The sequence below is a fragment of the Aedes aegypti genome, chromosome 3 (assembly GCF_002204515.2).
Source record: "Aedes aegypti strain LVP_AGWG chromosome 3, AaegL5.0 Primary Assembly, whole genome shotgun sequence".
NCBI classification, from domain to species: domain Eukaryota; kingdom Metazoa; phylum Arthropoda; class Insecta; order Diptera; family Culicidae; genus Aedes; species Aedes aegypti.
In genome coordinates this window covers 368,053,873-368,114,820 of record NC_035109.1, presented here as the reverse complement: position 1 = coordinate 368,114,820, position 60,948 = coordinate 368,053,873, and the positions used below count along the sequence as shown (strand labels likewise).

General features: G+C 38.5%; 2 protein-coding genes across 2 annotated transcripts; one reads left to right on the top strand and one right to left on the bottom strand.

Annotated features, from left to right (window-relative positions):
• Nucleotides 1-1,345: 1,345 nt before the first annotated feature.
• Nucleotides 1,346-17,041, bottom strand: LOC5564589 (cysteine--tRNA ligase, cytoplasmic). Its single transcript, XM_001648895.2, has 3 exons — nucleotides 16,067-17,041; nucleotides 2,340-3,275; nucleotides 1,346-1,928 (listed from the first exon to the last, which is right to left on the bottom strand). Exons 1-3 carry the CDS (start codon nucleotides 16,838-16,840, stop codon nucleotides 1,431-1,433), a joined length of 2,208 nt encoding a protein of 735 aa, XP_001648945.2. The 5' UTR covers nucleotides 16,841-17,041; the 3' UTR covers nucleotides 1,346-1,430.
• Nucleotides 17,042-28,657: 11,616 nt separating this feature from the next.
• LOC5564581 (eukaryotic translation initiation factor 3 subunit M) lies at nucleotides 28,658-46,220 on the top strand. Its single transcript, XM_001648894.2, has 4 exons — nucleotides 28,658-28,816; nucleotides 28,962-29,245; nucleotides 35,903-36,384; nucleotides 45,352-46,220. The coding sequence occupies exons 1-4, from the start codon at nucleotides 28,772-28,774 to the stop codon at nucleotides 45,699-45,701; spliced, it is 1,161 nt and encodes a 386-aa protein (XP_001648944.1). The 5' UTR covers nucleotides 28,658-28,771; the 3' UTR covers nucleotides 45,702-46,220.
• Nucleotides 46,221-60,948: the final 14,728 nt, after the last annotated feature.

The following is a 60,948-nucleotide window of genomic DNA, read 5'->3' as shown; positions in this document are numbered from 1 at the left end:
CCCGCTAATTTGAACGGTACCTCATGCAAACCATCGGGGTTCATTTTTAATTTGAACATCTAGTCACCCTAAAAACGTGTTTCTGGTAACCTCTTTCACTGTTTTGTTTTGATTCTGCGTTCCGTTCCATAGCGTTCCATCTCACTTCACTCCGTTCCATGAGCTGAATGACGTTTGAACCATTTTTAATTTGAACGATGTGCAAATTAGCGGGGTACAAATTAAAAAGTGTTCAGATTAAATGTGGTCAAACCAACGGGGGTACCTGGTATACGGTTCGAGTAGACTACAATTTGAAATCGATATATCTCAAAATCCAAATCAATTCGAAACACGGGATCTTCAGTAAAGTTGTTCGGGAGGTGCAACGCTATCTGATAGTACCTCATTTAAGTCGTTATTTGACCGCTAGGTTGCTCTAGTGTGTATGAAACTTTTACTTTTGTTTTGCAGGAGCCTATCCATCTGGAAAGATGACGTTTTTGACAAAGTTGTTCACTAACTCAAGGGCTATAAGCCATTTTACGAGACGTTCGAATGACGTTTTCTGGCGGGCCGCTCATTGTTGTTGTTCAAAAAACTAGCATGATATCTGAATAGCGCTGGTCACATTTTTGTTGGCGATGACGTCCCCGTCTCTTTCAGCGCATGTTTCTACCCGGTTTAAATGTATTATGTTCCTGTAGATGAAATATATCTTCCCTGCCTGCTGATTTCAATTTTACATGCGAAAATTAAAAACTTTGTTTACATTGCCAACAGCGCCATTGTTGAATAAGCCTCTTCCAAATGTAGCGCTAGAAGAAACGTAAATAAATCGGCCCGCCAGAAACTTTCAAAGCTGGTAAACAAACGGAAACCATATGATTCGAAACGTCTCATAAAATGGCTTATACTTGTTCGAGCAAATTGATTCAAAATGTTGCCACTAGGCGGCGCTAGTGGGCCTGAATCTTTTGTTTTGCGGACATTTTAGGATCCTGACCACTTAGAGAGATGGTGCCTTCGGCAAAGTTGTTCAGTAGCTCAAAGGCTATCTTTATTTAAGCCTTGAAACTGGAGATTGGCTCAAACAATGATAGTCTTATTTGAGCTACCGAACAACGCCATCTTTAATCTAGATCAAGAGGTATTTCTCGTTGAACATGTTAAACCAAGAGTGTTGTACAAAGTACAACGCGCGACCTCTCGCGTAACAAAAACTCACGCGACGACCTAAAGTTTATAACCAAATCACTATCAAAAGTTGGTTGGTCATTCAGAAAGCAAACCTTAGCCAAATACAAAATATTTGAATCAAATAAATATATGTCGTCTGGCTTTCTGTGCTTGTATCTACTCCAACTTACAAGATAATGAGAAAATGGCAAAGCCTTTTATTAATGCATTGTAGTACGATTTTATCTTATCACAAATTTAGAAAAACAAAATCAAGCTTTCACCGATTCCAAATATTCCTGATAGCGTTTCTCCTGTTGTTGCTGCAGTTTCTGTAGCTTCTTCTGTTGACCCTTGCTAATTTCCTTTCCCTCGGTGTCGTGCGTTGGCAATCCACGCTCATCGAATGCCGAGTACTTGTCCGTTTCGGAGCGGAACAAGTCGACCGGGTTGATTTTCCGTTGGGCATCTTTCGCTGCCTGGGCTGCCGCGGCTTCGGCCTTCTTACGTTCCTTCTCGGCCGCTTTCCGAGCTTCCTCAGCCCGTTTGGCTTCTCGCTCCTTGAGCAAAACGTCCCGATCAACCAGCTTCAGGGCGGACAGATTGCCCTCGCGATCTTCCAGCCGGACACCCAAATTGGGCAGGATGTCATCGCGAATTTGATCGCACAGCTGGAGAATGTCGGTGGCTTTCAGTGTGCGAGCCTGCTCCCTTACGGCCGTTCGGAAGTCGGACAGGGCAACCAAATAAGGCATGACCGTCTCTTCGAGCTGTTGAGAGTGAGACAGTTTAAAATAAATTTACAAAGTAATGTACCGTAATCCGAGTCCAAATTGATCACTGGGTCGAATTGCATTTTCCCCCCTGCTGAATATCCTGTTGGCATCATAAACATTCCATGTATTTTAGTTTATAGATGTCCAATAAATATTTGAAACTATTTTATTTTTCATAAACCGCATTTCATTCAGGTGAACGTTTGAATCGAAATATTCTCTGTTTTTGAAAGTTTTAGACACAATTGATCTTAATTCCGTCACTCACCCCACTGGAGCATACGAAGAAAACGAGAGAAAACGAGAAACTACTTAATATCTGAATTCCTGAGGACAATATAACAAACAGTTTAAAAAAAAATATCAATTTGCCCCCGGTTTACGGTACTTGCCAACATCACTTACATCCGCACTGCCGGCGCTTCCTCCCACCGGGAAGCCGATTCCTCCACGAGGTCCATTGATGGCGCCGAAAATGTGCAGCAAATCCGTAATGTAGCCGGCGATTCGTCTCAGCAGCAGCGCATTGAGCTCATTCTTGTGATCTCGAATGTAGACGTTGCTGTGCGAAACCAAATCCCGAACGGCATCCAGCGCCGAACGAGTATCGATGTTATCACAGAGAGCCACGTGGACCGCATCCTTTGTGGCGTTCAGTTTTTGCTGCAAATCCGCCTCTACCGGGGTCCACAGATTGAACTGGTCCCGAGGCTTACCACTGACAACGTGTCTGGTTAGATCCTTGACGTTGAGGAAAAATTCGTTTAGGAAGCGTTCGTATTGAACTGCCATTTCCATCGTGTTTTCGGAGTAATCCAGCGTATCCTTCCAGGAGTGCAACAGGAACGCCAATCTGAGTTGAGTGGCAGTGTGCTTTTGAAGAGCTTGTTGGATAGTGACAAAGTTTTTCAGCGATTTCGACATTTTGCATCCTGCAATGGTCAAATGTCCCGTATGGAGGAAATATTTAACCCATTCCGAGCTATTATCGTGGGCTTCGCTCTGGGCCAATTCGTTATCGTGATGAGGGAACTTCAGATCCACGCCACCCGTGTGAATGTCCAGGTAGTCTCCGCAGATATCGGAAGCCATGGCAGAGCATTCAATATGCCATCCGGGACGTCCCTTTCCCCATGGACTGTTCCACCACGGTTCCCCCGCTTTGCTGTTCTTCCACAAGGCAAAATCATTCGGTGATCGCTTCTCGGATAGGCGATCCTCCGTTGTGCTCAAATCTCCCTCACCTTCCTGCAAGGACTTGGCGTCTCCGTAGGCTTCCGGCACCAGCTTGGCGTAGTAGTGCTTCTCACGCTTATCGAATCCGGCCACGTCGAAATAGACCTACAAAAAAGACAATGATGCAATCAGTATGCGTTCCGAACCGCGTTGATGATTAACGGATACCAATGATTATTTGAATGATTAATGATTATATTAAATTTCACCATGATTGTAATTAATGATTAAGGTAAAGTATGACCAATGATAAAAACTTTATTTTTAAGTTTGATTAATAATTAAACTCAACATGATTTTTGATTATGATTTTGAAATATGATTTTGATTAATGATTATGATTACGATTATAATAAATGATTATGATTAACAAAATATTTAACTTTCTAAATTATGTTTCCCAGTCGTCATATTTCAAACTTTATGCATAGGGTGTCCTAGTAATAATGGGTACGTCTTTGATAAAGATAATCATAGTATATATATTTTTGAACTAATAAGAAGGGTGACTTGTATTTTTGGCTACTTTGTTTTCTTCGTCACAGGTTTTTTTTTTTGAAGCTGTTGTTGTAGCATCAATACTTTTAGTATTTTACTGCCGAATTTCAGAAGTTTTGGTCGACAAAAACCCTCCAAAACGGCTGAAAATGTGTAAGTTCCCCTACGTAGTTAAACATATGTGCGAATGTTGAGTTTCTATTCCAGCTGATAACATTTGAGAAGAATTTTGTACAAGATACGTACAAGAATTGCATCTGGATTGTTTTCTAAGGATCATCTCAGAATTTACTACAGAGATTGTATCAGAGATCAATAAATCTTCCAAAAATTCATTCAGATAACTCTCAATAAAGTCCAAAGACATCAAGGAACTCATCCATTGATTTTTCCATCGATGTTCCTTGGGTTTCCTTCAAAATTTCGCTTTGGAATTCTCACTTCAAGAATTCAAATAATTTTCGTCCCTAAATTACATACAAATCACAGATATGGCTTCACGAATTTCATAAAAATTCCTATACAATTTTCGCTCAAGATTACTTAAAGATTTCAGCCGGGAAATAATTAGCCGGGAATACCTTCAGGAATTTTTCCTTAGCGAATTGTCCAGGCAATATTTTTAAAGGAAATACTAATCTGTAGAAATTCCTGATGAGCTTCTGCAAGGAACTCCAAAACAAAAATTAAGATAAATTGCTAGATATTATTGGATAAAATGATTAATCAAATTCTAGGATAACATCCTGCACACTTTTCTGGTGCAATTTCATGGAAATTTGTGTTGAAATTTACTGTATTGATTGTTATACTATCTGCTGCTGTGAAACCATACACAACGCACTTAAATTCGTTTCTGGATTCCGGTAAAGTCTCAATAACTGAGCAGTTTAGTAATGTAAATTTACGACGTACGGTAATTTTGTATTGTCTTTGAATTAAAATCACCGGTATTCGTATATTTTACGAAATTATTGTATTTTAATTTATTTCACTTCTCAATTATACATATTTTTTTTCGAAAATTAGAATAAAACTTTGTGGACTAACTTTAAAGAACCCCTGCACAAACAGTAGCAATCGGCAGAACAAAATATGAAGGAAATCCCGTTGAACAAAATATGAAGAAATTCTGGTAGAACAAAAATGAATTTACTAAAGGTATAATAGCGTTGAACTACTTAAAAATTTATTACTGAAAATACTAGAGAAATTCCTCTAAGCATTCTTTGAGAAAATGCTGGGGCAATTTTTGGACGCATTCTTGAGAATTTGGTGGAGAAATTATTTTGATTTTGCACCACGGCTGGTTTCATTCACTTGAAAAGGGAAAAGGTGACTTTAAAGAGCATTTTTGTAAAAGAAAAAGACTTTATACGCATCACGACAAGTATTACTGCTTGTAGTACTGTATGTAGTTTTTCATTATTTCCTCCAGGAACTAATTCAGGTATTTGCTCAAGGTTTGTTTCAGGTACCTTATACAGGGCTGGTAGCAATCAGGCAGTAAAATAATAGTGACTTAAGTGACTGAAATTATCAAAAAAAAGTGACCATTAAATCTATATAAATAAAAATGGAGTGATGTTTGCCACGAAATGGTTGGGGAACTCCATACGTTTTTCACAGTTGTACTCGACAACGGATGCGACATGATAACGCGATGAAAATGTTTGGGAAAGTCTCCAGAACGATCTGGAAAACGGGTAAAGACTATTGTCATTTTGTATGGAGGATTACAGGACGTTACAACGACAGCTTACTTGAAGGCAAGACGAAGTTTGCCGGGACCACTAATGGTGACTAAAAAGTGACTCCACTACACTAAAAAGTGACTACAACTACAACACGGTCTCCCGTGTTACCTTAATAGCCAAAACCCATTAGAGCTTTTTTGTACGTCAGAGTTCCGAAACGAATTTCTGGAAAAATGCTTTACAATGAGAAAGGAAGATTGCTTAGCGAAATCCTTACAAAAAATGTAGATATATTCCTGGATGTTATCCATTACCACAGAAACGAGAATTGAAAAATAGAAGAGAAATTCATGTAAAATTTAACCCTCACTTTCCAAAGGTAGCCTCGAAGCTTAATCTATTTTAAATGAACTCGAGAAAAACTGAATCAGGTGATTATTGTGCCATGAAAAGTGAAAGATAAAGATTTTATACATACACATTTTACAATAGTCCTGATATTACTCAGTATTCGAAATTTCCAAAACAATCGTATCACTAAAGACTAAAAACAACCATTTATTTTGAACTGATTGCGAAACAATTAGCCCATTCGCCCATGTATCTTTAAGCAATGTTCATAGAAACGCGTATTTGGAATAGAAATAGTCGATTGATATCGTGAAGATAAAAGGGTTCAGCCTTAGTCCCCGAATGAATGTTTCACGCATTTGAAAAAAAATGTAGAAAAAATCTTGGCTCTATTTCCTAATTAATTTCTGAACTAGATTTGTTGGTTTCTGTAGGCATAATTCCTGAACAAGATTCTGGCAAATTTGACAAATACTTTTTGGGTGAAATTTCAAAGAAGTTTTTGTTGAGCCTCTTCCAAAAGGTAGATCAAAGATCCCTTCAGGTTATTCTCCGAATTTGGCACTGTACAATTTAATTCCACAAACTCTAAAGGAATTAAACGGTATAGTACTGAATTCGGTTTCATTTTCTTATAGGTATTCGAAGATACATTATTCATCGTTGATTTCTGTAGAAATTTCCTCAAAATAAACTCAGGAATTATGCCACTTTACCGTTTTGCCAGAACAGGGTGTCTACTCGTTTGCCGAAATTAAACTCCCTGATATTTTCAGGTTTTTCCAGGAATCAAAATATAATTCTAGGTTCAAGAAATACTCTAATTTTGAATGGCTACAACAAAATAACAACAAATTTTAAAATGCTTTCAATTTAACAACAATTTATACACTTCAAGACATTTTTGAACGCATGTTGAAACTATTCCAATATCCAATATTCCATTATGAAGGTGCTAACAATGCCAAAATTTAAGTTTAATTCAAAATAAATATATTTTCCAATGATGGAGTCTTTTATTTCGTTTGTAAGAGCTCTGTTCATGATCGTGAACTGCACGGAACTTTCAAGTGTATCAGTATGCTTCTTCTTGAACGTTTTTTTAACTACTACCTTCTCATGCAAAAAAAATACTATGCACCATTCATTTCCAAGGGTCTTTTGGATACCTAAGACAGCTTCATGGGCGTAAAAGTAAAATTTGATTAGGATTTGTGACAATATGTTAAAATAAAAACTAAGTTTACCGATGTTTTCGCAAGTAATCATAAAGTTCTTGCCTGCAAAAAAAAACAAATTCTTTAAAATATCTCAAATTGATTGAATCGTGTTATTACAAAAGTCATCATCTGCTATATATTTGATAAGGTATATTCTCTTCTAAATTAATACAAATAATCCGTTAAACTTTTGGATTTATTTTTTTGCGAATAAAAGAAACACGTATAATCTTGCCTGCGATTGTTCGCGCCCGATCTGTGTAACATTTAGATGTGGCAATTAAATTAAATTATGAATGGTTACCCAGATAGCCGTAGCGGTAAACGCGCAGCTATTCAGCAAGACCAAGCTGAGGGCACTGGTCGAGGATCTTTTCGGGTTGGAAATTTTCTCGAATTCCCTGGGCATAGAGTATCTTCGTACCTGCCACACGATATACACATGCAAAAATGGTCATTGGCATAGTAAGCTCTCAATTAATAACTGTGGAAGTGCTCATAAGATCACTAAGCTGAGAAGCAGGCTCTGTCCCAGTGGGGACGTAACGCCAGAAAGAAGAAGAATGAATTGTTACATTTCATTCGAAAATGTTCAAGAGTTCTAAATCAACCTTTATTATTGTCCATGAAACCTCTCCAAGAATTTTCCTAAGGAATATCTCAAAAAAATGTTTTGGATATCTCAATAAAAAACCTGGATTTTTCCAAAAATTACCTCAAACAATACCTCATGGATTCCAACAAGAATTCCTTCATATATTATGTGTGATGGTTTTTTTTTTGCAATAAAGCCTCTAGAATCAAATCCGGTGATTCTTCCATCGATTTTCCTTCAAGACTCCCGTTTAAAACATGTTCGAATATTCAACCAGAAATTACTCTTCCAATGATTTCTCAGCATTTTCTACAATTGTGATTCAGAAATTCTTTACAATTTTAAAGAATATCGTGATGTATTTCTGAAGTAAATCTTAGGGTCGCATCTACTAAAACTTGTGTAAGTTCTTAAGACACCCTTGATAAATAAGAATAGAAGAACTAGAAGAACTCAGACTTGAGGAAATTTTACAAGGTTTTTGTAGATTATTGCTAAGATAATTGAAAAAAAAAATCAGTTGAATCTCTGCATAATATCCTGCAGGATTTTGTGAAGGAACTCCTGGAAAAAACATAGAACTAAATTCCTAAAAAAATGTGTAGGAATGATCGGGAGATTTCTTGAAAAAAAAAAATACTGTATTGTTAACTGGTGTGGAACCTTGAATAAACTTTTGAATATTCCATGAGAAATTTTTGAGGAATTCATTGAAAAATGTTAGAAAGAGCTCCACTAATCCTTGGATAAAATGCTGGAGAAATACTTAGAAAACAGTCTAGTGAAACTCAATAATGAAACACAGGTCTAATTTAAGGAATTGTTTGAAATGTTCTTAATATATTCACTCGGATATCTCGTCGAGAAATTTTTTGGAGCAATTCTTTGGAATAACCGTAGATGAAATGGCGTAGAAATGCTTGTCGGGTTTCTTGAAAAAAAAATCCTCGAACGAATTTTACCAAAAACTCTAATCTAAAATTAACCTTTGTAGGTTTACTTGAAAAAAATTCTGCGGAAAAGTTTTGGAAGTTCTCTTTGAGTTGGGTAGATGTACCAATAGTGGAGGTACTAAGCACGATTGAACTTCATTTAACCGCTTAAATTCAAGAAGCGCAATTAATGTACATATGAATGTTGTAACGGGAAGTAACGACCATTCACTTTATGAGAAAAATGATTTCATCGCAGTAACCAATGGCATATCAGTGAAAAATGGACCTTTGCACGAGTTCACTAATTTGACGTTTGAGCGGTGCCATATTCACTAGTTACCATGGTCACGTAAATAACACGGCACCGCTCAAACGTCAAATAGTGAACTCGTGCATTGGTTCATAATACCTTCACTATGGGGCTTTGCACTGTTTTGATTTTGTGTAGGATTTTGACGTTTACTGGCCTTGCTGTTTACAAATTTAATGTAGGAGTAAAAGAGAGAGGAAGATTTTTGTGCAGTGACCCATTGGTACACTATTCCTTTAGTTGCGGTATATTTTTAATTTATGTTTCTATAGTTGCGGTATCCGTTGTTTTTATGGGATCCTCCACTATAGTAACACTTTACCGCAACTATTGGTTCAAGTAAGAAAAGTTTTAGCAATTTTAGTGATATTTCTCTAGTTTCATAGTAATTTGAATGCTGTTTTCAACTATTTCGAGTATCAACAAGCCAATACGTCGATTGGCAGTGTCGGTTCTGTGGCCAATGCATTGCAATGCAATAAAATCAGTGAAAATGGCACCATCGCAACTATTGGAACACTTACAACTAATGGTTCACTTACCCTAATGACTGCAGAATCTGAAAAAATAGTGGAGGAAGTCCTATATAGTCTTTAGAAAATTGTTCAAAATAATATCTGAGAAAATTACTGTAGGTAGTAACGTTGAAGTGCACAAGGATTTCCTAAAGCAAACTCTGGAGAAATACATTTAAGCATTCTTTGAAAAATTACTGAAATAATTGGTAGAGGAATTTCTGGAAGAATTTCCGGAGAGAACCCTGTTTTAGTTCGTGATAGTATTTTAGATGAAATCCCTGGAGAAACCTCTAGGCTAATTCCTGAAGCTGTTCCTGAGAAATATTGGAAGAATTTTTGCATTTTAATCATTTGCAAGCAAGATAAGGAAAGAAGAGACTATAGAGACCATTTTGGTTACAATAGAAACTTCAAAGACCATCCATGAAAAATAGAGACTTGATAACAATAAATACCAATTCTCTAATAAGCCACTTGCTACCGGCCCTATATAATCATTTACTGTTAATCTATGTTAATTCTTTACTGAGATATTCGAAACGTCAATCATGTTTTAAAAAGTCGATAAAACTTCATACTCAAAAGTATCCTTACTGAACAGCTCAAATAGCGTTTTGATAGCGGCGCAGCCGATTTTTTTTTCGATTGAAGAGAATTTTGTTGCAAATAATGGTTGCCCAAATTTACGCAAAAATCCTTTGTCGTGACCATATTCTACCATGAATTATAGCCTCACAACAATTTCCCTGATTGTGATCGAAATTCCCTGAGAATTCCAGGTTTTTTCCAGGTTGAATAAAATTCCCTGATAATTCCAGGTTTTCCAGGTTTTTCCAGGTAGTAGACACCCTGCAGAACTTCTCTCACAAAACCCAACAATAAACTTCAGATATTCGGTCAGAAATGTCTGCGCAATATTTACCTGATTTTTTCTAGAAAGTTCCTTCTACTTCAATATGCTGATCGGAGAAAAATGCATTAGAATAATAAAACCCAGTGAAACATTATTGTTCTGCAATTTAAGTTTAAAAATCTGATCCACATTAGTGTTGATTTCAGATCACGCAAATAGTGACTTAAGCGACCATTTTTACGAAAAAAAAAGTTGCAAATAATGACTAACAGGTTTTTAAGCCATGTTCCAATACATATGTTGAAATTTGACTATATTCTAAGCAATGTTTTTTTTAAATAACAAAAAGCTTCGAAATTAAAAAAAATATGTGTTCTTTATATCGATATCTCCCATACACAATGGTCAGTTTAAAATCGATTTAGGTAGAGTTGACTGTACTCAATTTTGAACCAGTAACAGATTTCAGCCACGTACACTCAAAATAATCCAAACATCAAGTCTACGTGAAAACATACGTAGTTTTTTTTTCCATCGCACTTTTCATGTAGCACTTACGTGAATCATAGGTGGCAGCGAATGAACACACGGACTGATAAACTTTTCTCGATCCACTGAAATTAATTAAATTAATTTTTAAGGGATCTACGTGATTTTTCCGTAGTGACGTTTGAATTATTTTGAGTGTATTTTTTAATTGAATTCACATTTCACTTGAACTAGTTCTGACTCGAACTAAAGTGAAATTTTTCACGCATTGAGTTTATTTTTTATGCTTGCGCTTATAGAAGAAGTACAATAAGCTTTGATACCAAACAAATCGGAGTTGTATTTTATAACTACCATAGCAGAAAACGATAAAATATACACACTTAGGGGAATACGGGGCAGTATGGACACCCCAAGGAATTTTCCTATTTTGACTGAAAAGACACGAATAGTATACAGTTTTCAATGTGCAGTATGCTTTTTAGAGTTCTCAAGCATTTGTTAACATTGTTGAACAATTTTGAAAAAAATATTTTGTTTGCAAAAATGGGTTTAAAAAAAATCTCATATTTGGTAGTCACCATCAAGCTAGCGGGGCAAAGTGGACACCCCCATGGGGCAGTATGGACACCTTAACGTTTATAGGAAAATTGTCCCACGATCATTCCCAAACCTCGAAAAATGAAGTACACATTCAGGAAACCATAGCGATAGATCACTGTGCCACTGAAAACATGATTAAAACCAATTTACGACATTTTTCGTAGTGATGCCTTAAATATTGCCTCCAGATTAGTTTTAATACAGAACTGACGATTTTCAACCGATTTGTGGTTCCGAATCATTATCATTGCATTGCATGCTTAATTGTTTTTGGATAGTTTTGTGTATGAAGTTACATTTCTTTTTCTTCAAAGTGTCAGCTCTACTTTGTCACTCGGTGTCCATATTGCCCCAACAGCACAGGAAATTTTCATATAAGTTTTTCAGTGTCTCAAAGTAGCAGAAAAAAATCTACTATATTTTTGAATTTAGCATAAATAATTGAAGATTCAGTCAAGAGCTACATTTTTGGTCAACTTGCAGTCATTTGCCTCTGAAACCTTATTTGGTAAGGTGTGAATGTTATAATTTTTAAACCCAATAAAATTATGCTCCATTTTTTGGTTTAAAATCAATGTATAAAACATTTTTTCTGGAATTTTAGTGGACAACTTACTCTTTCGACAGGCAATTGAAATATTGTTTGCATCTAAAGTGTAAAATTATTCGCATATGCGAAGATACAGGGGGTGTCCATACTGCCCCCGGTACCCCTATACAGACTCTCTGAGTTCGGTGAATTTTTTTACAGATTTGATTCGGTGATCTTGTAAAACACAGATGTTTCGGTAAACAACAGCCTGTTTACCGAAGGCTGTGAATAAAATTGCCGTCTGTCGGTGATTCTATTAAGATTTGACGAATACGGTAAAATTTTTCACAGACAAATCAGTAAATGAGTCAAAGAACGGAAGTCGGTGAAATATAAAGCTGACTTTTCGGTAAACAAAGCGCATTGACTACAACCGGAACGAAATTTGTGCATGCACGTTTCCAATAAGTGCGAAGTGAATTTATTGAACCGTATCTTTAAGTGAAAAATAAAAATTTGGCCGTCTCAACAACAATATCATGTCTTTTTTATATCGACTATATATTTAAAAATATCACAAAAAATTCTGTGGCTTGAAAAATTACAGTTTTTTGCTAATTCCAGGGATCAGTATTGATTTGAAAATTACTGATTTTCGGTAAACTGAATTACATTCCAAGCTCAATTGATTCGGTAAAATTTACCGATCAATCAGCAATTTTGACAGTTGGTCCTGCTGATTCAAATTACTGATCGATCGGTAATTTTGTTGATTACCGAACTCATTACCGACGGTTCAGCTGTTGAGATTTCCGTAAATGAATTACCGAAGTCGGTAGATTTTTCCAAGTGTGTAGGGTGCTCCGGATTATAACATCGGGGGGTTTGTCCAATTCGGACTTTCTGGAGAATTTTGTTTAAACATGTCTAGTCATGCCCTGGTAGGAGATATCACAAAACGATTGTATAACATTTTGCGGTAATCCGCTTCGCGGTGTACCATTTCGCGGTAGGTCATTTCGCGGTACGACATTTCGCGATTAGTACCATTTGGTGGCATGTCAATTCGCGGTCAGTACCATTTCGCGGTGTACCGTTTCGCGGTTTAGACCGAGATGTTTCATCTATCTTAACAGTACAATTTGAAGGTCTGCCTGTGTTTAAAAGAAGGGTAAATCACCGATGAAAATATTATTAGTGATAATGCCAAAAATTTTCAGTGCAACTCGTAGGAAAAACCACACTGCGAAATGGTGTAGACCGCGAAATAGCATACCGCGAAATGGTACTAACCGCAAAACGGTAAACCGCAAAACGGTAAACCGCAAAATGGTACAATCCGCGAAATGGTGCACCGCGAAATGGTTGACCGCGGAATGGTTTACCGCGGAATGTCGGACAACCTCACAAAACTCTCTGAGAGAAAAAGGGCGCGCTAAATGAGGCTTTCAAGAAAACATTAAGGTGATTATAAAACAAAGCCAAACTTGGAATTTTCAAGTGCACAAGACTAGAGAATCTGACAACAGTTCGTGAAAACCAATCAAATTGCTTACTTGCTGGTGGTGACCAATGGGATAGATTTTCAACGCGGAGCGCTGTTTGGTTCTCAAGTCATGTGCTCTTGAAAATTTGAGATGTGGCTTCGTTATATAATCACCAAACTTTTCATGCCGAGAAGATATGCATGGCCATGGCCAGAAAACTGTTACTATGTCCGAATTGGCCCATGTTCCCATATTAATGCTACTTTGCTCCTGCTGATCAACTAACAGAAGTTTTCTCGTTTCATGTTGTATGGGGAAAGGCATCTAACTTCAAATTTCTCGTAAATGAAAGCATTAATCGAAAAAATATTTGGTAGACGTGGTAGTCATTATCATCACGTACAACCAGTACCAAATATTTTTTCGAAAATAGTTCCCAGTTTTAAGAAATAATTCGTTAAATGCATTTCGCCATACAAATATTTTTGGCGTTACCTTTTAGCGATTTTTAGCGATTTAGCGACCTTTTAGCATAGACACTAGCACAAGTGCATTACTATATGGTGAGTAGCGAATCGGGCCCAGCATGTAACCCATTAGTAAGAGAACTACAGTGATCTTTTTTTTACAATTTCCTGTTACTGAAAGTTTAAATCATACTTGCATGCTTTATACTCTAACAACACTCTATTTCCGATTAGATAAATCCAATTAGTAATCATTGGGGATGATACACAAATTATGTCACGCTAAATTTCAACTTTTTTGACCCCCTCCCCCCCTTTGTCAAGTTTTTGTTATGAGTCCTCCGAAATTTTTGTAAGGCTTGTCACGCTTGGCTAGACCCCCTCCCCCCTCGGAGCGTGACGTAATTTGTGCATGACCCCTTGTAGTTAGCTCAGTGTTTATTGCAGCTTCCAATATGACATCGAAAGACACCTTATCAAAGGCCCAATATACAGGAAGGATTGCTTATGAGCGCTTTTTCGATATCGTATTCAACTTTGTGTAACTAGGGTCACAGCGGACTCCAGATTGGTAAGCATGTTGATTCACATGAAGAGGCATGTTTGCCAAATAAACATCACGGATGTGATGATCGATAATGCGTTCCAGGCATTTCAGAAGAAAAAAGGACTGATTGGTCTACAACTCTTCGCTTATTCATACGACGCACGTCCTCCTTTCGGGATTCCTTCACAGTAATATCACGCCAGGATCTGGGAATATACCGGGTAGCAAAACTGCTTACAGGTAACTTTTTCAAAACATAAATCCCATCCGCTCCTGGAGATTTGAAAGGAGCAAAATTATTAAGTGCCCATTGAATTGATGCAGTAGTTACGAGGCCAAAGACTCATAATTACATGAAATGACATTTGGTTCATCCGTAGATGCTATGTCCACACATCCGGGGAAGTGTGTATTGAATAAACATTCTAAAACTTCTTCATCAGAAGAAGTAAAGTTACTATTAGGAAAGCGAATTTCGTTCACTTTGAAATCTTTAGATTTTGCAAGGATGTTGTTCAGCCGACTAACTTCACTGAAACTTGACACATTTGTACAAAGGTTTTTCCAGCCGGATCGTTCAGCAGAACAAAGAGTCTTCTTGTAAGCCTTGCGAGCCGACTTCAACAACACTGATCCAGCTGAACGGCGTCTGTTGCAACTGCTTCTACATTATTTCCTGAGTCTAGCCAGATCGGAATTCCACCATACCTCTTGTAGTCTTCACATACCGCAGAGGACATGCTTCTTCAAAAGCTTCCAAAATGTAGGATGTTGTAGTATCAACGGCATCATCCAAATCACTTGAATTGTCAATGGACGAAGAGTATCCATGAAATTTAGTCGCAACCAATTCAATATAGAGTTCCCAATTTGTTGACCGGGGATTATTAAAACGCAAAGTCTACGAAGTTACATTCGAATGTCCAAAGAATATGTAGCGATGGTCAGATAATGATTCCTCATCTGATACATGCCAATTCGTCAGCTCGTGACTGATTCTATTCGAGCAGAGCGTTATTTCGACACTTATTTTCTACTAGATACCATGAAGGTTGGGTGATTTCCTATGTTAAGTAACCCAAGATCTGTACCTACTACTTAAGTATTCCATCAGACTGGAGCCTCTTAAATTAATATCTGAGCCCGACCAACCAGTCTTCATAATTCTTTCTAGATCTTTGACCAACGATGGCGATCGCTAACGGTTCAAAACGAATCTATATCGATCGCTATCGAAAATCACTAACTGGTTGACCGGGAGCTGCCCCAGTGATGAGCGTTCGCATCACTGCTCACTGCTGGAGATTAATAAATGATATTTGGGTGTGGTAGAACAGGTAGAACGCACAGTAGCGTTTTCCGACGGCATGTCTTTTCAACTTTTGCGCTGTACTGTAGTGAAGCACCACACTCGTGCTGTGGATATCAAGCGAGCTTTTAACATGGTGCGGTCATTATTCCAGGAATGTCTTCAGAAAATTGTCAAGGGTTTTCTCAGAAATTTCGGAAAATTTTCCAAACATCCGGGAGGTATTTCAGAAAAAAAACTTAAGGCAACATCTGATGAAACTTGATTAAGTTCTAATGTAACTCTTGATGAGCTCCCACATGGTTCACTAAAAGAACTCCAGTACTGTTGAGGTATTCTTAAAGGATTTCATAGATAAATTACTAAGGTTGCCCTTAGTAGACTTAATAAAGACCAAGTTTCTAGGAAGAGACCTGCTACCAGCCCTGATTTTATGATTAAGCATTAACACTCTGATTCTTAATCGCAAAAACCCCCTTTCTTACCGATCCATTTGCCTCATACGCCAGCCCGTTGTCGATAATCTTCTGGATGTACTCCACAATCTGCGGAACGTATTCGCTGACCCTGGTAAGCACATCCGGCGCAAGCACGTTCAAGGCATTCATATCCTTGTGGAATTCATCCTCCCAGTATCGTGGCAACGTTTCAAAGATCGAATTCTCATTCACAGAAGCGCCTTCCTTTTTGTCCAACAGATCCGATAGGGGATCCTTGGAGTCTTCCAGAAACCGGCTCTGTGCTTCCTTCACTTTACCCTCCTCGCCGGTTTTGACCGCTATCGTTAGGTTATCTACCGCTGCGGTCAATTTCTCCAGCATACGTTCCATCATCGCTTTCTTGTCGGGATCCGTCGTTTTACTCAAATTCCCTTGGAACGCTTCCATCACTTCCTTGTTGTCGTCCAGAAGCTTCTCCAAGGACGTGGTTCTTTCAACGTATCGCTCATACAGGAAGTTCTGCCGGGCCCGTTTAATTATCTTATCATCGATATCGGTGATGTTCATCACATACAACACATTGTACCCGAAGTAATCCGTCAGCACTCTTCTCAGAATGTCGAAGCTGATGTAAGACCGGGCGTGGCCCATATGGGACGCATCGTAAACCGTCGGTCCACAGCTGTACCATTTGACGTTCTTGCCATCCTTCGGGACGAACAGTTCCTTCTGCCGGGTCAAACTGTTGTAGAGCCGGAGTTTCGGTTCTTCGCTCGACTGGCCCGGAGTTTGCCACGTCGGTTGAACACGTTTCGCCATTTCGGTTTGATGGGCTTCACAAGAGGCACCTACTCACACAGAACTGCACAACAGTGGGATGTTTAACTATTTTGTTAAATAAATAGTGCAACACACGCAGCGTTTTACGCGAAATAACTGAGATCACCAGAGCAGAAAATCCGGCATGCGATTAATCACCGCGAACCACGAAGACGAAACGCTCGAGAAGGGTTTTTGTTGACGAAGTTGACGTTTCAAATTGGTTCAGAGACTGGGAACGTGTGAATTAGAACAAAATTTGTTGGATTCTTGCGTTACATTTCTAAAGGGCCAATAAAAAGATTTTATCCTTGCACGCAAAAAAATTGTGCGGTAAAAACTACCATTATAGGGGGTTAACTTAAGCGCTCGCACCGGCAATTTTCAGCAGATCAGAAATGCGCTTGATTTTACCATGTCTGTAGTTGGAATCAGATTGTCGTAAATTATTTCAGTCAAATGTATCAGTAATGCGTTGGGGTGTACCGTAAACATAGTAATTTGGTCTGAATTTCCATGGTAGTTTTAAGAATGGGCGTAGTCAGCTAAAATAGTTATTTTTACCACAGAATTTTTTCCCGTGTGGGACTCCGACTGGAATTCTTGCGAATCCAAGTGTAATTATTGCGTTCGGACTGATATACTTGCGAATCCGATTGGAATCCTTGCAAATCCGATTGTATTCCTTGCGAATATCAGTCGGAATACTAACGATTCCAGTCGAAATCCCAAGGATTCCAGTCGAAATCCCAAAATCCCAGAATTCTCCGAAATCGATAAATTCTTACCAGGAATCGAATATTTCAAGAACTTCTACGGGATTCTATACCAGAATCCTATTCTTGGCACTTTTGATTGACTTCGGCCGTGGGCTATTGAGCTCATATTTGGCCATTATATGCGTCGTATTTAAGTGCATCTTATTGCAAAATTTTACCCGTAACGCGGGTAGATCACCTTTTCGAGGTGCGAACGGGGTAAGTTCTACCATATTGTACTCTTGTTGTATCTGCTTTTGTGAATACTTATAAGTTACGGTCGGAAGAGTATAAGAGAGTAACAAGTCACTAAGACCCACCTAGATGATGTCCTAGATGATGAGGAAGTCGAAGTGGAAAAATGGCTCAATCAGCATCTGAAGTTGGTTTCAACTCATGAGACAAGTTCTTTCCGAGTTCAAGAGTTTATCTTTCGATATCTAGGAGGGAAGCGATTCCGAATCAGTGGAGTAGACCTCCTAACTTCTAAAATAACCTTCTTGTTTCAATAAATCTAAATGTCTCATGGGATGAAACCTGTTCACAGATCCAAAAAACGACTTTGAAGCTTATAGCCTGATTCGCAGCTGACAATAATTTCTTGGCCTATCTTGATGCATGGAAAATTCCTGCAAGGAATCGATCAAGGAAGCGCTTTTTTCTTATCACAGTACGCAGTTGAAAAGAGATGTCAGTTCAAACGGGAGGCGCTGTAGGAAATTTCTGCAAGGAATCGGCGAGAAATTTCTTTAGCGATTCCTGTTCAGCAGCATATCAGGCTTATAAGTAGAAGCAATAATTTGATACGCTAGAGTACCGATGCATGGTCAACATTAGTATCATTCAACCAGCTTAGTGGCCGAACCTGATTAAGGGGCGCGCTTTTGAGAGTTTAATGTTGACAAACTGTTTTCTCCAAAAGGTATAAATAGCGGTATCTTTTTCTAAAGAGGCTCTGTGCAAAATGATATGAGAATGACATGCACTAAACAAAGAACACGGGTAAACCACAAAAGATCAAAGAAAACTGGTCGCAGTGGTTCATCCCGAACAGAAACAAAAAAAAAATTGCAAAATTTCAGACTATTCAGCTGAGAAAAACCCCCCATGCTAAAGTAAATCATGGAAGTGCCCAAGTAGCTCTGCACCCTATTTTTACACACTCACTCACGATTTGCTTGTTCGGTATTTTTTATACTGGGTACCAATTGTAAATTATAAAAAATACTGAAAGTTCTTTTACTTTTTGATTGAAACCTTCTGAGGTTCAGTAATAATTTTTAAGTAGATGAAAAAACCGAATTTAGTACTATACCATTTAATTCCACTAGAGTTTGTATCCTTTGACAGATACGCGTATTTCGACCTCAACTGTAAGGCCGTCTTCAGTGTCGTGTACTAGACTCGACTTAAATTCAAATTTAAATGGAATTAAATGGTAAAGTACTAATTTTTACTTTTTACTGAACTACGGTAGCTGTCAGGCCCAATTTTGCAACATAGGCCTTTTCACAAGACGTTTCAAATCAGCTAATTCGGAAGCTGGTTGACAGTTCTTCTTCTGAAATGACACACACTCAATCTCAGTTTGGCTGTTCGGTAATTTTTTTTACGGTAAATTATGAAAATTACTGAATTTTCAGCTGTTCTGCTTTTAATCACTGATATTCAGCAACATATTTTTCATTTTACTGAAATCGGTAATTGTCGTTACTGATAGTTCAGCTATTTTGAAGCTTTACCGTACAGGCACAGTAAAATAATAAAGTCAGTAAAATGCTAGTACCGACTCTCAGTATCGATAAATTGTTAGCTGAGAATTTCAGTAAAACAAAAAGAAAACAAATCCTCATGCGGGTCATTGTCAAATAACAACTCTAGCAACAGAAATAATTGTAAAGGTGATGAACTCCAGCTTAAAAAAGACAAATTTATGGCGGGTTTTTCTTGTGCTCTCTTTGAACGGTAAGTAATCGAATATTGGCAACTTGTTATTATAAATATCGGATCTAATTCCATATATTATCCAAGATTATCCAAGACAAATTTAGACAATGGAACTTATACTACGGTACAATCATATTGAGGTTAGGCTGCATTGTTTCCGGAAACATCCCAAAGAAGATGGCCTCATATTAAGCAGTCACGGAAAACCAATTTGTTTTTTGGAGACAAAGTGTTTGTTGCCAATTTTCGATTATTAAAATTTTTAATTTCAAACAAACTACTCTAATTCATGATTACATTTTTGAAATCTTGAAAATTGTTTGAGAGGGAAAGTCCCGGATTGGAATTGATGAGAATGATTCGGTTTTAATAAAGTAGCATTGTATACAAAAAATGGGAAGGATCGGGAGGGCCCTACTCTTGAAACTGAAAAACTCAGCAAAAAAAGTAAACAAAATATTTACCGAGAAACCCAGTAATACATGTACACCAATCATTACTGACTAAATCGTTATTTTTTGACAACTGGAATAGCTTTTAGATTTACGGAGTTTTCGGTACATATCAGAATTACTGAGTTAACTCTGCTGTTCAAAAACCCAGTAAAATTTTACCGACTTCGGTAATAAAATCTTAGTGTGCAGGCCCGTGTATGTACCTAGGGGTACGACACTTGCAGGTTATTTTCATTTTAGGCCAAAAGTGAGCCGAAATGACAAAAAATGTTCATATGAGCAAAATTTCCATCCATTTTATTTATGGATAATAAATCATTAAAAATCGATTAAATCCAAAAAATCCGATAAAATCTGTAATAATTCATCGAATCGACAAAAACCGATGGACATCCCTAAAACTCGAATGTCAAATTTTTACATTTTGGCGTTTGTTTTGTTCCACTTTATTTGTGACCAGCATTTCTGTTGGAGAAAATTCGATTGACGGACTCCGCAAAGTGACTACAAATTGATAAGGTCCAACTGATTGTGTGAAGTGAGTTTTTGTGAGAATCGAAATAGAACAATCATTAACAAGAACCATGTCTGCTAAATTACAGGAAAACGAAGAATCCTGCTCGACCGGCGACGATCACTCGGGCCTGTTGCCACATCGGGAATCGTGAGACCGTAAGCTCAAACTGCCCGCTATGGACATTACTTGGCAGCAAACGCAAAATTTCTACGGACCCGTGAAAGACTACACACTTAAAAACGATATCGCTGTTCGGTAAATTATTTTACGGTTTTTGATCAGTAAATCACAAAAAATACTGAGATTCCAGTATTTCTTGATAAAAATACTGATTTTTCGGTAATATATTTCTTTATTTACTGAACACGGTAAATGTTTGTGCTGATAGCACCGTAAAATCACAAATTACCGAGAAAATGTAAAAAGTCAGTAAATGTTAGTACTGACTTACCAGCAGAGCCGTAGCGTGACCTCATGGCGCCCTTGGCGAACCGCAATTTGAGCGCCCTTTGTTCGTGGTTCTTTATTTTTCACAGATTTACGTAGTTCCAGAAGATTTTGAAGAATTTGTTTCGAAATTCTAAAGCGTTTCCTGAAAATATTGTTCATCAAAATTATCAAAAAATAACATGTTAAAGCTCATATAGTACTTAAACATTAGCTTACTTTGGCTAGGCTTGTGCAACAAGTCAAACACATTTTTTTTTCAAATCACTTCTAAAGGTGAATTGTGTGTATAACCAGAGGATCTTTAAGATTTTTGAAGATTTTTAAATTAAATGAATGTTTATATGGGTAAAGACGAGAGAAATTACTGGTTTCACTGCCAAGAACTTAGCGTCACGTCTCTTAGGTGCCTTTATTAAAGTTTCAATGAAATGCATACCTCTGAAAACATTATAGTAGACATCGTTGATTCATTTATTTTTTCATAAGTTTTTAATTCCTTTGTCCAATATTTTAAAGGAAACGATCAAAAAAATCGTAATTGCTATATTAGGCATATTTTGCTGACTTGAAAAACGAAGGTCAATAGTCGAATATATTCAAAAAAGCGCTTGATTAAATTCTTGATAAACAACTAGAATTTGTCGAATATGTTTGCCTTGAATCATACAAGAATAATTTTCATCAAAGTAGCACAATGATTTTGTAAGTAGAAGTTTAAAGTTTACGCAATGAATTTGTGAAAAAAGTTTGATACTCTATTCTCAGGAATTACTCAAAGAGATCAAAAGAAGATTTTTAAGGAAATCTTACCAAGATCTTCTATATTTAATTTTTTTTAATTAGAATGAGAGAATTAAATACCAAACGTTGTCAATCAATGAAATGGATGTTATGAAAAGTTCTGTACGAATTCAAACATTTATCAGTCAGTTCGGAGCAGTGTTTGAGAAAAATCAAGACTAAAAACTGGTTTACAAAAATACCCTAAAGGGCTTTTGGCATAACGGTAATTTGACATGATGGTCATTTGGCTTAACAGTCTTTCATGACAAATGGTTGTATGCCAAATGGCCCGCTTCCGTTTTTCACTTATGTTCTTTTTTTCAATGTTATGTTAATATCTGATAATCCTTTTCGGGAATATATGATAATTTCGCTCAGGATTGAATCAAATTTTTATTGAAGATTCTATGCAAAACTGGCTTGAGGTTCTGCGAGAACACCATTAAATAATACCAAAAAATTCTGTTTAAAATTCTGTCTGGAATCCGCCTGCTATTTGATGGTATTGGCTATAGGTTATTTTGGATGTATTTTTTTATGGAAATTATGTGCCGAATTGTGTGAGAATCCTTTTAGCTATTCTGTGGAATGCTACTATCACAGACAAACAGACGTCACACTCTCATCATTGGCCATCGACAACCTTTTTAACGGTCGGTTCAAAAATATGGTAGGTGGCCGATCCACCACCCGCAGCGCTCACATCGTTTTTGTTCGTGTTTGACGTTTGCACACTACCGCCATCTGTTGGCCTATCGGCCAAACACACCGATTTTAGTATTGGGCGTACATGTCCTCGTGACTATGATTTTGATCGATATTTGTTCTAAGTGTTACGTCTGTTTGTCTGTGCTACTATTTTAATTTCCTGTTGGTTAAATCTACATATTCATTATGTGGATGTTTTATAGACATTTTTAAACAAGGCACCGTGCATAAGCTGATTTATCATTGCTATGGAGAACTGTTTTCGAAATTATTGAATGAATTTTTATTATAAAGTCCGTATCTCAGGAAATCCTTCTGAGATGCTTCCAAAGTATTTTGTTAAAATCGTTCAAAGAAATAGTTTAAATCGACCATGTTTATGAATAGAGTTAATAATTTATATAAGAGTAATGATGGAACTACAGTCAACTCTCCCTTATTCGATATTCTGTATCTCGATTTTTTCTCTTACACGAATGTGTAAGATCAATCTTTGATCCCTCTGTTAATAGATAGGTACCTCTCTAACTCGATGTTCCCTAACTCGATGCTATCTGATTCAGTTTTGCATGCAAATTTACCTCCCTAACTCGATATTTCCATGAAAAGTTTCAAATATCATCCAAATGTAAATGAATTTTATGAATTTGAATAATTTGCTTATACTGATAGTAAAATGATGGTTTACGACCCATTTCAGGGTTAAAAATTTTTTAACTTTTGTATACTGTTCCCCTGTTTGAGGGGCTCAGATAGCCGTAGCGGTAAACGTGCAGCTATTCAGCATGACCATGCTAAGGGTCGTGGGTTCGAACCCCGCTGGTCGAGGATCTTTTCGTAATGGAAATTTTCTGGATTCCCAGGGCATAGAGTATCTTCGTACCTGCCACACGATATACACATGCAAAAATGGTCAATCGGCAAAGAAAGCTCTCAGTTAATAACTGTGGAAGTGCTCATAAGAACACTAATCTGAGAAGCAGGCTTTGTCCCAGTTGGGACGTAACGCCAGAAAGAAGAAGAAGAAGATACTGTTCAAAAAGCTTCACATGCACTGTTTTGAATTTGCATGGGATTTTGACTTTTACTGGCCTTGTTGTTTACAAGTTTCACGGAGGAGTGAAAGAGAGAGGAAGATTTTTATGCAGAGCCCCATAGGTGAATGTAATAAAAAATTTGTTTTCACGTTTAAATTACTATTTTTAATGTATTTTATTAAAATAATAAAAAGTTTAAAAATTGAAAAATATGTGTTCTGTATCTCGATACCTCCCTAACTCGATGGCCCCTTCAATATCGAGTAAGGGAGAGTTGACTGTAGTTTGTTCATTAGCCCTCTATCTAAATTTGTAAATGTCTAAGTTTTGTTTTTCTAAATACTGTGACTCCAGAAACGCCCTTAACAAATATGATTCTCAAAAAAAATTCTTAGGTGCGTCACGCATTTTGGCGCCCCCTGAAGCCTGGCGCCCTTGGCGGGTGCCAACCTGGCCAACCGCATGCTACGGCACTGCTTACCAGTACCGCATATTTTTTACCGAGTTTTCGTTAAAACGCAACGAAAACAAGTACCTAACCAAATTTACAATCTGTCAAGAGAAAATTTTTTCTTAGTAAGAAGCTCCTGCAACAGAATGCTGATAATTTTAACGGAATGGACGGACGGAAATTCCAATTTATCAATATTTCTGCCCCATCGCTGCTCACGGTAAGTAATCAAAAAATCTTTCGACGGACGTTTGCGCAGCTAAACTCGCACAACATTGAGCTGGCCGGAAAGATAGCACGTTTGTTATTGTACATATTTTTTATCTTCTGCAAGATATGCAACACCAACAGGTTAGTCCAGCATTATAAGTCTTCAATCCCATACTTCCGAGAGGCTATTCCAGTTCCGGTGCAATGAATTTTCGATCGACTGCGCATCCCAAACTTTTCGCGGTGATCCAACTCGTCGGAGGCTAGTTTGGTCTCTATAATTAAGCGCACTTCCAACAAGCCAGACATCGTGAAAATTGAGTTTTTGGGTGCGTTACAATAGGACACCAAATTCCAACCACGAGCAGTCGACAGAAGCGAAATATGGGAATTATAAAAATATAGTGGAAATTATTAAAATTATGGTGAAATTTGGGACAATGGGAATGGGATTGGGGCTGTTGAAGAAACTGGAAAAATCTGCTATCAAAAGTAAACAAAAATAGCATTACCGAAAAAGACAGTAACGTTTTGGAAAGATTTTTACTGACTTTATCGGTAGTTTTTTTGACAGCTCAATATTTTAGAGTTTGCGGAGTTTTCGGTACTCACAAAGTACTACCGACTTAACTCTGCTGTTCAAAAACCCAGTAAAATTTTACCGACTTCGGTAATAAAATCTTAGTGTGTACAATCCCCTTCCGAGCTGGGCCTTCGGAACGGCCGAGGATGTGGTCCCCCGTGCCAGCATCTCCGCCCCGCTGGTGCACTAGATCGACCGACTGCTCCAGCTGGTCGAACAAACAATGGCCAGGGCATCGAACGCCTTGACGTGGGTGCACCGATCATCAAGGAACAACCGCAGGAGATCTACAACCATTCAAAGTCCAAGGTCCTCGGCATGGTCGAAAGCTACACCGAGAAGGTATGCGAACTACAACAGGCCTCCCAGCAGAAGGCCACCTCCCTGAAAGAGCCCTCCTGGAAGAAAGCCAACGAAGTATTGGCCTCCCACCGCTTAGATGGCCGAGTGTCTACTGGACTACTACTTCCCAAAGTGCGAAGGTGACGATGAAGATGATAATGCTCTCACCTCGGTTAAGGAAGATCACACCGTAGGACGCCTCTCCAACAAAGTTGCCCGCCGCGACTACCGCACCGTGTCCAAGCAGGTGAAATCCCTCCGCAAGGAAGATGTCAAGGAGAGCGTCGTTACGTTGATTGCCGTCCTCTGCCTGACCCAGTACCTCAGCTTCCTGAACGACAAACGCAACAGCAGGCCGTGGAAGATCAGTTCCCACCCCCGCTTAAGCTATAGTTGTAACTGAATGGATGTGCCATCTAAAAAATATAGCTTTCAAACAAGAGTCTCAAGCATACTCCGAATGTTTTTTTTTTTTTTTTTTTTTTTTTTTTAAATCTTTATTTGAGTGTATTTTAACGCACGAGGGCTAGTTCTACACTCATACTCCGAATGTGTTTCCTTATCAATGATGATTTTTCGAGAGTTGTTCTAGACGCTTGCCGCTGAGGTTAGCGGAACAAGTTGCTAGTAGAAAAAATCCTTGGTTCTGAATTCTCTTCCACATGATATAAATACCTTTAAGGGCCTGTTCACAAATTTCATAACGCTGAAGGGGGTGGGTGGGAGTACTAGAAATATTACAGGTCACACAAAATTCGTGGAATATTCATCGGAATATTCATACAAAATAACGTTACGAAGGGGTGGTTGGGTGTCTAAAATGGTATATTTTGGTGTTATGAAATTTGTGAATGTACCCTAACAATTGACTGTTTAACGATAAACTTTCGACGATCGACGCGCCACCATATTTCATAATAACGGAGGGTATTAGAACTAACTTGGAGGTGATGATTTGGAGGTTATTTGGTAATTTGGAGGTTAAAATCCCCTCCAAACACTAGCGATTTTGCGGTGGGAAGTTGACGTTTGATGACGAATAACAGAAATGTGCTTTCAAATTTTGATTTGCTGTGGAACTTTTCTCTACGAAAGAAGCTTCTTAAAAGAGTATTGTACTCTTTTCATACAACAACTTGAAGTCCGGATTTACCAGAAGGTTGTGGTCACCAGGACTAGGATGAAAGTTTTGATCTAAATCGGCGAAGTTTTGCTTATTGCAAGGCTAGCATACCAACAAAGGGTTTTCGTGCTAAGCAGTGACTGCAGCGGCCAATGGCACTTGTTTACCATCGTGGGGGAAGAAATGTCAATTTTCATGACTGATGCGAAGACACCAACACAGACAAAGCAAAGATTTCGATTTTCTATCGGATGAAGCTCATTAAATGAGATTTTTGGGATAATTTCGGATTTTGTCGATTATTATCAATTTACTGTGAAAATTACTCAGCAGAAAACACAAAATTATTGGAAACCTTGAAAATCGATAAAATGTGCAAAATCTGATAAAATGGATTTAATCTGGGGATAACTCGGAAAATCAAATGAAATAGGGTCGTATTGCACGAAAATTAAAACGAAATTGATTAGTGTCGTTCCCCTAGCACCTGGTAGGGTTTATTCATAAATTTCCAAGGGGGTGGTCACTCTACACAATGTGCCAGGCGCTGCTTGGGCACATTTAGGCGCACTTCCATAAAAGGTTGCAGTTTTCCATAATAGGTCGCTATAAAAATCATAGTGAACTGAAATTTCGTTCTTAGCAACCATTGATATTTTTTGTTGTTTGCTTCACGTCAAGGAACGGAAAAAAATCATTTTGGTTTCAGCAGGAACATGTTTCCACCATTTATCATGCTTATTTTGTTATTTTCCCATTTATCAATTTGTTTTTATTTCAGATTGACGCTATTAGAACATCGTTTGCTGACAGAGATAGCCAGGAATATAACGTGAAAATGTTGCCTTAAAAAGAGAACAAAAAACACACCAGTACCACTTGTCCCCTGTAGTTTTTTTACCTCTTTAATAAAACTCATAGCGAATCCCAAAGTTGGGAACAAAGGGAAAAATATTTATGGGGGACGGACCTGGTGTAGTGGTTAGAACACTCGCCTCTCACGCCGAGGACCTGGGATCGAATCCCATCCCCGACATAGTCACTTATGACGTAAAAAGTTATAGTGACGACTTCCTTCGGAAGGGAAGTAAAGCCGTTGGTCCCGAGATGAACTAGCCTAGGGCTAAAAATCTCGTTAATAAAGTCAAACCAACCAACCAAAAATATTTATGTGTTAGGAAACCTAAGATCAAGTTGAAACACAAAATACTACGGCGAACGCCCAAATATGACCATCATTCTATGGGAATGTCCTCCCTTGCCTCCTTGAAAGTTTTATTGTGTGAAGCAATTTTAAGTGGTCCAACATGACTTACGTCTCATTGCGTTACTCAGTCAAAAGTAATATTTGTTCAATTATTTACCCACAGCTCCCCTATACACTCCTTCCTGTTCAACCACGCCACCCTATTTTATCCCGTATATAACCGTCGACGCTCCATATTTCATTACCGGCTCAAGACAACAGGGCCGTTTCTCAAACCTTCCCATTGAAGTCATACGTATGTCACACAAGTGATTTGGCCTTCCCGTTTTTTTTTCTTCGATTATGTGAAACGTATCTTGGAATACCGTCGGAAGCCTTCCCTGGTGAAGCGATATCAGCCGTTACCGTCAAAGTAATCTTAACACCATGCGACATTACCCAAGGGTCAAGGTATCTTGATCCTACTTAGAACACCTAAAATTTATGGAACAAGATGCAATCCAGAGAATTTTTTTATAATAATATTCTCTGACGCAAACGAGAAGAAAATTATCGATGTCAATGCTTGCTGAGAATGTTTTCCTGTTATTTCAGTTCAATGGATTTTTATAGCATTATTCCAAATAGCAAGCTTGGCGCACCTTGGCGCACTGATGGCACAGCATGAAAAAAATATGCGCCAACGAAGTGTGTAGAGTGACCACCCCCTTGTAAATTTCATAACGTTGTAGGGGGTGGGTGGGTGTCCTTGCGATGTTACAGCTCATACAAAATTTTAGAAATATCCATACAAAATGCGTTACGAGGGGGTAAGTGGGTATCAAAAAGGCCATTTTTAACGTTATGAAATAAATATATGAACAAACCCGAATGAATGAAGCGTTTATTTTGAACGTGCGTGTAACAACTTTTGTTCTGGTTAAAAATTCCCACTCCACCCCTGAGTTGAACTCCAATGTGATGGATTTTACTAAGGTGGCGCAGATGATTGAAGCGTGCCACTAGTTCTCTCTTTTGTTCTCCCGCTGTTCTTATGCAGCGCAAATAGTGACGTCACTATTTGCGCTGCATAAGAACAGCGGGAAAATGAAAGAGAGAACTAGTGGCACGCTTCAATCATCTGCGCCACCTTAGTAAAATCCATCACATTGGTTGAACTCTGCCTTGAGTGAACCAGAGACCAAGCCGTTTTTTGTGCATTAGTGTACGTGTGCGATGCAGCAGTGTCAAAACATCGCTGATGGCTCGCGGCTTCGCTGGTAAAACGTCAAAATCGCTCTTTTCCAGCTAGTTGCTTTCATTTTTCGCGACGTGTTGCGGTTCACGGTGTCTGCGAATTTCCCCAAAAATCAGCTGCAAAATGCAAGGACCAGCGGTATTTATCGACGCCGAGATCGACGATCAGGTGAGTTCCGGAATTAATAGCCCTTTCGGCCGGTGGCGGAGCATTTTGGGGTGTAATTTTGTTTACTTCCCTGCTTCAAGTCGACAGCCCAAAGATTGAGGTTATCGGAGGTTGTTTTCTTATTCTTATTGTTTCATTTTTGTAGGCACAAGAGCTGCGGAAGTTCTTCAAATCTCTGGGTGCTGAAATTAGTGAGGAGAAGTCCTCCAAGGGAATCGAAGATGACCTGCACAAGATCATCGGAGTGTGTGACGTGTGCTTCAAGGATGGCACACAGCATACGCTCGAGGAAATCGATGCCGTTCTCAACAGTGTCGTTTCGATTATCGTGTCAATTCCGCTGGAGCGGGGCGAGAATCTGATCCTTGCTTTCTGCGAGAAGATGACCAGAGCTCCGGATAGCAATCTGGCTAGAGTTTGTCTGCAGTCGTGAGTATTGGTTTTAGATTTTAGGTCGATTTAGGATTCTAAATTCCAGCATTACCCAGAACATTGTTTCCCCCGAAAACCGTTTACCAGAATTTTACTCCCCAGAATGGTAGCAGGTCTGTTTTCAAAGATTTGGTTTATATTTTAATTAAAGTCTCTACATAGGGTTTCGTTCTACTTCGTCGTAAGAGCTACTATTCGTCGTATCAAACTTAAAATGTTCCACTACGGCGGGTATTCCAACTTACCTGCAACATAGATTCATTTTCCGAATGTAATTTTGTGAAAGCTTTTATGATTCGTCGACCTGTACACCAAAAATGCAATGAAACTACTGTATTTCGATAAATAACTTCAGTTCAATTATCCACTTTTCACTTTTTCACCGAAATCGCATGGACGAACACGATTTGAGAGAAATGCTTAACGATCGACATCAGTCACACCACTTTCGAACACAAGTTTCTTCCCGCCCCCGTGGGTGACTTACTTCGCCGGGCACTTATTTTCACTATGGAAAACCTTCGTTCTACTTCACTGAAAAATTGCATTCCAATCACACGCCGTAAAACTTCAATCAATCACCAAACTTTACGAAATTTCCTCAAACGCCGCGTATAATTGAGAATATAAACAAAGTTCAATCCGTCGTACTGAGAAAAAAAAGCTTGTGCGCATCAATGTGTGCGCGACGCTCGACGTAAAAATACGGTTCCTTTGCTTGTGTTGTTTTTACTGTACTGTGAGCAAATGCTATAATTGTACGGTCAAGAGCAATGAATTTTAAAGGAAATTAGTATATTTCTCGCGTTGAGTATCATACAGGCGTATCTGCAGTGATCGATTTCTCTTCGTCGATTTTCTCTTTGGCTTAGTATACGAAACTTAAACCATTTTCGGAACATTTTACGATGCACGATGACGGAGGACAATTTATTGTATCTTCAGATAAGAAAGAAAACGTCTTGTTCGTTTAACTTGTGAACAGAAAGTGAAAAGTTTATTTAAACCAAAGTCATGGCTTACTTATATCTAACACTCCTCCTTAAGCTAGGACTCCTATGGCTTCACGATTCTTTTCAAGCTTCATGCGTGGTAATGGTTTCGTGAGGCCATCGGCGAGTTGATTGTCCGATTCAATGTATTTGATATTTATTATTCTTCGTTCCAGCGCATCCCGTATGTAATGGTGACGGATGTCGATGTGCTTGGTCCGAGGGTTGTAGCCACCGTTCTTAGCAATCGCAATGGTGCTCTGGTTGTCGCAGTTGATGGATATTGGACCCGTCGCTCCGAATTGTGCAGTGAGTCCTTGCCACCACGATGCTTCTTGAACAGTAGCAGACAGTGCCATATACTCTGCTTCGCAGGTCGATAAGGCAATCGTCGGTTGGCGCTTGCAGCACCACGAGATAGCTGCCCCTTGCAGCGTGAAAACGTAGCCGGTGGTGGATTTTCTGTCGTCCACGTCGGCCGCCCAGTCTGCATCACTGTAACCATTGATGTTGTTGTCGCCATCCTTGCGGTACACCAACTTCATCGATGCTGTTCCGCGCAAGTAGCGAAACAGGGTTTTCACAGCACCCCAGTGCTGCATTCCGGGATTGGAATTGTACCGACTCAACTGATTCACGGCATACAGAATATCTGGTCGAGTACATTGAGCGAGGTACATCAGGCTTCCAACTGCTTCCTGGTACGGAATGTTGGTCATCTGCTTCGCTTCTTGATCCGTCTTGGGAGACATGTCCTTCGTGAGCTTGTCGGTCATCGGCACCTTCGCTGGTTTACAGTTCGCCATGTTGAACTTTGCCAGCATCGCTTCTACGTACGCTTCCTGATCAAGCGCTATGGTTCTATCCGTCCGTGTGATTCGGATTCCAAGACAGTTCTTTGCCGCACCAAGATCCTTCATCCGGAAATGACCACTCAGGAACGCCTTCGTTTGCTCAATCCATCCGCTGTCATTGGAGAATATCAACGTCATTCACGTAGACTGCCACGAATATCATGCTGCTACCCTCGATGCGGTAGTACACGCAGGGATCGTACTTCGCTTGATTCAGCCCGAACTGCTTCAGCATGTGGTCCAGCTTCTGGTTCCAGACTCGACTGGACTGCTTCAGCCCGTATAGCGCCTTGTTGAGGCGACACACCAAGGATGGATTCCGCCGATCGACGAACAGCGGAGGCTGCTCCATGAAGATTTCTTCCGTCAGTTCACCTTGGAGAAAAGCGGTGACAGCATCCATCTGTTGAACCTCCAAATTGTGTTTCGCCGCCATGGCGAACAGATATCGCAGCGAACTGTGACGGACTACCGGGGAGTAAGTTTCGTCATAATCTACCCCCTTTCGTTGCGAAAACCCTTTGATCACAAGTCGCGCCTTGTGTCGATCAAGGTTTCCATTGGCATCCAGCTTCGTTTTGTAGACCCATTTGCAACGGATCGCCTTCCTATCCTCAGGAAGTTCCGTCAAGGTCCACGTTTCGTTCGCCATATGAGCGTCAAACTCCTCCTGCATGGCAACCTTCCATTTGTCCGAATCATCTCGACTCATTGCTTGTTGATGCGTGGTCGGGTCGTCAGAAATCGTGGCTTGTTCGTCACTCTGCTGCTGAGAGGCCACACCAGTGAATTGGCTCGAGTGCTCAGGACCCAGGGATGAACCGCTTGCTTCACCGCTCGCCACATCGGAATTCAATGGGATGTTGTCATCGATTGCAGGAATCTGGGAAAAACGAGAACAGGGCAAGCCTTTGCTCGAAATAGCAAAATCTCTATACTTGCCTGGAAGTTTGTGCTCCCGACCACTGCGCCTCAACACCTGTGACGGAGGTGGATTTGAAGTTTGTCGTGGGGGGAGCACGGTGATGTCAGTCACGGTATCTGTGGAAGAACTACTGATGTTGCTTGCTGCTTCTTCGAATTCTTCTTCGTCCCAATCGCTTTCATCGACTTCAACTGAACCTGTTGCACCATCCGCGGGAGTCGGATGCCCGCCGGTAGCTTCTTCTGGGTTGGGAAACGATACCGCCTCTTCTACGTCTAGCTTGATAATCAGTGGTTTGCTGCTTTTGGTTGTTGCCGCCGGTGTACCGGCGTCGCTCTCATTGATGAACGTTACATCTCGACTTCTTGATATAGTCTTTGTTGCCGGGTCGTATACACGATAGCCTTTCGTGTCTTCATCGAATCCAACCAGACGACATTCATGGGCCTTCGCATCCCACTTACGCCGCTTCGGTTTCGGGACATGAACCATTTGCTCCATAGATCCGAATGTTGGACAAATCCGGCTTCTTTCCGCTCCAGTATTCTTCGGGTGTCATCCCATGACCGCGAGTCGGTGATCGATTGATGAGGTACACCGCCGTCGAAACCGCTTCTGCCCAAAAGGATTTTTGCAAGTTTGCTTCAAATAGCATGCACCTAGCACGCTCGACGATTGTCCGGTTTGCCCTCTCAGCCATACCGTTCTGCTGCGATGTGTAGTCATTCGTTCGCTGATGCCGGATACCAAACTTTTCCAAATAGCTCTGGAATTTCCTGTTGGTATACTCCAGCCCGTTGTCGGTTCGGATGGTTTTGATTTTCGAACCGGTCTGCCGCTCAGCCATCACGTGGAAAGCTTGAAACACCCTCAAAACTTCACCTTCGCATTTCGTTCGTAGGAAGTATATGAACATGCAGCGTGATTTGTCGTCCACAAACAGGATGTAGTATCTGCTACCCCCTAGCGACGGTACCTCCATCGGACCGCAAATATCCGAGTGAACGACATCCAACAATTCCTTTGCTCGGGAACCCTTTTTGCCAAATGGTAATCGGGACTGTTTTCCTTTGGCGCACACGCTGCAATCACTAATGCTACTTGAATTGAAATTCATGCCACTCACCATACCGCTCGCTAGCTTTTTCAGATTCGCCTCGCTGAGGTGGCCCATTCGCCGATGCCAAACGTCCATGGAATCATCCGTCGGACAAGCCAACGCCTTGCCGGCTCCGCTGCGCTCGTGCTGTTCCAGCTTGAATAGTCCATTTTCGTGGCATCCAGTAGCCACCAGGTCGCCGGTCGAATTCATCACCTTGCAGCCAGCGTTGTCGAACATCATCGAGTACCCTTTACTTACGATTTTGTTGACGGAGAGGAGATTCACGGACAGCTGTGGAATGTAGTGGACATCGCTCACGGATATTTCACTTCCATGGTCCTTGCAGACAGGCTTGAGAGCAGCGGTTCCTGTTCCCTCGATCTTCATAGCGGCCTTGTTCGCGGCCACCACAGTGCCACTGGACGGCTTCACGTTCTGCAACAGAGCCTTGCTTCGTGTCATGTGAGTCGTGGCTCCAGAATCGAAGTACCAGTCAGCATCACTGGCGGCTTCGAACGTAGACAGGACGGTGCAGAAAGCGTCTCCTTTTTTCGTGCTTCTGCAGTCCTTCGCAATGTGCCCGTAGTTGTGACACTTCCTACATTTCGGTCCCTTCGATGATGTGGATTGCTTCGATTGATTTCCACGGTTGTGGTTGCTATCGTTGCCGTGGCTGGGGTTACCATGGTTACGTTTACCCTTCGACAACAACGCCGCATCAGCCGATGGAATTTGCACCTCTTGAAGCAGCTTCGTCTTTATCCCGTCGCCGGTGATTCTGATTCCAGAATTTTCCAGGGCCATGATCATTGGCCTGTATTCCTCCGGCAGACCGCAAAGCAGCAGGGCACCAATCCACTCCTCCGAAATGTTGAATCCGATTCCGTTGAGTTGATGGGCCGTGGAAATTATCCGATTCACGTATTCGGACATGGACGAACAGCTCATCAGATCGGTTTTCACCAGCTTGTGAAGGAGACCGATCCGCCTGGTTAGACCGGAATCTTCGAACGCCCGCTCCAGGTTTCCCCACACTTCCTGTGCCGTTTTCGCCTCCTTTACGTGAACATAATTCACCGGTTCGAGGAGAAGAATTACCTTGGCTCTTGCTTTCCGGTCCTTCGCAGGTTCCACGGCTTCGTACGTTCCGTCCTCTCTCAGCGCAGGCTTGACGGCTTCCCAGAGATCTTCCAGCTCGAGGTACGTTTGAACGGCAAACTTCCACGTAGCCCAGTTCTCTCGTCCGGATAACCGCTCGATTCCTGGCAGACTTGAAATCCCTTGCACGGAACTGCCGCTTGATGCTGCTTGACTTCCGGAATTCATCTTGAATTTTCAGAGCTTCGGCTTGAAAACGATAGGCCCATAACCTATTGTATCTTCAGATAAGAAAGAAAACGTCTTGTTCGTTTAACGTGTGAACAGAAAGTGAAAAGTTTATTTAAACCAAAGTCATGGCTTACTTATATCTAACACAATTACTATTTTCTGCTAAAACATAAATAGCAAACGAAAACATTGACTCAGCCGAGTACTTTGCAGAAGAGAAAATCGACGAAGAGAAATCGATCACTGCAGATACGCCCTTATGATACTAAACGCGAGATTTCATCATGCTGAAGGAATGGAGGGAGATGCCCGTAGATCTATATATTCTAGTAAAACATTTTATTATAGCGTTGATATATTGTGTTTTACCCACTCAATACATCACAGTGAGCCGTAAGTTGTGGGACGAATCTGGAAACTGATTGCGACGGAGTTGACAACGATACGACGGATTGAGAATACGATAAGATGCATTTTCTTTGCATTATTTCCAAAAACAGATCAAGATTTATCAAAATGTTATTGTACAATGCTAAAGCCGTTTTCAGAAAGACTTGTTTGGCATCGGTTTGTATCAGCATCATTCACTACAATACTGGGAAAATTGCAGCTCCCACTGATCAATACTTAATACGATGGATACTAGCACATCACCCTAGTCTCTATTTATAATGCAAGGTCTCTCAAGTCGAATAGCAAGCAGTTTTGCGTCAAAAAAGTAGATATCTAGGTGATTGTCAGGTGGTACAAGTCGAAAAAAGGTTTGATTACTGGAAAAGTTAACTAGGGTAGTGTGAGGAAGAAATAAAATAGGCGATATATCGTATAGTGGTTATCACGCCCAATGGTATGGGTGCCCTAGTGTAGAAGTAGTTGTGAACCTTAGAGGAAAACAATATGCACTCTGTCTCGAAAAACACCCAGCATCCGGGTATATTTTTTTCAAATTGGGTAATATATCCATATGATGAGTCTGGAAAGGGTGTGCAAGTTTCTTTGAGGAAAACAAAAACAAACTGTGTATGACGAGCGTATGCTAGTCTACGTGTGTTCAAATGTCACTAAGCTCTATTTGGATTTACTACAGGTAGGTGTACCAGTTATGGACATAAAGGTTCCCTATTTCGTCATACGTAATAATTTGATTATTTTCAAATTTTAAATCATGTGTGTTTAAGTAGTTTGATATCAAATATATCTTGATGTTAAAACTTTCAAAAATATTAAAAATGTGAACGTTTTTGAGAAAACACATATAGCCAAATAGGGATCCACTATAGCCATAACTGGTACACTTTCCCTATGTATAAGTTTCTGGAGAATGGTGCCCTCTGGGGATTGAAATTTTGGGAAACGGTACATTCAGGTAAATAGTTCATTCTCTGGAACGGAATTCTGGGGAATGTTATTCAATCATCGATTTACATTTCTAACGGTTTCTTAACGTTTCAGCTTGTGGCGGCTGTTCAGCAACCTGGAACCGACTTCCCCACTGCGGTACCACGTCTACTACCATCTGGTTCAGGTGGCCAAGCGTGCCGACCAGGTCAAAGAGGTCTTCTCCGGCGTTGATCAGCTGAAGTCCCAATTCAGCCAGTGCCCTCCGTCGAACGAACAGATGCAGAAGTTGTACCGGCTGTTGCATGACGTCCTGAAGGACACCAACAGCGAGTTGGCTTCGAAGGTGATGATCGAACTGTTGGGAACCTACACGGCCGAAAATGCTTCCTATGCCCGCGAAGATGCCATGAAGTGCATCGTGACGGCGCTGGCCGATCCCAACACCTTCCTGTTGGATCCGCTTCTGTCGTTGAAACCGGTGCGGTTCCTGGAAGGGGAACTGATCCACGACTTGCTCTCGGTATTCGTGTCGGAAAAGCTGCCCAGCTATCTGCAGTTCTACAAGAACCACAAGGAGTTTGTCAACTCTCAGGGTGAGTCATTATTGTTATTATTATTTGTATTAGGGAGAATTTTGCCCCACAGCTGGTTCATCTTCATAGGTTGAATCACAGTCAATGTCAATTTAGAACCGAAATGAACTACCTATACAGACGGGTTTGGTAGTCTAATGACTATTAGGGGGAAGTCCTCTATGGCCGGACAGTTTGAATTTTCCAAAAACGAATAATGATATTAAGATTTTAGTATTCCAGGATGATACCAAAACACATTTTTGCAGTGTATACAAACTATGACGTTTTCATGTCCAAACGTAAACAAACAGTAGCTGTTAAAAGTTTCATTCTGATACGATCTACCAAAAAAAATGTGAAACGAGAAAATTTCATACAAGTGTAGCCAAAAATGTTTCTTATAATTTAACCTGAGTTGTTTCCGTACGTTGACTTCAGTAAGTTTTGCATCAATCACAATGCAAAATTTATTAGAAAATGTAGAATTTTACTATGGTTCTCTACACGCAAAAAAATTGTGCGGTAAAAACTACCATTTTAGGGGGTTAACTTAAGCGCTCGCACCGGCAATTTTCAGCAGACCAGGAATGCGCTTGATTTTACCATGTCTGTAGTTGGAATCCGATTGTTGTAAATTATTTCTGTCAAATGTACCAGTAATGCGGTGGGGTGTACCGTAAACATAGTAAATTGGTCTGAATTTCCATGGTAGTTTTAAGTATGGGCGTAGTCAGCTAAAATAGTTATTTTTACCACAGAATTTTTTCCCGTGTAGCTAGATATTGAGATACGAAGGTCGAGTAAGGGAGAGTTGACAGTACGTAAGAGCACACTTCAACCTTTGAGCTGACAAAAAATTGTGAAGAACTGTAAACGCGTTGAATTTTCGAAGACATTTTCATCTGAATACGAGCAACCGCTAATGCAACATAGACTGATATGGCGAATTGATCTATGGCGCTGATCAAGAAGTAGTTTATGGAACTGACCTATGATCTCGCCTATGATATGCTTCATACGCTGTACATCATGCAAAGATTAAACCCACAAGGCATGTGCTGACATACGAAGCACCCCTTGGCCTTTCTGTGGTTTTGGTGTAAATTTTGACGGTGAAAATCATAGTGTTCGAGCATAGAGGACATAGTGTCCAGCCATAGAGGACACATTTCAGTGCACACCATTTTTGGTACATAATGTAATCCATCATAAAAATTAATTGTAAAGGTTTATTTTTGTTCTCATGCGAGTTTTTACTTAAAATAATGTGAATTTTTGATACTGTACAAAAATTAACGGTAAAACTAATGTAGATTTTGTAATATTACCAAAAAACAAAAAGTGTCCGGGCCTAGAGGACTTCCCCCTAATTTATGCTGAAAGTGTCTCAGAAGTTGCTGGGATATAAAATTGAAGGTTCCTGAGAGAAATTCTTGGAGTTATTATTGAACAATTATTTATCTTTTTCTTATGTGATTGTTTGTAGCATCGATAAGCAAACAAGTTTACAGTGGCTGCGGAAGATTGTTTACCTTTTCAAATACATTTGAAAAATATCATCGTCAAAATTGACTCCAATGCACAGGAGTTCACTTATTGTCTTTAAGATTTGTTTAATGCATTTTTTACTTCGCTCTAATTCTAAATTAAGATAAAATTTCAATTTATTGACTCTCTTTGTTGATTTTAACTCTTCTAAGATTATTTATTTTTTTATTATGACTTGAAAAAAGCAAAACAAAAAAAAACAAGTTAGTTAAGCAGCTAGACTCTACGCAAACTTCTTTAATGCTGCAATCTCCGTTGTAATTAAGATTATTTTTATGCGAATTAACAAGAATGCTTCCACGTTTTTATGATCAATTGATAGGTAAAACTGTTTTCCAAGTAATCTTGAAGATAAGTTGCTGCATAGAAATCGAGTCCGCAAAAAACCATAATTTCACAATTTGCATAATAATCGAATTTGCCACGAAAATCCCGATAAACATTTTTTATAGAATCCTGAGTATTATTCCAATACTATCTTTCAAACGATTCCTGATCATGAATCTCACAGTAAACTAAATATAGTTGTTAACAACTTTTAAGCAGTATTCTAACATAAATCTTACCAAGAATAGTATTCTAAAAAAAATCTTGGGCAGGATTATTACGGGATCTTTAACAGGAATACACATAATTACAGATAAGATTCTCATGTGTTCTGGAGCACAGCATAATTTTGAACAGGATTTCCGTAAGATTTAATTGTCACATTGATGTCATTGTGACAGAAAACTAGGAATAATTCTGAGAAGGGTTCTTTGAATGTTATGATTGGCTTATATTCATATAGTTTTACACAGAATTTTCAAATTTCTGAAGTCCTTGATACAATTATTACATAACCGCTACTCATGGTTGTAAAATAATTTTATGAAAATAATTTTCTTAAACTCAAAAAAAAAAAAAAACACACTGACCAAAACAGATTTAATCTTACCGTAATTTTGGAAAAAGAATGATTAATTGTGAACTAACAAATATTTATTCGGTCTCTCTTCAAATTTAAAATTCTGCTTTTTTCTATAAATCTTCTGTTTTATTTTTCATTTGTATTATGGTTGGATGAATTTCCACAAATTAGTTTATTGCAAATTTTAAATTATAAAGACCTAAGTTTTTTTTAATGAAACATTTCTTTCTGCGGAATTGTATTGAAAGGATCAACCAATCATTTGTTTTAAAATATTAGAAGAAAGTCTTATAAAAAAATCCAAAAATAAAGCAACGGAGTTTTCTTGGGGATGTTTTGAATACTTGCTGATCTTCCAAAAAAGAGGTTTTTGTAGTCATGTTATTAGTAATTTAGAATAAAAAAATCTTTTTTGACAATATTTACTAATGGTTTGATAGTTTTCCTAATCAAGAGTTTTTAGTAGTTTACCAATAGTATGATGTATTAGAATATTTTGATAGTTCTCAAGTTTGATCAGTATTATGCTTAATTAAATTGCTTAATGAGCTAGCTATAGAAAGTCAAAAAGAATTCTTTTGATTATTGTCATGTTTATCATAAACTAATACAATGAAAAAAAGAAAGAAAATGAGCTTACACTTTGGTGTTGCCCAAATAGAGGTTCGCCAAGGGCGCCAGGAGGCAACGCTACGGCTCTGCCAAATTGATCCAAAAAATAAAAGAAACACTATATTTCATTTTAGTTCCAGCTTCTATACTTATACCTAGGGGCCCAGATAGCCGTAGCGGTAAACGCGCAGCTATTCAGCATGACCATGCTGAGGGTCGTGGGTTCGAATCCCACTGGTCAAGGATCTTTCCGTAAAGGAAATTTTCTCGATTCCCAGGGCATAAAGTATCTTCGTACCTGCCACACGATATACGAATGCGAAAATGGTCAATCGGCAAAGAAAGCTCTCAGTTAATAACTGTGGAAGTGCTCATAAGAACACTAATCTGAGAAGCAGGCTTTGTCCCAGTTGGGACGTAACGCCAGAAAGAAGAAGAAGAAGAAGACTTATACCTAATTTGGCCACTCTCATCAGTAATCTATGCGATTGGCCAATTTTGGAACCGAAGTTAAAAATGTTATTCCAATATTTCTCATACAATATGAATCGAAAACTTTCGTTTGAAGTATTTGCAGTGCATGTAGGGTTCTCCATATATTTTTTCAAACATATTTTCTCTTAGGCTGTCCGTTAACAATGCTTCTATCCATCTATCTCTTACTTCTTTCTCTCAAAATATATCATACATACCCACGTGCGTAGAAATCGCCAAAACCATAAACAGACTTGTAATCGTTACATTAGATCTATCTTTGTATCTATTTCTTTACATCTGATACATTGGCAATCTGCTAAACATAGGTTGGCCAGAAAGTATTGGGATAAAAACGGGACATATGATGTGAACAAATGGATCATTTTTGTTAAAGTTCAATATTAGGCTAGAAGCATAGGGTTTGGGCGCCTTAATGTATATCCGCCCAGCGTCCTAAAACTAGAACAGAAGTCCCGAACGCTCAGCGTACTATAAATAGGTCAGTAGGGGAAGAGCACTAATTTTTGACTCATTCATACGATTTTGGCGTACTTTGTATGGAAATTTGAAAATTGGCACAGAATTCTTGTGTGCCGGAAATTAGTGCGTTTCCCTTACTTGTAGCGGCAATATATTGAAAATAAAGAGGTTTAGGAGATAACTGTCTTCGGCAAAGTCGATCACAAGACTGTTGACTTCCACTCGGTGAATGTTTTAATTCAGAATTCAAACACCAGGTGGCGTACAGATTACAGTCACTCTATTCACAGTCTGGGGAGTAGAAAATCCCAAGAACTGACAACGTGATAAGATCACTAAGATCGCTGGCACCTGAACAGGGTTTTGCGTCGTCCGATAGATTTTGCTCACGGTTTCGCGCGTGTTTTCGTCGCCGGAGATTTTTTCCCCTGTTTCGGAGCGTCTTGCTGGGTAGTGCTTCGTGAAACCCAAGCAGGACGGTTCGATTTTGCGTCGTCAGATAGGTTTTGCTCACAGTTTCGCGCGTGGTTTCGTTGCCGAAGAATTTTTTTTTCTGTTTTGAAGCGTCTTTTTTTTTTGTTGGGTTGGTAGAGCCACTACGTCCATTAGATTGAACTTTTGTGGCGTCTTGCTGGGTAGGTATTTGGGAACCCGGATAAAAACGTATCATTCAGTGAATGGAATAAACCATTAATGTACAATATAACGTATTGGATACAATACAGCGTATTGTAATTGAATGTCGAAGCAATATTATTTTTGTTGGGATATACAATTCAAAAACAATATAATATAATGTAACAGAACATTGTATTGTTTTTAATTGGTTTTATACCTTACAATTTTGTTCAAATTCCTATTTTCGCGTAAAACAACTGTTGCTTTTTCTATGTAGCTTTGCTGAAAGAAATAAACAAAACAAGTTCAGAAAGCAAGAAATGTTGGGTGAAAAATATTCTAAAAGTAAAAATAAGTAGTTTTTTAGAAGTCACTTGACATTAGCTGTAACGACGAATGCAACCATGATACAGTTCGTTGAATCGTTTTTGTATTGTACAACAATACATGAATTGCTAATCAAGACAATACATGAACATTATATCGTATTGTATTTTCAAAATGTTTGTATGAGAAAATATCTAAATTTGTATTGTTACGATACTTAACCACCCATACATTATATTGCAAAAATCTCATTACCCATACAGTGAACTGTTCAAAACAATATATTGTACTGTAATTGTATTGTCATTTTACATATACTGTATTGTATTTCCAATATATTGAATGGTACTGTTACAATACGTTATATTGTTTTTGTATTGTATTTTTTATTCGGGAAGGCACAAGCAAGACGGTTTGTTTTCGGGACGCCAAGAAGTTTTGTGTTCAGTCGAGGATGGATTACCAACTGGTGAGTTCGTTTCATGCTTGTGATAACACATTTTTTTCTTGAAAGCGTAATTTTTAAATAATATTAAAACAAACTTTGTATGGTTCGTCACTATAAGTGTCGGCATTATGCTTTTTCCTTATACAATTTCAATATACATATATTTTTCTCTTTTTGACATTATTAAAAATTATCTTTTGAATTGTTCGACATTGTGAATGTTGACGTATTTTTTAAAACTTCTACCATATCGAGACAAAATGTAAGGTAATACTCATATGTAATTTTCAAACAAACTATGTATAGTTCGTCACTACAAGTGTCGGCATTATTCCTGTTCCATATAATTTAAAATATATACATGTAATTTTCAGTTTTCGTCATTAATAAAAACATCTTTTGAATTGTTCGACATTATAGATGTTGACGTATTTTTTAAAGCTTCTACCAAAAACTTCTCGAGACAAAAATACAAAACTAGCTTTAAATATAAGTCGTATATTTCCCCCTTGTCCATGGATCGCATCATCGACCAGAGGTGACTGCCAGATCTTTTCCTCCCTCACTAATAAACACCCTTCCCGTGGTGATTGTGGAGATGCAGAGGTATTCTCGGTCTCTAGAAGCAACAATCATTATACCCTAACATTCCTTCACCATCCCCCCTGACTGTAAGGACTTGGCCGGCGCCGTTATTGATCAATAATATTAGATCTGCTAAAATTGCACTTCGAGAGTAAGCGGAAACTCCCATCCCTTATTCATTTGGATCGTAGTGCAATTCTTACCAGTTCCGATCAATCACGGAGTAGCAACCATTGACATGTACAGTCAGTCTATGCTATGCTATGCTATGCAATGCTAAGATCGCTGGCACCTGAACAAAATGTTTAAGTCTTGAAGTGACCTTCCCGTTTGAATATTTTATTTTATTTTAATGATGTACAAGGCGGTCAAGGGCCAAGTCTCCAGCATAAGTTTAAAAACTCACACCTTCCATAATACACCGGGAAGTAGGCAACGAAACATCTTTGACCAGAAGGTTCTTTAAGTTTTGCGTCTACTCTAGACTTCCACTACACGTATGAATGATGCAAGGTCAAAAGAACATGGAATCAGTCATACATATGACGGGTTTCACGCCAACTCGACAAAGGGATTGGCAGTACCCCTTCAGAATTCAATGAAACTTTCTGGGTGTGAAGACTATGTGAAACTAAGATACTTTGCATATTTTGTTTTTTCAAAATCGAGCTAGACTAACATTTAGAAAGGGGCAAAGTTTTTTTAACTTTTTTTTATAAACCCGTATAACTCGAAAACGATAAGACCTACATAAAAGTGTTGTATGGGGGACTGTCGTGAAATTTCCTGACGTTTTAGAGAAAAAAATTGAAAAAATAAAAACACATTTTCTACACTGAAAAAAAAATATATTCAAAACTTTACAGTCGATTTAAAAAAAAAACGGCCATTTCAGATTTTGATCATCCTTAAGCAAAAAGTTTCGTAATTAAATTTACTAAAAGTCGTCCATACATTGCAAATTGGGCATATTTTAGGGAAAAAGGTTTTTCTAACTTCAATTTTTTTAAGTCCCAAACTGAAATTTATTTTTTCAAAGATTTTGTTTTAAACCGTCAAATATGATTGTGTTTTCAAGTGATAAATGAGTTTGAATCAGAAAATAGATTGTATTTTTTATTTAGAATAGTTAAAAAAACGGAATTATACAGTGATTATGTTTTTTAAATGCAGGCAATCAATGGACTTCGCCTCTTCCTATGAGAAAATCAACTCCGTCTAAGGTATCACAACAGTATTGCAAACATGGAAAAGTAACAACCTTATCCATACCCCATTAAATTCTCTTCTAGAAAAAAGTTTTGTGAAAAAAAAACTTACTAAACGCCAGATGAACAAGAAATAATGAATTTGTTTGTATTGTTATCTACCTAGAAAAAGTTGATAATCTCATAACTCATGCTCAGCTTATGTAACTTCAAGAAAATACATGGATTGGAAGCAGAGTGGCACTTTTTTGCCACATCCCACGGCAAAGGCCCCTGTGACGCTATTGGTGGCACTCTCAAGCGAATGGCAAAAAGAGCAAGTCTTGCAAAATACTATGGAAACACAATCGCAACTCCGCGAGAACTATTCGACTGGGCAGTGAAACAAATTGATACATGTATCACAAAATTAAATTTCTGTTATATATCTAATGAACAATATGTTAAAATGTCAGATTAATTGGTGGAATTTTTTGATAAGGTTAAAGCTGTCCCTGGTACCCAAAAATATCATTGTTTTATGCCTATTAGTGATACACACATTGCAGCCAAACGGTATACCGATTCAGAGGATGAACCAAAAATATTCAATTTATTCAGTAAAGCCCAAAAATAATGTAAATAATAAAAATAAAAACAAACCACGACTTTTTTCATAAGCATAATATTGACCCTTTCCAGACACCTGTTAAGATTAGCTTTGACCAAATAAGAAATTAAATATTATTGTGATATCTTTCCAATCATAAAATAACCAATCGGATTGTTAGACTGAGTTGAGTTTCTCATAAGCGGTTTGGTGCGAGATCAATTGAATTTGATTAAAAAAAACTCTGTATTATATTCCGTTTTATTTCTTTTAACTACTCCCAATAAAACAAATATGATCTATTTTGTGATTAAAACTCATTTATCACTTGAAAATATTATCATACTAGACTATTTAAAGCGAAATAAAAAAAAAAAAAAAACAAATTCATTTTGGACTTTTGGACTCGATGTTAGAAAAACTTTTTTCTCTAAAATATGCCCAATTTGCAATGTATGGACGACTTTTAGTAAATTTAATTACGAAACTTTTTGCTTAAGGATGATCAAAATCTGAAGTGGGCGTTTTTTAAATCGACTTTAAAGTTTTGAATCATTTCTTTTTTCAGAGCAGAAAATGTTTTTTATTTTTTCAATATTTTTTTTCTAAAACGTCAGGAAATTTCACGACAGTCCCCCATACAACACTTGTTTGCAGGTCTTACCGTTTTTGAGTTATACGGGTTTATAAAAAAGTAAACTAACTTTGACCCTTTCCAAATGTTAGTCTAGATCGATTTTGAAAAAAACAAAATATGCAAAGTATCTTAGTTTCACATACTTTTGACATCCAGAAAGTTTCATTGAATTCTGAAGGGGTGCTGCCAATCGCGTGTCGAGTTGGCGTGAAATCCGTGTTATAGCGGTAGTGTAGTGTTTTGCCGGTTTTGCCTAAGTAATTGGGAAAGAAGGGATTATGTGTGGTGTTTTGTAAACAGCTCTGTGGAACAAATTTGTTATTAGTTAAATAATTAGTTAATATGATATACCTTTCAATTTATATTAAGAAGGATATACTCATCGTTTTCTCGGCTATCACGCTGCCATGAAAAATCTGTCTGTCAGTCCCAATCAGTCCTCGGTTATCGGTACAGCTGATTTGGCAAAACTGGAGTAGCAACCACAAGCGGCCAAACAAGCTCAAGTTAGAATCAAATCTTTCCTTTTTTCTTGCACTTCAACAGGACTCAACCACGAGCAGAACATCAAGAAGATGCGTCTCCTGTCGTTCATGCAGCTGGCCGAGAGCAACCCCGAGATGACCTTCCAGCAGTTGCAGGACGAGCTGCAGATCGGTGAGAACGAGGTGGAGCCCTTCATTATCGAGGTGCTGAAAACGAAGCTGGTGCGCGCCCGGATGGACCAGAAGGCTCGCAAAGTGCACATCTCCAGCACCATGCACCGGACGTTCGGTCGGCCGCAGTGGCAACAGTTGCGTGATTTGCTGCACGCGTGGAAAGCTAACCTGACGCTGGTTCAGGAAAACATGAAATCCGTCTCCGAAGCGCAAATTGAACTGGCGCACAAGCAGTAAAGGGAGTGATTGGATAGCGATTGTTCATAAAACAGCAGCATATTAACAAGTGAAATAGACTTTATACATTTAAACTGAACTAATTGGAGGAGAACAACAGTGAACTAATTGTTGTGAGAATCAAGTGACTACTCCCGCCCAGCCTATCTCTGCCATTTGCCATCAGATTGTCCCGGTGGCGAAGACGAGTTGAAAGTGTAATTTTTCCCTAGTTTTTGAGCGGGCGGGAGCTTCGGGAGTGCGCGAGTGTTAAAACAAAAACCCAAACTAAAGGGAGGACTACTAGCAAAAAAGGGGGCAGGACACCGACGTATCTAGCGAGGCCTTCGGGTCTTGGTCTAGATCGAGAGTGATCCTGTGACGACCGGGGGTGTGTGTGGGGGAAGGGCGTTTCGTTCAATACATTAATCAGCATCGTATAGCGTAGCAGACGAGGGAAGTTAGCGATAAGCTTGTATCGATTACAATTTTCATAAGTAATATATACAATTTTAAAGTATGAACGAAACCAACAGAATACTCGGACTGACTGGGTTGCTGCTGTCCTGTAGAATGGAAAGAATGCCCTAACTGAAAGTATCGTTTAAAAAAGTGGTTGATGAAGAGTATTGTGTTGAAGGTAAGTGACCTTATTCTAATCATCTAATCAACATTTTGGAAATTCTTCTTATATTCACGACTTTGAAAATTTGTTGCTACTAGGTACTAAAGTCTTATAAGATTTTGGATGTAAAATAAGCTTAGCATAAAATGTTGCCTATTGTATTGGGATTGTTATCACAGCATTTCGTTTTTCTACTAAAAATGGGCATTTTGTCCACGAAATTGTGTAGATTTTAGAAAAAAATATTTTCGAGTACCAGGGATGGATGCAGCAATCAGAATCAATAGGGTAACGACTGTTTATTTCATTCTTAAGCGCTAACAGTTGGCGCCAGCAGCAAAAATTACAGACAACAACCTTTCGAACATTCAGTTTCTCTTACCGGCCATCGAGCGGCGACACTGTTGTTTGTATTCCACCCACTGATCGCGCTACGCTGGATTCTCAAATTTCTCAAACTTTCAACACAAGCGCATGGAAGAATGGTAGTCGGAGAACTGTCAAAACGTATGGAAAATAATGAAAAACGTAAATTACTTGCAATTTGGAAACTGGATCAAATATGTAGTGATTAGAAATCAAGTGTAAGTGGATATGATCTTCCTATCCCGTGACGCATATTTGAGTATTTTTTAACTTATTTTTCTCTATTTCATTTGCTCCTTCTATTGTTGTCAGAGAGCGAAGACAGGGTGTCTACTACCTGGAAAACTCGACCTGGAAAAACCTGGAATTCTCAGGGAATTTCGAATAAAATCAGGAAAAATAATTTGAGGCAGTAATTAATTGTAGAATATGTTCACGACAAAGGATTTTTGCGTCAAAATTCAAAGATAGCCATTATGTGCCAGAAAACTCTCTTGAATAAAAAAAAAATCGGCTGCGCCGCTATCAAAACGCTACTTGAACTATTCAGTGAGGATCTTATCGGGTATGCAAAATCGACTTATCAAAACATGATTGATTTTGTATTAACTCTAGACGTATTTCATCATTAAAGGACTCACATATCTAGGGCTAGACTTGGTCTCTATTGTCATGCAAATCTCTAAAAAAAGTCAATCTTTTATGAAAGGTCTCTAAGGTCCCTTTTCTTACCAAGATGGTCTCTAAACGATATATTTTCCTTATCTTGCTTGCAGTGCAATCTGATGAAAAAGAGCTCGAGAAGCTTTCAGAGACTGTTACGAAACTACAGTCGACTCTCCACAACTCGATATTCTATAACTCGATATACTCTATAACTCGATGGATTTTTCGGTCCCTTCAAATTCCCATACATCATGCTCTCCATAAGTCGATATTTCTATAACTCGATGCCTCCACTAGTCGATGTCACGTGTGAGGTGAATTTCCCTCCATAACTCGATATCTACCCAAAAATCCTTTTTATATAGGGAAGCAATGATCACTTCTGGTTTGGAAGTGAATAAATATTTTAACCAGTTAAGTAAGAGTTAAAAAACATGAAAATAAAAAAATTTATTTTCAGTAAAAAAACACATGGTTTTTCGACCATTTCGAAAAAAAAAATTACATATAAATTTTCAAAACGCTATCAACAAAATAATATTGCTTTCTTTCAAAAATGATCAGAAAAGTATTGGAACTACATAAATTTGATATTTTTATTTTTGGATTTTTTGTGTCGGTATGTTCTATAACTCGATAATTCTATAAGTCGATGGTCCTCTGAATATCGAGTTATGGAGAGTCAACTGTATTCAACTAATTCTTCACATACATATCTGGAGAAAAAGTTTTAAGAATTATTCTACTGGTTTCTTCAAATATTTCATCTGGAATACTTTCACCAACTAATACAGGATTCTCTCCAGAATTTTTTCAAGAGATGCCTCTCCCAATCAATCCAGCAATTTTCCAATGTATGCTTACAGGAATGTCTCAAGAATTTGCTTCAGGAAATCCTTGAGCACTTCAACGTTACTACCTCCAGTAATTTTCGCAGGGATTACTTTGTATTTTTCCAAAGACCTCCAGATATTTTTGACTAACTCTTTCTCTAATTCTGACAAACCGAATTCTTCAGCTGTTACTCTAATAGATCTTCCAAACATTCCTACAGAATTTCTTCCAAGAAGACCTGTAGTGGTTAATTCATGAGTTTTAAAAGAAATTCGTTCAGGGATTTCTTTCAAGTAACCCAACAAGAATTTCTACGCCACTCCAAAGAATTGTTACATTCGAAATAATTCCTCAAATACGACCTGTGTTTCGGGATTCCGTTTATCTAGAATTTTTTTTTTGAATTTCTTCCCCAGCATGTCTTCCGAATTCCAAATATTTTTGAATGAATTTGTCAAAAAAGATTCCATAGAATTTTCAAAAATTAATTTAAGGTACCACACCAGTTCACGGAGAAAAAAGATTGGTAAACACAACAAAATATTAGTTGTTTTCAAACTAAAGTTTGGGTTGAATTTTACACAAACAAAATCTTAGCTTGTTTCAATCTCATTCGATGGTTGAAACAAACAAATTTCTTGGTTGTTTTTACGTCAACGTTTCATCTAGATTCAACCAAAAATTTTTTGAAACAAACAATAAAATGGTTGTTTCGTTTGACATTTGTAAAAACAACTAACGGAGCTTGTCCCAGTTCTATTTTCGTGGGGAAATATTCTGAAATCCAAATCTTTTTTATATTAATTCTACAAATTCTGCAATGTGTAGTGCAGATTAATCTTACTTGATTTACACTTCCTAACAGCGGCAATAATTAATGGCACAGATGCCTTTCAAACACTAATAATTAATGTACTGAACTATCTTAAGCATACTAACAAGGTGGTGGAAATCAACCCAAATTTTGTTTGAAGCAAAGTAAAGTTTGTTGAAAACAAAATACATGTTAGCTTGAAACAAACAAATTTTCAATTAGAAACAACATTGTTTCTTAGGTTATTGTTGACTGAATATCAAGTTGGTTTCATTAAAAATTTCAGTTGTGCTTCAACAAAAATAACATTTGAAACAACCAAATTCTTAGTTTAAATTTCAACCAACGAAATGGTTGTTTCAAACTAAAGCCATTTTCCTTCGTGTTACTACTACAGCAATTTTTTTCCCAAGAAATCCTCCGTTCATTCCTGCACTATTTCTTAGAGATTTTGTTTTCCAAGAGTTCCTTCACAGAGATCCAATTATTTTTTTTTCAGTTATTTTAGCATTTAATCTAGAAATTCTTCTAATGTTTTGTCATTAGTTCCTCTAGAAATTCTTATTTATCAAGAATGACTTAAGAACTTACACATGTTTTATCAGAGGTTACTCTAAGATTCGTCACGAAAACCTTCTGGAAAAATGCTTGGACAACTTTTTGTAGACTTCCTTGAAAAATCTCTGAGAGTTACTAGAGGGATTCCCAATGAAATCTTAGGAGCCATCTCGATAGCAATTCCTAAAGGTATCCTTATAAAAAATACTAGTCAAAATCTTAAAGGAATTCTGAAGGACAATTCTGTAGGAAATCCTGAGAAATTCCTGGAGGCATCTCTGGAGAAGTTTATGTTTGAATATATTTTTTGTTCTAGGAAAACCGATGGCAGAATCACCTGAGAAAAACCTTGAGGACTAACAGATTCCGGAAAAGTAATCTGGAAAATAAGCAACTTTCATTTTCGTAACGATCATGATTGATTTAGAGCTCTTGAACGTTTTAGAATGAAATGCAAACATTTCATCATTTATCTAAATTGCCTCCTTTAAACGTGTGAGTTGTGTTTCTTCTGGTTTTCTTTTTGTGGGAGATATTAATTTAAAATCATGCCGTATTACAGGCCAAATAACTCGCAAAGATGTACTTGAAAATGAACCTACCTGTCACACCGTTGCTCTACACCCCTTAAAGAGTATTTGAGTGAATTTGGTGAATATATTATGTTTATATATATTTTTAAGACTATTTTCAATGACGGGTGATTTGCAATTAAAACACATTAATTAGTCATCTTTTCTATAAAACACACAAAAGCATGGCCGCCGCGATTCAGCATGAAATAATCAACACCTGTTTAGATTTTGTAGAGTGTATTATATTTTAAATATTTAAACCGAAGGGTGGAAAAGACCGACCTTAAAAGATACTCTGAACTTTATGACAGCGATTGGACGTGTGATGCTATAGACCGATAAGCTTGAAGTTTCAGATCAGACTAATCGTCTATTTATTATAGTTCGAGATCGAACCCTTCGGTTCGCTTGTTCGTTATTCGAACTTCGCATCGAATGACAGTTCGACGGCGCTTAGAATGTGCAGGTATATGACAATTCTCCCCCTTTACCAAGAAAGTATATTATATAATCAGAACTTGACATTTATCAAGAAATCGAATTCAATAATTTAAAATCTAAACATGAGCTCGTTAATAGATAATTCAAAACTTAATCATAATGATAATCATCACTTCGGATCAGACGGGGTTGGTGGTCTAATGGCTATCGCTTCTGCTTTGCAAGCAGAAGGTCGTGGGTTCAATCCCAGGCCCGTCCCTTTCACATATTTGTAACACTCTTCCTAATAGCTGTCTTTCACTATCTCTCTGCGTCATTATGGCGCAAACATCATCAGTTCTATCTATCGCTAGAACTGAATATATCGACTTAACCGCTTACCACAGTGGTATCCATACGGTCGAATACCTCATCCATCACTAACAAAAAACACTCCTACTTCCAAGGTAGCTGTGGGAAATGCAGGAGATTCTCCGGTTTTCTAGTAACAACGGCTAACTAATTAACTTCCCTCCTCTCCCCGGTGGACATAAGGACGTGGCCGGCGCCGTTATCAATTGAGAAATATCAAGGGTAGTGTTATTGTACATTGAAGATGGTAAACAAGCTAAAGCCCAAGCTTCATCTGAGTGGTTCTCTGTGCAATATCACTATCCTGATTGATCACGGAGTAGCAACTACGAAGTGTATGTTCCATCAGTTGATCGTTGATCGTTTTTTTTTTGATAATCATCACTTCGGATCACTTTTTTACTTCGCTTCGACCGTCTAGGCTCCTGTAAATCAGCTTCGGGGACCACACGTTTCCTTTTTCTGCTTCGTGTACTTTCGACAAACAGACCATCGTCTACGCCTTTGCGAACCTCTTGTCCTTCGCTTGGATTCACAACTGCATCGTTCAATGTTTTGTTCGGGTCATATCGCGTGATGAAAACGTTAGGCCTTCGCCACGTTGAGTCATCTTTACGAATCCTGATTTGGTCCCGATGTGCCATGGTCTCTGCGCTTCCAATACGTATCTGGAATGTATTGGGAGAGTATTGCTTAATGAAAGATGCTTTTATCCATCTAGAATGGTGGTTAGGATTATGATTTTTGTACCATAAAGCATCTCCCACCATCAGATCATCAATGGTATCTTTTGGATATATCGGGATTTTCCCCGCTGAGGATTTCTTGATGATTTCATCAACTGGTTGTGGTACCTCTAAATGGTGTTTATACTGTCTTTTGGGGTTAATCAAATCTAAGATGGTCTTTGGTGTGTAAGAGAATATCCTCTCAGCTGGAAAGTGTCCATCACTTGTCATGTTGTTGTTTCTATAATTAAATAAGAATAGACTTATCTGGTCTTCCAGATCTATCTCCATGATTTCCGGTTCCAACAAGAATCTCTTCAACACCTCTTTCACTGTTCTTACCAATCTTTCGGCTTGTCCATTACTTGAAGGGTTGTAAGGAGGGCTTTTCATCACTTTGATACCTTGCCTCTCAAGAAAAAAATTAAAATCATGGGAATTAAACGGGGGACCATTGTCCGATACCAACACATCTGGTAAGCCAAAACGAGCAAAAAATGCTATTAACTTCTTTAAAACCTTGTTGCAATCAGTGCCTTTTTTCATTAGTTCTATTTCTATCCATTTGGAGAAACTGTCAACAATCAATAGATAGGTACGATGTTCAAAATAAAAAATAATCTATATGTATTCTACTAAAAGGTTTAGCCTTGGGCATCCATTTGGACGAATTCTCTGATTTATGCGGAATCATCATGCTATTGCAAGCATCACATTGTGTAACAAAATTGTCTATATCCGCATTGATTCCGTACCAGTAAACCATGGTTCGAGCCAAATGTTTCATTTTGACCACACCTGTATGATTATTATGCAATAGTTTTAAAACTTGGTATTGGTATATTTTTGGTATAATCACTCTGTCCTTGTAGAGCAAACAATCGTCGACTAATTCTGATTCTTGCTGATTCGCAAAAACTTGACTAAACCGTTTGCTCACTCTTTCAGGCCAACCTTTGTGTAAAAATCCTTTGATCTCTTGTAAAAATTCATCATTCCTCGTACCCTCCGCTATCATTTGATAATCTAACGGAATATGTTTGCTGAAATTAATACTTTTAATAATTTCTGGATCAAGGTTTTCAGGAACATCCTGCCTCAAAGGGAATCTCGAACAAAAATCCGCATTCCCAAGTTTATGTGATGGTCTATAGATTATATCAAAATCATATATGGACAAGTCCAAGATAAATCTCTGAAGTCTGGTCACAAATATCGAGTTTTTACCCGTCTTTCCAAAAATTCCTACTAGCGGTTTATGATCAGTGTAAACTGTAAAGAGTTGACCATACAGATATTTGTGAATTTTTTTTATCGTACAGACCAATGCTAACCAATGGGGCCCAGATAGCCGTAGCGGTAAACGCGCAGCTATTCAGCATGACCATGCTGAGGGTCGTGGGTTCGAATCCCGCTGGTCGAGGATCTTTTCGTAAAGGAAATTTTCTCGATTCCCAGGGCATAGAGTATCTTCGTACCTGCCACACGATATACACTTGCAAAAATGGTCAATCGGCAAAGAAAGCTCTCAGTTAATAACTGTGGAAGTGCTCATAAGAACACTAATCTGAGAAGCAGGCTCTGTCCCAGTTGAGACGTAACGCCAGAAAGAAGACCAATGCTAACGCTTCTAAATGTAAAATAAGGTATTTTTTTTGTGCTTTATTTAATGAAAATAATGTGAAACTAATTGGCTTCTCTTCTTCCTCTATTACATGTGCTATCAAACCGCCGAGACCATAACTTGATGCATCAGAAATAACTACTATCGGTTTTTTAGGGTCATAAAATTCCAAAAAATTGGTTTTCAATAACAGATTTTTGCTTTCTTCAAAAGCTTTTTGACAGTTGTCATCCCAAACGAATTTTACATTATTTTTCAATAGATTATACAAATGATATAATTTCGAAGACAAATGTGGAATAAATTTATGGTAGTAATTCAACAAACCCAGAAATGATTTCAATTCGGTCTCGTTTCTGGGAGCCTTGGCTTTCTCAATTGTAGCAATTTTGTCAGAGCATGGCATTAGCCCTTTCTCACTAATTATATGCCCTAGATGAGTGAGCTCAGTAACGAAAAATTTACATTTCTCAAAATTTACCTTTATATTAGCTTTTGCTAGTCTCTCTAAGACCAAAAAAAGATTTTTCCTACACTTTTCCAGATTTCTCCCAGCAATTAACACATCATCTAAGTAACATGACACATACGCTATACCCTCTAAAACCTTATCCATTACCTGCTGAAAAATAGAAGCACTTGAAGAAGCTCCTTGTGGAAGTCTATTATATGTATATAATCCTTTCATAGTATTGATAACCACAAATTGTTTGGACCTCTCCATCAACTCAAGTTGAGTGTATGCTCCTTCTAAATCAAGGGCATAAAAAATCTTACAACCTGCCAAATTTGCAAAAATATCTTGTGCTGTAGGTAATGGATAAGTATTTGGTATAATTGATTTGTTGATAGATACTTTGCAATCAATAACTAAACGTATGTCGTTGTTTTTCTTCATAACAATAACAATAGGTGATGCCCATTCGCTTGTCTTGATAGAAGTAATGACTTTTTCTTTCTCTAATTTGTCCAAATAATCAGCAACTTTTTCCCTAAGTCTATAAGCAACGTCGTAGGCTTTTTTAAAAATAGATGACTCATCTCTCATTACAAGTTGAGCTTTGAATCCTTTAATGGGTTTTGAAAAATTCTTCTCAAACACCTGACTGTACTTCTTTTTTAATTCGTCAACAGCAATTTCGCTGGACTCTGTTTCAAGACTATTAATAACTAATGAATTAGTAAAATAATGTCTCCAATTTGGATAAAACACATCTAGCCAAGTACGCCCCAATAAAGAATAAAATTCGTTATCGCAATCAAGCACAAGCAATTGCATCATCTCTTGTTTATTGTTAAATTTGACCATGACCTTTGCCTCACCTTCAATTTTGAGTTTTGATCCATTGACCACGATTAGTTTCTTGCTGTATTTTCGCAAAGGGTTTGAAAATTTCGAAAAATATCTGCTTTTACTAATAACAGAAACTGACGAACCACAATCAACTTCCATCTCAACAGTTTTACCATCAATTTCAACAAAAACCAAACACGGATCACTTATTTTGTTAATGGACGAAAGCAACATACATTCCATACAATCACCTGAATCACTCTGCTCGTCTTCCGACTCGTTAGTTTGCATCCTCTCCATCAGTTCTGCTATGTGTCGATCTGCACTAGGTCCTGGTCTATAACTGTCAACTAGATTGACCGCATCCCTGTGGAGATTCTTCAACTTAAAACACTTTTTCTTTATGTGGCCTTTCATACCGCAAAAATTGCAAACCATTTGCGAATAATCCGGTCTAACCCGAGGTACAGCTCCTCCTGGTGGTTTAAAACTAACCCTTTTGGATCCGGTTGGTCGATATCCTCTCGCTTGTTGTCCATAATCGTATGGTCTGATCCCAAGACGACTTTTAACTGGACCCCTGCTGGTTCCTGCCTCTCCATGGAAGTCATCATTTTGGTATCTTTTCGCTAGTTCAAACGTCTGCTTCATTTTCTCATAAGCTTTTCCATAATTTCCTTTTGATCCGCTCTGGATTGCTGCAATCTGTACTGGGTTCGACGTTTGTCTCTCCTCTGCTGTATCAGCATTCGCCTTTGCCACCTCCCAAGTCGCTATGATTTTTTCTGCATTTACCAAAGTCAGCTTTTCTTCTCCTAGTAATCGATGTCTCAAATTTTTGTCCTTAATTCCCGCACTAATGCGATCTAAGATAGCTATATCTTTAAAATTCCCAAAACCACAAAATTCGGCTTGTAATTTTAACGACAAAATGAAATCTTCAGTAGTTTCGTCGTGATTTTGGATTCTGGTACTAAATTTATATCGCTGGACTAAATCGGGTTCCATTTTGTCTAAACGGTTTTTAAATTTCGCGATTAAATCGTGGAAATCCGCCTCTTCAAAATTGCCAGCAGGGTACAGTAGTTTAATTTCTTCAAAAATCACTGGCCCGCTGAGTGTGACGAAATACGCCATTTTGTTTTCGTCGACGATTTTGTTAGCTTTAAAAAAGAATTTCAGCCTGGAGTACCAATCGTTAAAACTAGCACCTCTGCGGTATGGCTCAATGGTACAGACAATGTTCGAACTCATCGTTAAACTTTCTATGTTTTCTATACAATTATATATGCGAAAATATGTACGCAGTTCGTCAATGATAAAGAATATAGGAGTAATGACCAGAAATAATTGCACAAATCCACAAAAAATAACAATAGTAAAACAAAACAAATGTACAAAATCAATTAGCAATTAGAAAAATATCACTGGCTTTGTGATTCAATTAAGAGAAAAATAAAAAACTGACTTACCGAAAATGTCCTTTTGACCTTTGCCAACGAGACGACCGTTGTCATTAATCCTGCCGGACGCAGTTGGTGGGTTTCCAAACGGTCAATCCTTAATAACTGTCGCTGATGTGAAGAATTTGGATTAGGCTCACCTCCGGACCGTGTCTTAACCTTCCAGCAATGTCCAAAGGCGCTAGTGACTTATCCAAAACTGTTCCGTTGAAACTTTTCTTTTTGTTCTAGAAACAATCCCCAGCTAATGAATCATGTGATGAAAATCACTACACAATGGCTTCATACGCTAGCTGTTATAGCTGGATTTCAAGCACCTGTCGGATGAAGCCGCTGATTTTCTACCGCCGCAGTAATGCCACAAATGATCAGCCGTCCTTCAATGCCCCAGATACAATGGCGTCCGCCGATGTGCCGTGCAGAAAGTTGGCTCTTTACAAGCTGTCCACTTTTTCCGGGGTATATATTTTTACGCACAATTTTTTTTTTTCACGTTCGCCACTTTTAAATATTTAAACCGAAGGGTGGAAAAGACCGACCTTAAAAGATACTCTGAACTTTATGACAGCGATTGGACGTGTGATGCTATAGACCGATAAGCTTGAAGTTTCAGATCAGACTAATCGTCTATTTATTATAGTTCGAGATCGAACCCTTCGGTTCGCTTGTTCGTTATTCGAACTTCGCATCGAATGACAGTTCGACGGCGCTTAGAATGCGCAGGCATATGACACTATATTTGTTAAAAAGCATAATTTTCAAAAAAAATTCAATAATTCTTGCGCTTCTTCGTGCAATTCCGAATGCTTCTGTGCGATTCGACGATTTGTCAGTGAGATCACTGGATCTGATGTGAGTAGCAATCGCTGGAACACGTCAGTCAAGTTCACCAGTCGACTGAACTTGCGGGAATGGTGCTCCCTGAATTTCCTTATGCACTTGTTGCGTGTCTCCTGGGCTTCCTCACTCAACATTCCGAGGGGTAATGCAGCGTGTTTAATAATATCGCTGCCGTGTAGCAGCAGTTTATGTACTGTAGGAGACAGCACATACCAGCCGTACAGCTTGCAGTACATTCGATGCGTCTCGGCAGCATAATTCTCGAAACTTACTTCGTCGATCTCCTTGTTACAGTTGACTGTAAAAAGTAGTGTTGCGAATCGGGATAGGAGGTTTCGGTTGAGTGCGGTGACTGAAGCGACCGTCTCGACCTCCCGGAAAAATCGTCGTATATTGACTCTAATCTCGATGTTAACATTTCTTTGCAAACAAAACTTGATATTGACAATGCTCTCGAATTCCATTGTTGAATCCAGGAGCATTGTAATTTCAAAATGTGAAGTAAAACTTCAATCCGTGATCATAGACGATGATCTTAAACTCTTGATCCGTCTTAAAAACGTGAGGAGAAGGCAATTTCAACGCACTCGCGATCCTGCTATGAAAATTATATGGCAGGATATGCAAAAACGAAATTAAAAAAACGATTTTCTCAATAAGGAAACAAACATTTTGAAAATAATTGGACCCTGGCTCTAAGCCCTTTGGAAATTATCTAAAATTTTGAAAAAAACCTCAGAAGCCAATTCCGGCAAAGAAAAACTAATTGTTACTAACTAGTTGCGAGATTATAAATAATATTAAAAAGCTCAAAAACGCGCTATGCAGTTTGAAAGCGCGCACAATTTTAATTTAGGACTCACTAGTTCAATTGAAAATGAAGTTACTCAGGATTTCGAAAGCATTTTCAATCAAGAGAACGTTTTTGAAAATTCCTGGGAGACTGGTTTGGAATAAATGAGAACTAGTACCTATTAAAAAAATAAAAAATATGAAAGCCTCTGGCGATGATGGAATTTTTAACATCCTCGTCAAGAAAATCCAGAAAGCAGCTTATCACTGTTGGTTGATTTATTGACCAAATGATTTCAGTAGCTTATTTCCTGATAAATGTTTCCGCCAGAGTTTGCAGCCAAATTGTAGCTCATAAAAGGCAGGTAACATTGGATTCGTTTTGATTGAAATAACGAGCTTAAGTGATTCTATGAGAGACATTTAAATAATCAAATTTATCTCGGAACGAACGATAAGATAAAACATAATCTGATGCGATTTCCAACACCAGGTCCGGCTTGTTGATTCATCGTAATCAAAAATTTAGATCATTGTGTCAACAAAAAATTCGTTGTTTTGCTCTATAATCCCAATCAACGAACGGCGAGTTTATCCACTCTTCTTCTCTTCGGCAACGATGTGCATTACAATAATATAACAGACAAACTCATATATAACTGCGGTGACGATGGTGGAAAACATAGACAAGGGTATAGATTACGACTATAGGATTTTCTTTGCATACAAAACGGACGCTTTCGCTAATTTTTCACATTACGAACTTTCACATCGTAGGTACCGTGAATCGTAATGAAATGGAACAAGTCGAAAATCTGAAAGGCAAATCATTCGTGCTCGGTTTTGTATCTGATATGCAAAATTCTTAGAATTTTTTGATGTAGGCGTAATACTATTCTATAAAAAATGCAAAACTCCGGACCGAAATTGTAAAGTTAAACACCTTTCCTAAAATTGACAAGCTTCAAATCACATAAGAGCATATTCTTTAACAATCATCTGTCAAAATATTCGATTCGATTAACCTCTAGGCAACAAACATCCCTTCCAGCTTTATTTCTTGGGCACTCATGAACTTTCTCATGCCGCCTTTTTTTTAGTAAGAAAATGACTGGTCATCCGTTTCTGTCAGTACGAAATTTGCATTCACAAAGGAAAACCGAAAAAATATTTTCCCATGCACATCGTTTTCACACGCGTGACCCATCCACATACATTTGCCATTTGAAAGCGAGTGCGAAACCCAAATAGAAGCAAATAATGCACCACTTGATTCTTATCGTCAATTCGCAATCTATGGTGTCGAATCGAGTTGTCTTCTTCAGGCCAGGCCGAAGATGGCAATGTCGAAGACGATGGATGAATGTGATGACAATGTACGGGCAAACAGTCGTCATCCCATCTCGATTGTCGTCCAATCAAGTGAGGGAAATCGAATTCAAATTATGGGACAAATTATGGGCTTGAAGTAGGACATGAGTGAAGCAGGAGGATGTGATGCGTTCGAAGACGGTTTCCAACAAGCCATGGGATCGGAATATGAAGAACTATCACTTGCTCGATATTCTTTTAATGGGTGTACTTTTCATAAATTTATTTAGTATTATTTAACTTCCAAAACAGGTATCACTAAAATCCAAACTTTTGGAGACATGAAATAGTAAGGCACAGTATGTGTTTGATTGTTTAATTAAGACATTAATTTGCGGTTAAAATGTCTTATACTGAGACTCGAACTCACGTCTTAGTGTACGCTAGACCGGCGCTTTAATCAACTAAGCTACAGAATACCTTATGATTCTGCGGCATAAAAAGCCAAACTGAATCCGAGTGCCGTAAAACGGGGTATCTTTGATAATGCGGGTAACTTTGATAGTACGAAACTATACGAGATAACGTAATTTCTGGTCATGTTGTTGCTCAAACGTAATGAATCTTATGCACCCCACAGACGCTCAGACGGTTTGACCAACATTGACTCCGCCCCCCAGGTTGATGCTCATATTGGTGCTATGTTTGACCGTGTGTGATGCTGCTTGATGAAACAATTTGAAAGTTTGTGAAACCAATTTGACGGTTGACGAATCGGTCGGCCAAAATCAAACGAGTTTCATTTTGCTCAAACCACCGGTGGGTGGAGCCAAATGTTCGACGAACCGATCGTACCGTCTGTAGGGATGTTGCACGAACACCGACGTCATCATGTCAAATTGAAGCTTCGACGTCCCATGAACTTCCGATGCAGATGGGTGGAAAGTCAAAATGCGTGAATGTACGCAGCGTCGGTGCCATAGTGATCTATCAAATGCACGCTCTTGAGTTGTTTCTATATATTTCACTATCGTTTCCAACTATCTCTAACTGTTTTCTTTAGCAAATTCAACAAGGATTCTTTAATTATTCCTCAACCAATTTCTCCAGAAGTATCTTCATAGAATCCAACAGCAATTTCACCTGTGGTTCAAAAAATCCATCCATGGATTGTACCTGGATTTGTACTACAGGGATTCCATCAGGAATTTTACCAGGAATTTCTCCAGGTAATCCTCTTGTAATATCTTTAGGAATTCTTCCAAAACTCCTTCATGATTCCACCAGGTGTTCTTCCAGAAATTTAATCAACATTTTGTCCAGTGATTTAACAAGAAATTCCTGTCAATTTTTTTTTATAAATTCCTTCCGAAAGTTCACCTGGAATTCCTCATGAGATTCTATCAAAAGTTCCTAAAGGGACACTGATGGAATTGTGATTCCTCTGAGAATCAGGAGTTTTTCTTCTTCTTGGACGTAACCTTACTGGGACAGAGCCTGCTTCTCAACTTAGAGTTCAATGGGCATTTCCACAGTTTTTAATTGAGAGCTTTCTTTGCCAAAGTTGCCATTTTCGCATTTATATATCGTGTGGCAGGTACGACGATGCTCTATGCCCAGGGAAGTCAAGGAAATTTCCAGTACGAAGAGATCCTGGACCGACCAGAAATTTTAAACCAGAAACCTTCAGCATGGTTTTGCTTTGTAGCCGCGGACTCTGATCACTCGGCTAAGGTAGGACTCTAGAATCAGGAGTTATTCTAGGGAATCAAACACGATTTCATCCAGGCATTCCATCAGGAGAACTTCTAAAGATTCAATCATAAATTTCACGAAGGTTTTATTCAGCAGTTCTCTCAGGGTTTTTATCAGGACTAGCTGTAGGGATAGGGCCCAGATAGCCGTAGCGGTAAACGCGCAGCTATTCAGCATGACCAAGCTGAGGGTCGTGGGTTCGAATCCCACCGGTCGAGGATCTTTTCGGGT

What these genes read in the sequence shown, in the direction of transcription:
- LOC5564589 (XM_001648895.2), bottom strand. Translation starts at nt 16,840, where the DNA reads ATGGCGAAACGTGTTCAACCGACGTGGCAAACTCCGGGCCAGTCGAGC. An exon ending in CGTATGAGGCAAATGGATCG is followed by an intron (nt 3,276 to 16,066) that starts GTAAGAAAGGGG and finishes TCTTTTTTGTAG; the next exon opens with GTCTATTTCGACGTGGCCGG. An exon ending in GAAGCGCCGGCAGTGCGGAT is followed by an intron (nt 1,929 to 2,339) that starts GTAAGTGATGTT and finishes CACTCTCAACAG; the next exon opens with CTCGAAGAGACGGTCATGCC.
- LOC5564581 (XM_001648894.2), top strand. Translation starts at nt 28,772, where the DNA reads ATGCAAGGACCAGCGGTATTTATCGACGCCGAGATCGACGATCAG. An exon ending in ACGCCGAGATCGACGATCAG is followed by an intron (nt 28,817 to 28,961) that starts GTGAGTTCCGGA and finishes TCATTTTTGTAG; the next exon opens with GCACAAGAGCTGCGGAAGTT. An exon ending in GGAGTTTGTCAACTCTCAGG is followed by an intron (nt 36,385 to 45,351) that starts GTGAGTCATTAT and finishes GCACTTCAACAG; the next exon opens with GACTCAACCACGAGCAGAAC.